Source organism: Pagrus major, chromosome 5 (genome assembly GCF_040436345.1).
Source record: "Pagrus major chromosome 5, Pma_NU_1.0".
NCBI lineage: Eukaryota > Metazoa > Chordata > Actinopteri > Spariformes > Sparidae > Pagrus > Pagrus major.
In genome coordinates, this window is record NC_133219.1 from 3,235,520 (window position 1) to 3,296,467 (window position 60,948).

General features: G+C 40.2%; 2 protein-coding genes across 4 annotated transcripts in view; one reads left to right on the forward strand and one right to left on the reverse strand.

Moving 5' to 3' along the window:
* LOC140995367 (uncharacterized) overlaps positions 1-12,743 on the reverse strand; it is a 13,370-nt gene extending 627 nt beyond the window's left edge. The window contains exons 1-12 of the mRNA XM_073465342.1: positions 12,737-12,743; positions 12,392-12,601; positions 12,113-12,190; positions 11,666-11,815; positions 8,494-8,603; positions 8,243-8,407; positions 7,997-8,066; positions 4,168-4,194; positions 3,823-4,032; positions 3,544-3,621; positions 3,096-3,245; positions 1-33 (exon numbers count right to left, since the gene is read on the reverse strand). The exon at positions 1-33 is cut by the window's left edge and continues 77 nt beyond it. Coding sequence (XP_073321443.1) covers positions 1-33; positions 3,096-3,245; positions 3,544-3,621; positions 3,823-4,032; positions 4,168-4,194; positions 7,997-8,066; positions 8,243-8,407; positions 8,494-8,603; positions 11,666-11,815; positions 12,113-12,190; positions 12,392-12,601; positions 12,737-12,743 — 1,288 coding nt within the window. The remainder of the gene's footprint in view (positions 34-3,095; positions 3,246-3,543; positions 3,622-3,822; positions 4,033-4,167; positions 4,195-7,996; positions 8,067-8,242; positions 8,408-8,493; positions 8,604-11,665; positions 11,816-12,112; positions 12,191-12,391; positions 12,602-12,736) is intronic.
* Positions 12,744-28,340: 15,597 nt separating this feature from the next.
* On the forward strand, positions 28,341-44,847 carry LOC140995748 (folylpolyglutamate synthase, mitochondrial-like). Of its 3 annotated transcripts, none has more exons than XM_073465826.1 (15): positions 28,341-28,538; positions 28,667-28,835; positions 29,433-29,486; positions 29,574-29,638; positions 33,072-33,186; positions 35,866-35,943; positions 36,059-36,120; positions 36,232-36,334; positions 37,874-37,951; positions 38,205-38,364; positions 39,048-39,128; positions 39,520-39,667; positions 41,118-41,193; positions 41,290-41,350; positions 42,510-44,847. In XM_073465826.1, exons 2-15 carry the CDS (start codon positions 28,701-28,703, stop codon positions 42,899-42,901), a joined length of 1,608 nt encoding a protein of 535 aa, XP_073321927.1. In that variant the 5' UTR covers positions 28,341-28,538; positions 28,667-28,700; the 3' UTR covers positions 42,902-44,847. The 3 variants fall into 3 exon arrangements, with proteins under 3 accessions (XP_073321927.1, XP_073321925.1, XP_073321926.1); XM_073465824.1 differs by having other exon boundaries at positions 28,667-28,795; XM_073465825.1 differs by having other exon boundaries at positions 28,667-28,795; positions 38,208-38,364.
* The last annotated feature ends 16,101 nt before the right edge of the window (positions 44,848-60,948 follow it).

Here is a 60,948-nt window from a genome sequence, read left to right on the forward strand (position 1 = left end):
GGCACAGGCACAGGCCCCCGGGGGCCATACACACTACTGAGTCACATTATGAGTTGCCCTGATAAATTCACACAAGTTGGATCAGCCTGTGATTTCAATTTTTCACTTTGATTTTCAGTGTGATTTTGAATCCAGCCCTCAGTGGGTTGATGATTTTGGTTTCCATTGATCGTTGTTATGACATTTTGTTCTCAACAAATTATACAATGTACATCAGTAAAGATTTTCAACTTGAATTATTCGTTCATCAAGATCTGATGTGTGACTGAAGTGTTCCCTTAATTCAGTATTTAGATCACTTCAGTGACTCAAAGTGTAACATGGAATCATATCTTTAATTCTACATTTAGTCTTTATAGAATTGAATGGTTTGGCTCCCCGGTACATTTGGGATAAACTAACTGACAGTCAGAGCTGTCAGGTCATCAGGTGGTGCCTGATTAATCGCGATCTGTCATCTGTGTCTACATTTACATGACTTGTTATGGTACATGCTATTTAAAAAAATTAGGTTTATAGAACACATTCATCCTGCCACAAAGGAACGGATGCATCCAAAATCCAGAACAGGTGCTGATACAAAAGTCAAATTACAACAAAGAGGAACTGTATTGTGTATACTGGATTCATTCTATATTAATCCTCTATTCGGCAACAAATAATTGCAATTTGGTTTCCCTTGTGTCTGCATTCTCGACAGTGTTGTCAGTAGGGTGGAGGTGAAAGAAAGTTATAGTTCTGAGAACCTATAGCCACAAGGGGGCACTTCATGTCAGCCAAAAACAGTGTTGATGGAGTCAGCATGCCTGGACAGAAGACATTATGCAAAACAGGTAGACACAGAATACATTCATTCTCATCTCTACAACATCCTCATGATACACCTGCATCTTTGCATTACTGCAAATTCACTACACTTCCCTGTGTGCGGTAAATAAACTGGAAAAGTGATGACAGTAGTATGTAGGACAGAAAACTGTTAATAAGTCAATGCTTACACACCACATCTCTGTTTCAGAATTGTATGTAGTATGTTGTATTTAATATCTAACATGAAACACAGAATTGATTTCTATTCTTATGTGAAATCAAATATAATACCCTCACATTTATTATGTGGGTGTTTCCCTTTCCCTTTATTTTAAATGCAAAACTGATGCTAATGAAATTAATTCAAGGTCACTTCTTTTTTGTGCACCTCCTGCTTTTTAATATGCAACATGCAGAACAAGGAAGCACGTTCTGTTGTGTTATGCTACCACCTATTGGCTGGAATTACTTTCACATGGACAACATGCTACAGCAGCTCAAACTGGAGATAAAGAAGAAGTCCACTCTTTGCTTTTGTAGGTTTAAAATGGGCAAATGTTGATTAGGAAATTCTTCATCTGCATTTTGGTCCAAATGTGTCAGATGAGTACAGAATAAAACAATATATCATTGTTGATTATAATTAAAACATCACATTATAATTAAAACACCAGTCATTAATGTGAATCTCACACTTTTTCAAATTGCATATAATGCAACTGATGTGCAATTCATCTCATTAGTTATTTGTCATTATGGACTCTTAGTTTACTAGTTATATAGTCCACGTTTTATTTAATGCCAGTATACCGTAAGTAAACGTATGAATATACTGTTACTTTACTAGCTATGTGGTCCACTTTCACAACAGCTAACATCATGAAATAATTTGGGAATGGAGGCTCTTCAAGCACAGCATTAATACTTATATACGAGTAAGAGCAAAGTGACATCATTCTCTGAATTTTTCACAGTGATTTTGTAGAGCCCTGATCAGGCACCTGAATTTTACTATTATTGATTCAGGTATTTCCTTTAACCTGTCTCTGTGTCTATTAAAAATAATGAAATCAGTGATGTCTGGTGGATAATCATGTTAATGTGGCTTTTTTCTCAGAGTAAATAGTATTTTCAGCTGAATTTATGCCATGAGTGAAAATTTACTTACATGTTTTGTACCATACACATAAACTAAATACACCAATTCCACATTGATGTACAAAATCTGTGAACCTCAATACAATCAAAAGCACCCCGAATCAAGACAATTTTATAAGACAATTTAATTTTTATTTTTTTCAGCATGAATTATAAAGCCATCATGTGTTGGTTGTTGCAGGGCAGTTCCAGGTCATCTGCAGTAGTGGGCATGTTTTCTTTCGGCTTGCTCCATCTTTATTGCTAGATGTGTTGTCTGCTCCATTCATCCCTCTGCCGGCTATAAAATGCACAGCCTTTATGCTGGAAAGTCACAGTTATCACAGGTGAACTGACAAAGCTAATGCATGAGAAGCTCTGGTAGCAGGAAAAATGTTATTATTCTAAAAGGCTTCAATATGTAAGAATGAGTACAGTCATGAGAAAGAGACTAAGCATCTGCCTTACATACAGTGTACAGAAGTGATTTAGCTTTCTGTTGTGGAATCAGGTTTCATTTTAAAAACTACATAAGCTTCCCCTCAGCACTCACTGCATGCACTCTATAGGAAGTTGGTACCAACACAAACTGGTGAGGTGTGATGAGAATAATTTTTTCTAAGTGTGAAAAGTACAAAAAGTGACCGTCAACTATAATTTTACAACACATTCTTTGACAACTCAGCATCCCATTGTCTGGTATTATTCGCTAGCTAAAACCAAAACATCCAAAGTCTGTGTGCAAACAAGGCTCTTAACAACATCAAACATATATATTTACAACAGTATATCATATTTTAAATCTATAGAATATATAAGTAGATTATATGTTTTGTAAAACCTTTATCTTGGAAATGACTATAGCTGTCACATTTTTGTAGTGAAGTACAAAGTACAATATTGCTCTGAAATGTAATGGAGTAAAAGAAATCTTTAAGTTAAGTGCTGTAATTGAGTTAATGCACTTGGTTACTTTGTGACATAGGCTTAATTTGGACAAAACCATAACACGACATCACTTGAGGGCACAATTATCCTGCATTTATAAGATGTCTGGGCAATAAAATCCACAAAATCTAAACAAATACTACTCGTTCTTCTATTCAAACAACAGGAAATTCATATTCAAAACTGTGGTAAAATGTTACCTAGTGGGAGGACGTTTTTCTCGAAGCATTCCTCTTCGTCCATGTTGCCAGCTGGCCGGTACTGCCCCACCACATAGACCTGATTGCCATCGGTGGCCAAGCCCACGCCCAGCTGAGTGCTTTCTTTCCACACCACCTGAGTAAAATGACCTGCAGGAAGGACACAGCAGTGTAGTAAGGTGAAAGTGGGGTGCTGTGTTTCTAACTTGCAAAAGAAGACATTATGTAAAAAAAAAAATAAACTCATAGAAACTACAACGCAAGGTTGATATGAACCCTGTTTTTTCCCCCCCTAGCTTTATTATTGCAAAGCAACATGAAAAATTTGCAATTTCAGTCATTCTTTTTTTTAATGTCTCAGTTGCAAGATGCAGGTATACACATGTATGAAAACTATCTTTATTACGCATCTACACATTTCAAATGTATGTCTCTATTTGTGTTTTACCGGTATCGTTGCCGAATCCAGGGCTGCCCCAGTCGTAATCCTTGATCTCACTGTACCATGACTCCACAGCTTCTTTCCCTAAAACATGAGAGGAAAAAAACCCAAAAAACAAACATGATATGAACATTTGAATTGGTAGTTGATTGATGTGATGTGTCTGAAGGGTTAGCAGGTAATCAAATAAATCAGTTGAAGGAGTGTATCTAGTGAGTAGGAAGATATTTAAAACACTAACTAGATAAAAGGATGGAAAAGAAATGGGTTAGATCAATAATTCACCTGTAAGAGTTATGGTTTCTGAACTGTACATAGTGAAGACGTTCTCTCCGTCCTTAGTCTTGCTGTGCTCCAGTGTGTTTATTGCCAGCAGGTGATCGGCCCATTTCTGAGCTGAAGCAGTCAGCTCGTCATCAAGGACCATTGGTTGTGTCTTGTGCTTCTTCCTTAAAGCGTTATGGGTTGCCAGGAACTCCTGCTGAAAGCTTGAGTCTGTAGATACAAAGACATTTTAAATTGATGAGGTTTTAGTGTTTAGAGGAAACATGTCTTGTACAGTAACTAAGGCTGGCATGTTGAACATTGTGGATGTATTGACAGGATGAATAAGCAAAATAATGGGCTCACCTGCCATTGTGTCTGTTATGATGAAGGCTGAAATCAAATAAGAACAGAGTGAAGAATAATGAGCAGTAATACACTCCCAACAAAATAATTAAAAAATCCAATAAATGTTTACAAATTCACAAATATTCAGAAAGGAGTAATTTCACAGAGCTGACAGCTTATCTAAAGATATATACCCTCCTGTGACTGCAGTAGTCTCTGGCACTAACCTGGTTCAGGATGTTTTCCTCTTCTATTTCTTGCTGTCTTGAAGCCCATACTTATACACATGAGCTGGACCTCTCCTTCCTCATCCATACGTAGGAGGAGACAGACACACCCCTTTTTCAAAAGGACTCACACTGCACATTGTTGGATATTCCACATTCCTTTGCAGTGTTTTTTTTGTCATTTTTTTCTCTCCGTAAATACATTAGGGGCAAATACATTAATTCAGTAATTCATTCAACCTTTATTTAAATGAGGCAAGCCCTCATTTTCAATGATGTCGAGAGCACAAATAAAAAGAACAGAATAGGTGCAAAAATGTGATAACAAACAGAAACAACAAACATAATCACGGAGCAATTAAACAGAATGGGTACATAAAAATGATAACAGATAAGAAGCAATATGACAGAATACCAATAAAACAGAAAAAAGTGCTGAAAATGATAAGAAACTGCAAGCAAACAAACATGACAAAACACAAATAAAACTCAGGTGCATAAAAGATAAATGGGAGACAACCATACAGGACAGCACGTAGTTAAAAACAGTTACATTCAAATGCTGAGTAGTTTGAAATCATAGTCTTAAACTGACCTATAGGTATAACTGTAACAAGTTTAAATGTACATTGTAAAATGTTCCAAGTGTATGGAGCACTGAAACTGAAAGCAGTTTTCCCTAATTTACCTGGGGAACTTTGAGCATTATACAATCACTAGAGCGTGTTGAATAGTGACTCTGTGACCAGTTTAATAAAGAGCTGATATATGATGGCATGTTGCTCTTCAAGGCTTTAAAAAGAAACAGAAACCAATGGCTGTCACGTCTTACTGTTAAAGGTGCCCATCCAACTTTTTCATATAGACTATAATGATGAATGAAATAACAGTAACCAGTAATGAATCTGAGGGCGGAGTGATAAACCCAGTCTAGTGGAGTAAGAGTGGAGCCAGAGGCCTGTCTATAGTTAACATCACCATAATCCAGGACAGATAAAATGTCAGCTTCAATGATCTGTTTCCTACAGGACATGGGAAAAGTAGTTCTGTTTCCATATAAATAACCAATGTTTTGTCTTGGCTTGCTAACAAGTGTGTTAATATGAAATTTAAATGTGAGTTTCTGATCCAACCAGATACCAACCAGGATGTACCAGATACCAACCAGGATGTACTATTATACCAGATAAAACGACAGCTTCAATGATCTATTTCCTACAGGACATGGGAAAAGTAGTTCTGTTTCTGTATAAATAACCAATGTTTTGTCTTGGCTTGCTAACAAGTGTGTTAATATAAAATTTAAATGTGAGTTTCTGATCCAACCAGATACCAACCAGGATGTACCAGATACCAACCAGGATGTACTATTGTTGATATAGATTGTGAATAAGACAGGACCCAGTATTGAACCTTGCGGAACCCCTTTAGACAATGGTAAAAACACGGAACAATGTTTTCCTACAGTGACACATTGTTGTCTATGAGACAGGTAATCCTTGAACCAATTACAGGAATTACAATCAAACTAGTAGGACTACTGTTAGATGGAGCACCTGCGATGCGCAGTGAAAAGAGTGGATTAGTGGGCAGAAGATGCAGGAGAAGATGCGGGAGGACAATTGCGCAAGTGAACTGACCCTTTATCACTGCAACATACACCAGGAAGCGTTGTGCGGTAAAGACCTGAAAATGGAACATGTAATGAGCACCAACAGGGACGGTTAACTTTATAAGAGACAGAGATTTAAATCACTGCCAATTTAAGTCTTTTCTGGAGGAGAATTGTTCTGAACATGGTGACGTGCCCTATCACACAGAGGTGCGCTGGCTAAGTTGAGGGAAAGTGCTGAACAGATGTTTTGAGTTACGTGAGGAAATCTGTCTGTTTATGGAAAGCAGAGGGAGAGACACCACAGAGCTCCGGGATGAAAAGTGGCGTTTCTGTGCGACATAACAAAACACCTCAAAGTGCTAGACCTCCAGCTTCAGGGCCGGGACCGTGTGATCACGGACATGTATGCTGCACTGAGCGCATTTAATGTGAAACTGAGCCTGAGGGACAAGCAGATGTTGCAAGGGAACTTGGGTCACTTTTCATGCTGCCAGTCCATGACAGACCAGGTCTCTAAATTTGAACTTCTCAGTAATCCGTTTGCAGTTGACATGGACAGAGCACATATAAACGTCCAAATGGAGCTGATCGAACTCCAATGTAGTGACACACTCGAGGCAAAGTATGACTCTGTGCAGTACCGGTTCCTCATATGGGCAATAATTTCAGCCACCCAGGGCGGCATTTGTGGAGAGGCGCTGAAGGTGAGGTTCGCCCAAGGCGTCAGGCAAGCTAGGACCACTAACGACTCTGTGGGCACTGCACAGTTCCCACGTATCATTCCTGAAACAATGCCCCAACTCCGCCTACAAGCTACCCAAATGCTGTGCATGTTTGGCAACTTAGCAACTTTTCTCTGTGATGAAGATGAATAAATCATCACACAGGAGTCGTCTCACTGATGCACACCTTCACTCTAACCTGAGAATTTCCACAGCTCAGAACCTTACCCCAATGTGCATCAGAGCAGAGTGTGCTTAAATTTGTGTTTTCTTTTTGTATTTTTCTCCTGTAATCACAAGGTAGACTGTATGTTTTAAATATTTGCACATTTTCAACAGATTGATCATCAAAAATATTCTCATTTTGTTTGTTGGTGTTGTTCATGAAACATAGAGTGATTTTAAATGTTCATTGATGAAAATAATTTTTTGGCTGTTTTGGCTGCAAATGTTTTTATTGGAAATGACTCAGCGAAAAACTGCTCATAGAGAGGAAGACATAAAAAATGAATGCCACTGATGTGTCTTTTATTTTAAATTTGATCTCTCATTTGTTTGTTAAATCTATAAGCGTGGTTTTGTTCTGATGTCTTCGGAGAAGTTAAGTTCATATTTTTGAATAAATCATTTGTTATAATACATCTTTCAATAAATATTAACCCCATTTGGCCCTAGGCTTGCATCCAGTGAGTCTTCTGTGGAAGGTAATTAAGCATGCGAAAATGAGTTTGTGGGGTTCATTGGTATTTCTTTGTTTTGAGTTTTCTCACACAACTGAGTTGATCCAGAGATAATTACCAGGTGTACTGCTTGGTTTGGTTACCACCCTTGAATCGCAGACATATTTCCTGCCAAGTAAACATGTACACTGAGAGCACATGAAAAAAAAAAGTTGTTGAGCTGGTGTCAAACAGGTTGTGGTCAAGTCTCAGCCAGTAAAGACTCCCTCCTGTTTACTGCGTCTTCGTTTGCATCGTCTACAGTTGTTGGTGGTTTTAATGAGTTGAGACCTAATTTCAACACAGGCGAACAGAAGACTTCAAAAGCACATGGATCTCTTTAGCTCACTATAAAACACTTCTAGGCCCTTAATGCATGCTTATGTTTACCACCAATCCACCAAATGTCGACCTAATCATAATGACATGATCAGTTGCTCAATCCAATGCTTCAATGTGGACTCTCACTCTATATCAACGCGTCAGTGTTTCCTAAATGACTTCAGTTCACAAGAAGTAAAGCCTTTACATATTTGTGATTTTGTCCACAGGGGCTGTTCTCACGAGAGAACACCAGAATTGGCAGGTCCGTCATTGGCGCTCCGTTCTCTTCACAGATGAGAGCAGGTTTACACTGGGTGCATGTGACAGGTGTGAAAGAGTCTGGAGACACCGTGGTGGACATTGTGCTGTCTGTAACATCATGACCGGTTTGGCGGTGGGTCAGTGATGGTTTGGGGAGGCATATCCTTGGAGGGTCACACAGACCTCCATGTCATAGCCAACGGTACCCTGACTGCTGTTAGGTACCGGGATGAAATCCTCTGCACGACTGTCAGACCTTACACTGGTGCAGTGAGCCCTGGGTTCATCCTGGTGCAGGATAGTGACCGGCCTCATGTGGCCACAGTGTGGAGGCAGTTCCTGGAGGATGAAGGCGTTGATGCCATTGAATGTTCCTCTTGTTCTCCTGACCTAAATCCAATTGAGCACCTTTGGGACGTTCTGTATCGGTGCATCCAATGCTGCCAAGTACAGTCACAGACTGTCCAGGAGCTCACTGATGCCCCGATCCAGGTCTGTGAGGAGATCCCCCAGGACACCACCCGCCGACTCATCAGGAGGATGCCCAGACGTTGGCACAGGCACAGGCCCCCGGGGGCCATACACACTACTGAGTCACATTATGAGTTGCCCTGATAAATTCACACAAGTTGGATCAGCCTGTGATTTCAATTTTTCACTTTGATTTTCAGCGTGATTTTGAATCCAGCCCTCAGTAGGTTGATGATTTTGCTTTCCATTGATCGTTGTTATGACATTTTGTTCTCAACAAATTATACAATGTACATCAGTAAAGATTTTCAACTTGAATTATTCATTCATCAAGATCTGATGTGTGATTGAAGTGTTCCCTTAATTCAGTATTTAGATCACTTCAGTGACTCAAAGTGTAACATGGAATCATATCTTTAATTCTACATTTAGTCTTTATAGAATTGAATGGTTTGGCTCCCCGGTACATTTGGGATAAACTAACTGACAGTCAGAGCTGTCAGGTCATCAGGTGGTGCCTGATTAATCGCGATCTGTCATCTGTGTCTACATTTACATGACTTGTTATGGTACATGCTATTTAAAAAAATTAGGTTTATAGAACACATTCATCCTGCCACAAAGGAACGGATGCATCCAAAATCCAGAACAGGTGCTGATACAAAAGTCAAATTACAACAAAGAGGAACTGTATTGTGTATACTGGATTCATTCTATATTAATCCTCTATTCGGCAACAAATAATTGCAATTTGGTTTTCCTTATGTCTGCATTCTCGACAGTATTGTCAGTAGGGTGGAGGTGAAAGAAAGTTATAGTTCTGAGAACCTATAGCCACAAGGGGGCACTTCATGTCAGCCAAAAACAGTGTTGATGGAGTCAGCATGCCTGGACAGAAGACATTATGCAAAACAGGTAGACACAGAATACATTCATTCTCATCTCTACAACATCCTCATGATACACCTGCATCTTTGCATTACTGCAAATTCACTACACTTCCCTGTGTGCGGTAAATAAACTGGAAAAGTGATGACAGTAGTATGTAGGACAGAAAACTGTTAATAAGTCAATGCTTACACACCACATCTCTGTTTCAGAATTGTATGTAGTATGTTGTATTTAAGATCTAACGTGAAACACAGAATTGATTTCTATTCTTATGTGAAATCAAATATAATACCCTCACATTTATTATGTGGGTGTTTCCCTTTCCCTTTATTTTAAATGCAAAACTGATGCTAATGAAATTAATTCAAGGTCACTTCTTTTTTGTGCACCTCCTGCTTTTTAATATGCAACATGCAGAACAAGGAAGCACGTTCTGTTGTGTTATGCTACCACCTATTGGCTGGAATTACTTTCACATGGACAACATGCTACAGCAGCTCAAACTGGAGATAAAGAAGAAGTCCACTCTTTGCTTTTGTAGGTTTAAAATGAGCAAATGTTGATTAGGAAATTCTTCATCTGCATTTTGGTCCAAATGTGTCAGATGAGTACAGAATAAAACAATATATCATTGTTGATTATAATTAAAACATCACATTATAATTAAAACACCAGTCATTAATGTGAATCTCACACTTTTTCAAATTGCATATAATGCAACTGATGTGCAATTCATCTCATTAGTTATTTGTCATTATGGACTCTTAGTTTACTAGTTATATAGTCCACGTTTTATTTAATGCCAGTATACCGTAAGTAAACGTATGAATATACTGTTACTTTACTAGCTATGTGGTCCACTTTCACAACAGCTAACATCATGAAATAATTTGGGAATGGAGGCTCTTCAAGCACAGCATTAATACTTATATACGAGTAAGAGCAAAGTGACATCATTCTCTGAATTTTTCACAGTGATTTTGTAGAGCCCTGATCAGGCACCTGAATTTTACTATTATTGATTCAGGTATTTCCTTTAGCCTGTCTCTGTGTCTATTAAAAATAATGAAATCAGTGATGTCTGGTGGATAATCATGTTAATGTGGCTTTTTTCTCAGAGTAAATAGTATTTTCAGCTGAATTTATGCCATGAGTGAAAATTTACTTACATGTTTTGTACCATACACATAAACTAAATACACCAATTCCACATTGATGTACAAAATCTGTGAACCTCAATACAATCAAAAGCACCCCGAATCAAGACAATTTTATAAGACAATTTAATTTTTATTTTTTTCAGCATGAATTATAAAGCCATCATGTGTTGGTTGTTGCAGGGCAGGTCCAGGTCATCTACAGTAGTGGGCATGTTTTCTTTCGGCTTGCTCCATCTTTATTGCTAGATGTGTTGTCTGCTCCATTCATCCCTCTGCCGGCTATAAAATGCACAGCCTTTATGCTGGAAAGTCACAGTTATCACAGGTGAACTGACAAAGCTAATGCATGAGAAGCCCTGGCAGCAGGAAAAATGTTATTATTCTAAAAGGCTTCAATATGTAAGAATGAGTACAGTCATGAGAAAGAGACTAAGCATCTGCCTTACATACAGTGTACAGAAGTGATTTAGCTTTCTGTTGTGGAATCAGGTTTCATTTTAAAAACTACATAAGCTTCCCCTCAGCACTCACTGCATGCACTCTATAGGAAGTTGGTACCAACACAAACTGGTGAGGTGTGATGAGAATAATTTTTTCTAAGTGTGAAAAGTATAAAAAGTGACCGTCAACTATAATTTTACAACACATTCTTTGACAACTCAGCATCCCATTGTCTGGTATAATTTGCTAGCTAAAACCAAAACATCCAAAGTCTGTGTGCAAACAAGGCTCTTAACAACATCAAACATATATATTTACAACAGTATATCATATTTTAAATCTATAGAATATATAAGTAGATTATATGTTTTGTAAAACCTTTATCTTGGAAATGACTATAGCTGTCACATTTTTGTAGTGAAGTACAAAGTACAGTATTGCTCTGAAATGTAATGGAGTGAAAGAAATCTTTAAGTTAAGTGCTGTAATTGAGTTAATGCACTTGGTTACTTTGTGACATAGGCTTAATTTGGACAAAACCATAACACGACATCACTTGAGGGCACAATTATCCTGCATTTATAAGATGTCTGGGCAATAAAATCCACAAAATCTAAACAAATACTACTCGTTCTTCTATTCAAACAACAGGAAATTCATATTCAAAACTGTGGTAAAATGTTACCTAGTGGGAGGACGTTTTTCTCGAAGTATTCCTTGGTGTTCATGTTGCCAGCTGGCCGGTACTGCCCCACCACATAGACCTGATTGCCATTGGTGGCCAAGCCCACGCCCAGCTGAGTGCTTTCTTTCCACACCACCTGAGTAAAATGACCTGCAGGAAGGACACAGCAGTGTAGTAAGGTCAAAGTGGGGTGCTGTGTTTCTAACTTGCAAAAGAAGACATTATGTAAAAAAAAAATAAACTCATAGAAACTACAACGCAAGGTTGATATGAACCCTGTTTTTTCCCCCCCTAGCTTTATTATTGCAAAGCAACATGAAAAATTTGCAATTTCAGTCATTCTTTTTTTTAATGTCTCAGTTGCAAGATGCAGGTATACACATGTATGAAAACTATCTTTATTACGCATCTACACATTTCAAATGTATGTCTCTATTTGTGTTTTACCGGTATCGCTGCCGAATCCAGGGCTGCCCCAGTTGTAATCCTTGATCTCACTGTACCATGACTCCACAGCTTCTTTCCCTAAAACATGAGAGAAAAAAAACCCAAAAAACAAACATGATATGAACATTTGAATTGGTAGTTGATTGATGTGATGTGTCTGAAGGGTTAGCAGGTAATCAAATAAATCAGTTGAAGGAGTGTATCTAGTGAGTAGGAAGATATTTAAAACACTAACTAGATAAAAGGATGGAAAAGAAATGGGTTAGATCAATAATTCACCTGTAAGAGTTATGGTTTCTGAACTGTACATAGTGAAGACGTTCTCTCCGTCCTTAGTCTTGCTGTGCTCCAGTGTGTTTATTGCCAGCAGGTGATCGGCCCATTTCTGAGCTGAAGCAGTCAGCTCGTCATCAAGGACCATTGGTTGTGTCTTGTGCTTCTTCCTTAAAGCGTTATGGGTTGCCAGGAACTCCTGCTGAAAGCTTGAGTCTGTAGATACAAAGACATTTTAAATTGATGAGGTTTTAGTGTTTAGAGGAAACATGTCTTGTACAGTAACTAAGGCTGGCATGTTGAACATTGTGGATGTATTGACAGGATGAATAAGCAAAATAATGGGCTCACCTGCCATTGTGTCTGTTATGATGAAGGCTGAAATCAAATAAGAACAGAGTGAAGAATAATGAGCAGTAATACACTCCCAACAAAATAATTAAAAAATCCAATAAATGTTTACAAATTCACAAATATTCAGAAAGGAGTAATTTCACAGAGCTGACAGCTTATCTAAAGATATATACCCTCCTGTGACTGCAGTAGTCTCTGGCACTAACCTGGTTCAGGATGTTTTCCTCTTCTATTTCTTGCTGTCTTGAAGCCCATACTTATACACATGAGCTGGACCTCTCCTTCCTCATCCATACGTAGGAGGAGACAGACACACCCCTTTTTCAAAAGGACTCACATTGCACATTGTTGGACATTCCACATTCCTTTGCAGAGTTTTTTTGTCATTTTTTTCTCTCCGTAAATACATTAGGGGCAAATACATTGATTCAGTAATTCATCCAACCTTTATTTAAATGAGGCAAGCCCTCATTTTCAGTGATGTCGAGAGCACAAATTTAAAGAACAGAATAGGTGCATAGATGGCATGTTGCTCTTCAAGGCTTTAAATAGAAACAGAAACCAATGGCTGTCACGTCTTACTGTTAAAGGTGCCCATCCAACTTTTTCATATAGACTATAATAATGAATGAAATAACAGTAACAAGTAATGAATCTGAGGGCGGAGTGATAAACCCAGTCTAGTGGAGTAAGAGTGGAGCCAGAGGCCTGTCTATAGTTAACATCACCATAATCCAGGACAGATAAAACGACAGCTTCAATGATCTGTTTCCTACAGGACATGGGGAAAGTAGTTGTTTCTGTATAAATAACCATTTTTTTGTCTTGGCTTGCTAACAAGTGTGTTAATATGAAATTTAAATGTGAGTTTCTGATCGAACCAGATACCCAAATATTTGTATTCAGAAACCATTTCAATACTGTGTCGTGTCAGAGTGGTAACATGCGGACCAATGTCTGCGATATCTCTGGCTCTTGAGAATATCATGAATTTGGTTTTGTTTGCATTGAGGACTAATTTCAGGTTAAAAAGAGAATCTTGCAGTTTGTCAAAAGCTTGCTTGATAATTGTAATGGCTTTATGTGCAGTTTTAGCACAGCAGTACAGGACTGTATCATCAGCATAATGATGGGCTTTGCAATTTGTTATAAAGGATGTACTATTGTTGATATAGATTGTGAATAAGACAGAACACAGTATTGAACCTTGCGGAACCCCTTTAGACAATGGTAAAAACACGGAACAATGTTTTCCTACAGTGACACATTGTTGTCTATGAGACAGGTAATCCTTGAACCAATTACAGGAATTACAATCAAACTAGTAGGACTACTGTTAGATGGAGCACCTGCGATGCGCAGTGAAAAGAGTGGATTAGTGGGCAGAAGATGCGGGAGAAGATGCGGGCGGACAATTGCGCAGGTGAACTGACACTTTATCACTGCATCATACACCAGGAAGCGTTGTGCGGTAAAGACCTGAAAATGGAACATGTAATGAGCACCAACAGGGACGGTTAACTTTATAAGAGACAGAGATTTAAATCACTGCCAATTTAAGTCTTTTCTGGAGGAGAATTGTTCTGAACATGGTGACGTGCCCTATCACACAGAGGTGCGCTGGCTGAGTTGAGGGAAAGTGCTGAACAGATGTTTTGAGTTACGTGAGGAAATCTGTCTGTTTATGGAAAGCAGAGGGAGAGACACCACAGAGCTCCGGGATGAAAAGTGGCGTTTCTGTGCGACATAACAAAACACCTCAAAGTGCTAGACCTCCAGCTTCAGGGCCGGGACCGTGTGATCACGGACATGTATGCTGCACTGAGCGCATTTAATGTGAAACTGAGCCTGAGGGACAAGCAGATGTTGCAAGGGAACTCGGGTCACTTTTCATGCTGCCAGTCCATGACAGACCAGGTCTCTAAATTTGAACTTCTCAGTAATCCGTTTGCAGTTGACATGGACAGAGCACATATAAACGTCCAAATGGAGCTGATTGAACTCCAAGGTGAGGTTCGCCCAAGGCGTCACGCAAGCTAGGACCGCTAATGACTCTGTGGGCACTGCACAGTTCTCACGTTTCATTCCTGAAACAATGCCCCAACTCCGCCTACAAGCTACCCAAGTGCTCTGCATGTTTGGCAACTTAGCAACTTTTCTCTGTGATGAAGATGAATAAATCATCACACAGGAGTCGTCTCACTGATGCACACCTTCACTCTAACCTGAGAATTTCCACAGCTCAGAACCTTACCCCAATGTGCATCAGAGCAGAGTGTGCTTAAATTTGTGTTTTCTTTTTGTATTTTTCTCCTGTAATCACAAGGTAGACTGTATGTTTTAAATATTTGCACATTTTCAACAGATTGATCATCAAAAATATTCTCGTTTTGTTTGTTGGTGTTGTTCATGAAACATAGAGTGATTTTAAATTTTCATTGATGAAAATAATTTTTTGGCTGTTTTGGCTGCAAATGTTTTTATTGGAAATGACTCAGCGAAAAACTGCTCATAGAGAGGAAGACATAAAAAATGAATGCCACTGATGTGTCTTTTATTTTAAATTTGATCTCTCATTTGTTTGTTAAATCTATAAGCGTGGTTTTGTTCTGATGTCTTCGGAGAAGTTAAGTTCATATTTTTGAATAAATCATTTGTTATAATACATCTTTCAATAAATATTAACCCCATTTGGCCCTAGGCTTGCATCCAGTGAGTCTTCTGTGGAAGGTAATTAAGCATGCGAAAATGAGTTTGTGGGGTTCATTGGTATTTCTTTGTTTTGAGTTTTCTCACACAACTGAGTTGATCCACAGATAATTACCAGGTGTACTGCTTGGTTTAGTTACCACCCTTGAATCCCAGACATATTTCCTGCCAAAGTAAACATGTACACTGAGAGCACATGAAAAAAAAATGTTGTTGAGCTGGTGTCAAACAGGTTGTGGTCAAGTCTCAGCCAGTAAAGACTCCCTCGTGTTTACTGCGTCTTCGTCTGCATCGTCTACAGTTGTTGGTGGTTTTAATGAGTTGAGACTTAATTTCAACACAGGCGAACAGAAGACTTCAAAAGCACATGGATCTCATTAGCTCACTATAAAACACTTCTAGGCCCTTAATGCATGCTTATGTTTACCACCAATCCACCAAATGTCGACCTAATCATAGTGACATGATCAGTTGCTCAATCCAATGCTTCAATGTGGACTCTCACTCTATATCACCGCGTCCTTTACGTATTTGTGATTTTGTCCACAGGGGCTGCCAGAATCAACAAGTTCTTTGTGGCAGCCGTTAATTGTCCAAAAATGCTCATTATGCAAAGTATTATATTTTTATATTTATTATTGGATTATTATTATGGATGCATTAACAAGTGGGCAGCATTTTAATGGTGAAGGAAGAGTGGACTTTTTACTACTTTATATTGGTCAGTCTCACTGATGACACACACACACACATACATACATACACACATACATACATCATGTTAATGCATAATGTATGTCAAAACTTTGCAAAATAAAAAATAAATAATTGAAGTGGAATAAAAAGTATGTTTATAATGCTGCACCGTATTAGATTTCCATTGAGGGCATTAATCAGAACAGGAATATTTACCATTTGTCCTTTCAGGGGTTTCAGTTGGAACAGAAGGTTTGCAGAGGAGATGATTTTGCGATCAGTGTTTTAAGATGGATTCTGCTCTGATCATGAGTCACTGTAGGGAGGAGAGCTCAGAGATTACTTTTGAACTTTGGGGATTAAAAAATTGATTCATCCTCATTCCTGTTAATCAGCCTGACTGCAGCATTTCGAGGAGGTGACCTGCATTGTTGGCTGTTTATGTACTGTAAGAAAGAGAACTGGAGTCTCTGGTGAGTGCTGAGGTTTAGGTTGATCTGAATTCAAACATGTAGATTCACAAACCCTCAATGTGCTGTTGCTTGCTGGTTTACAGCAAATGTAGAGTAAATTATTCTGACTAAACACAGCGAAAATTCAGTTTGCTGGTGTTGAAAACACCATTGCAGATGAAAATCTATCTTACGTGTCTCAGAAATGTTCATGGATGAGAAAATGTTTTATTCATGTAATGTCCTTAGTTAGTTCGCTGACTTCCTTCCTCACTCACTGACTCTCCCATAAGTTATAGCAACAGGTGACCAAATGAAACGCACTGTTACCCTGAATAAAATAGGGATTTCTCTGGGTTTGAACATTGTTTGAAACATTTGGGATAACCTAAGTACACAACTCAACAAAATATATAGAAATGGTCTAGTTGTCCAGTCCCACACTAACATGGACATACTGAACATTTGATCGGTCTTTTATGTAAATATATTGGCATTTCTTTAAAACACAAGGACTTAAAAAAATAAAATTTGTGTGAGTCCTTTGTGCTTCATCCATTTAAGAAAAAGGAGTGTTGATGATGAATTGAGGAGTCCCACAGCCCGAGGAGTGAAGCTGCTCTGTAGTCTGGTGGTACAGCAGCAGATACTTTTAGTATCCTTTGGGCTCTGTGCAGACATCTCACTTCACTGATGTCACTGATGCACTGTAGATGGTACTAGTGATGTTCTGGGTGGTTTTAATCACCCGCTGTAGAGCCTTCCTGTCCTGGGCCGTGATGAACCATGCCAGTTTGTGATGTTTCCAGTCAGGATGCTTCCTTATGGTCCTCTGTAAAACTTAATAATAATTAATAACGTAATAAACCAAAGCGGACAGAAAAGTTGGACCAAAACCAGCCAAAAGCGCACTTTACAGAAAAATGTTGTGTGCTGTAACAGCCTCAAAATAAAACTATATCATTATACAAAACAATATAAAAGAGGAGCATTAATGTGTTACACTACTGCATTACAAATGTAATGTGATGACACTGCTACATCAGATTTGCTGGTAAGATGGTGGGAAGATCTGATTTGCATATAGGTGACTTACAGGAACCTGTTTGAACGCGTTTCAGGGGGATTACTTTAAATGTCATACAGTGCACAGATTCCTCTGTTCTGCAAAAAGGGAACCTTTCATTATGATGAACAAGTGTTGAGGGGCTGTGAAATTTATGTCTGATGTGATGATAGCTGTGTCAGTGATATTGCACAATACAGCAGCCACTGTCTGTAATTTGACAACATAATTGTATATGTCGCTGAAGCTCAACCTTTGCTGCCACATCGCTCAGTCCTGATTGCGTGCCTCTGAAAAGGACTAAAACTCAACTTCTTACAAAGACAGACATTACAGTTAATATTCTGGCAATTGACCAAACAGAATTCTTATTTTGTATTTTGCATGTCTGGGAGGATCAGATTCTGTGGAATAATGGTGTGTCAACCCACAATGACTCATTTGTGGCTAATGTCAATGTTAAGTAAAGAGCTTAAGGGCTCTGTTTGACTCAACTCGATGCCCTGCAACAGTTAGTCATACAATCAACTTTATAGAGTTGTGAGGTGCAAACATTAAACATAAATAGAGACCAAAGCTTGAGTGCAGGACTAAATAAATGTCCTTTTCCTTTAAGCCCTTGCAAAAAGAGTTCACAAACTACTGAATAAGCCTAATCCCTCTGGACAAATCTCTGTATTTTGCAGTATACCAGAGTTTTTAAATGAGGTGTCTGTAGAGGCAGTCCTGCACTGGCACACCTGTAGCATGCATTTTTTGTCAAAACTGCAAAATTTAGGAGATGATGGCCGTTGTTGTAGGCTACAACAACATTGTGAGAGCTTGTGTCCAAGAAACATACCTGCCACAAGGGGAAGACAAAAGTTATGCATTGCAGGTTGAAAACAGGAAATGACCAGTGATTTAAGCAGTTGGATGTGCCAGAGTTTTCTTCTGTTAAACAAAGATAAGACTGAAATAATTGTTTTTGGAGCAAAGGAAGAATGACTTCTGCTCAGCTTCAATCTGTAATGTTGAAAACTACAAACCAAGCCAGAAATGTCGGTGTAATCATGGACTCAGACCTGAATTTCAGCAGCCACACTAAGACAGTTACAAAGTCAGCCTACTATCACCTTAAGAATATATCCAGGATAGATGGATTTATTTCTCGGCAGGATTTCAAAAAATTTGTCCATGCATTTATCTTCAGGAGACTTACTGTAACCAGTGGCGGGCTGGGGTTGAAATTCAGCCCGGGAGCTTGGTTTGGAGAGGCCTTTTATCCGATCACATGACGGACGCAAGTGGAACCGTAATTTTAACACAAATACTTTATTTGCAGTATAACAACAATCTCATGATATTAAACACAACACACACAGATTAGTCAGTCAGTAGAGTGTATTGAAGTACATATGTTCACACATACTATGCATACTCATACTCACACACTATGTTTTTTCAACAATCAAAACTACTGTGTGTGTGTGTTTAATGATAAGTGTAAAAGAGCTGTATGATTTAAAGGTTGCATGTGGTGGAGGATGAAGGTGACTGGACCATAGAATTCCTAACTGGGGTGCACATTCAAACACGCAGGATCCAAAAAAGCCATTTAACCGTTTGTTGGTATGAGTTGGAATTGTTTGGTCAAATGGGAGGAAGGATGATTATCTGTACAACAATAGGCTACCTTTAATATTCTGTGTAGGCTTTATACGATCAGGATTTCTGGGGCCCATCACCAATTAGTGAGTTTAAATAAACCGACAACCGATCATGATCTTTATTGTCCATCACATAGTGACAGAGCTCAAAACATAAATGCCACAAAGACATAAAAACCACATTTAAACCAATGAGACATGTTTGTTTTGCTTTGTTTGTTTGTTTTTATAGCAAAACAAACAAGTCTCATCGGTTTAATTGTGTTTTTTGTCTTTGTGGCGTTTATGTTTTGAGCCCTGTCACTATGTGACGGACAATAAAGTTTTTTATCGGATCATGATCCAATGAAGTTTTCTGAGTCTTGAATCATTAGCTAGCAACATCATCACTAGCAAACAAACATGTCGGTGTTTTGGAACTTCTTCGGAGTAAATGAGACAGATAAAACACAAGCCATCTGCAATCTATGCAACAGGAGCATCTGCAAAAAGTTTTTTTTAAAAAAAAGTGTTTTTGAAAAAGTTATATTGCGTCTGTCATTCCTTTTATTAGGCTGATTTACTGATTGTGGGCTATAAAGAAGGCAACAAAATGATGAGTCAATACATTCAAAAGTACATGTACAGTTGGCTACACACCATCTGGACAATATAATCGACATGCGCAACGAGTCACAGGGTTTTACTGTAAGTTTTGGTAAACTGTAAAGTACTGTAACGTGTTACTTTTCTCAGTAGATAACACAGTAATAAATTACTTTTTAATGAAAGTAATCTTGTAACATAATGAGTTACTTTTAAAGGTAACGTTACCCAACACTGTTCATCACATTGAAAAGCTCCCATGACTGTCAGAATGTTCAATAACATGTAGTGCAACACCACACTCTTCCTATAACCTTAAACCTGCATTCATTGATTTCTTGCTCACTTGGAGTGACAGAAACAAGCTATAGACATAATAAACACAATGGTTGTAAAACACACTTTGTTTAAACTCGACAGGAACTAAACAAAACTCACCAACACAGTGTTGGTTTGTCTTTCACAATCACACATGGTTTGGTCCAAATAAATCCTAGCTCAGCATCGGGAAAACCAAGGAGCTGGTGGTGGACATCTGGCGCAGGAAGAACCCCCCAACACCTGTTTCCATAAACGGGGAGGGGATGGAGATGGTGGACACCTACAGCTTCCTCGGGGTGCATCTGAACAATAAACTGGACTGGTCAGACAACACTTTCAATGTGTGCACTAGGCTGCTACGAATATTCTACCAGTCTGTGGTAACCAGTGTCATATTCTTTGCAGCAGTGTGCTTGGGAGGTGGCATCGGGAGTGGTGGGGCCATCAAGCTGAACGAACTGGTGAGGAAAGCCAGCTCTGTGGTGGGGATGAAACTGGACAGTGTGGAGGCAGTGTCAGAGAGGAGGATGAGAGGAAAGCTGCAAGCTATAATGGACAATCCCTCTCACCCTTTCTATGCTGAGCTGAGGCAAATCAGGAGCACGTTCAGCCAGACTCATCCATCCACATTCCTCAAAGCGCTTGGGGGGCTCTTTCATTTTGTTTATCTTTATTCTAATAGTTTATTTATTATATATATTTTTTAATATATTTTATTATATTTGTTATTTTATTATTCCAATATCTCTTTATTTATTGTCTCTATTTTTTTAAGACTTACTCTTGTGCTGCTACTTATTTCCCTCTGCACTGCTGTGTTACCTGCGAATTCCTCCCAAGGACGATCAATAAAGGAACATCTTATCTTATCTTATCTTATCTTAAGACTCGGTCATATCTGTGGCCTTATCCAAAACAATCCTCTGCACATACAAATACTAACTAACAAAGAGAGTCTGTTAAAGTTTGCACGATGTTACATAAACAATAAACTCCCAGTGATACTGTGACTGGCTGATCAGGTTCCAGTCATTTTTTTCAGTCGACAACATGTTTACTCAAGATTTCTGACAGTTTACAGCATCATAAAACCATGTAGTCAAATGCTCAGAGCGTTCAGCTTCTGCAGAAATATAATTAAATCCTTTGTGTGCATTCCCCAGAAGTATGAACAAAGCCCCAAGAAATGGGAACAGATAAAAGAAACACCTGCAGCTGAACAATAACCAGCATGAAGAGACAGAAGGAAAGAAAAGCTGAAACTTGTTTGAATTCTAGTGTTGGTTTCCTCGGAAGTAGCTGATGATTCTTCGGCAATCAGAGATAAGGTTTCAAAGCCACAGTGAATATATCTGTTTCTGTCATAAGCTGAACAAGACAGATATCGTTTTTGCAGTGAGATCGTTTTAAGGAAAGAAAAATAAAGGAGATATTCCCACATGTGGGTTACTTGTAGAAGAAAACTGAAATCTATTATCACAGACATTTTACGGAATAAATTATTGAGCAGATGGCAGAAAGTAAGACCTAAACTGGCTTGAAAATTGTTTTGTGAAATAAAAAGAGAAATTCAGAATAGAATTCATTAGAGTAAGTATTGTTGCTTTTTCAGGCATAGACCACATTTTTCAAATGTTTCCTAGTAAGAGCAAACACAGGATTAAGAAAGACTTAATAGAAGCTTAATCACATTAAAACTGAACAGATTTTTTTGGTAGATGCATTTTTTATGAATAATCACACTCAGTTTTTTGCCTTTGAATGCTTTAAATGTAAAGCAGCAACAGTTAGAAATGTAGGATTAACTTTATACAGCTCTGATTTGACTGTGGGCAGCACAGCGGCGCAGTGGTTAGTGCTGTTGCCCCACAGCAAGATGGACCTGGGTTTGGGACTGGCAGGGCCTTTCTGTGCAGAGTTTGCATGATCTCCCCGTGCCTGTGTTGGTTCACTCTGGGCACTCTGGCTTCCTCCTACAAACCAAAGACATGCAAAAGCTACGTGAACCGGTTACTCTAAATAGGCTGTAGGTGTGATTGTGAGCGTGAATGGTTGATGTGATGCCATGGCCCTGTGATGAACTGGTGACTTCTCCAGGATTTACCCTGCCATCGCCCAATGTCAGCTGGGATCGGAAGGAAAAGGATAAGAGGTTTCAGATAATGGATGGATGATTTAACTGTAGAGTAAACCGCACACAATGAGACTGATACTAAATAGTAACACTGGTTTCCTTTCAATCTCTCATGACTGCATTTTATATCTTGAATCCAACAATGTTATCAGAATGCAATGTTAGACCAGTGGTCTGCTTTTCAAAATCTGCTGCCTACATTACCCTGTAAAGCATGGCCATTAGTCTACCTTAGACTGAAGCTGACTCAAGACCTAAGTCCATCCATAAACATATCCATGCTCCAGAACATCCTTACATCGGCAGGGATCTTATATATAAATATATAATCTAAAATTATATAATTATATGAATTGAAAAACACTTGTGCTAATGAAAGACACAAAACAATGTGTTTTTAAGTTATTACAGATTGGTTTCCCCCTCCACATGCCTTACTTCCTCATATTATTAAAGCTTGCATTTTACTTGCATCAGGAACAGTTGAAAACGAGAGGTGAAGCCCACCAACTCTTCATGTTAGGAAAATGCCCTCAGCACAAACTACCAGTTTACAGCTTTTGGCAGTTAAAGTGCCCCAGCTCTCAGTTAAAGCACTTAAATTTTCAAAAGCATTCTCAGACTCCAGTAAAAACCAACCTGCTATTTACAACGCATACTGTATAATTTAGTTGTTGTTTGTCATGTTGTGGTTCTTTAGATTTTCTATAGCATGAGAGACACATATGGTATAGCTGGTACATATTGTACATGAAGTCAGCAAGTAATGCCACAGGTCTCTGTACTCACTTGGACTGTGTTTGTTCACATCTTGCTTTCAGATAGAATGAAACTGATCTGACATGTTAATGCAATGAAAAAATGAAATATATATATATTTATATTTTTAGTATATCTTTTAATTATTTTTAGTTTTGTTTGTTGTTTTTGCACATACAGACCACAGCAAATTCCTCATGTGTGAAAACTTACTGGGCAATAAAAGTGATTCTGATTCTGAGCATTCCAGTTAATTAATGTGACATTGTGTACACATGAGGAAAAGCTAAAGAGATGTTTGATGAGTTATTGGTAAGTATATCCCATCACGAAGTCATTATTTAATCAGTGTAATGTGGAACAGGAATTCTGATGAACCCAGCAGAAGGACCAATGTACAGCTGGTTCTGATGAAAGGAGAGGTGGATGGGCTGGAGACAAACCAATCTGACACTAAAGCTGACAGCAGCAGAGAAAAGAACAATTTTAAAGATTAACAGCAATGACACAATTAGCTCAGAGAGGGTGTTACAAAATCTTATTGGATGAGCAGAGAAATGTGAGCTGGAAGAAAGCAGGAAAAAAAATCTAAATAAAGAGAGTAAGCATGAGATGTACAACAACTTTCACGACAATCTGCCTGCTGGGTGTCTATCGGATATATCACTATGTGTCATTTTCTTTTTAAATTTCCTTTTTGAACCTTCATGTATTAAAGGATGATTCATTATCCCCATTCACACTGCCCTTTCAGTGTGGGAATCATGCGCAGATTCTCCGCATTGCCGTCTGTGTGAAAGTTACAGATGCAGAGAGGGGGGACAGTTTTGCTGCGGATCTGATCCGCCTCCAGAGGTAGTATCAGAGCTGCAGCAGAGGCGAACCAGTGTCTGTGTAAATGGAAAAGCAGAGGCACGGATCAGGGGTGTGTTGGTCTGATGGTGTTCACAGTGTGACAGCTGAACAGATCCTTCACTCACTTTTTATTGTATTTTCTATTCAAATTGTTATTTTATTATTCCAATATCTCTTTATTTATTGTCTCTATTTTTTTTAGACTTACTCTTGTGCTGCTACTTATTTCCAATATCAATCACTAAAGGAACATCTTATCTTAACTTCAGACTCGGTCATATCTGTGGCCTTATCCAAAACAATCCTCTGCAAATACAAATACCACACATTTTCTTTGTAACTGACTAACAAAGAGCATGATGTTACATAAACAACAAGCTCTCAGTGATACTGTGACTGGCTGATCAAGCTCCAGTCATTTTTTTAGACCACATTTTTCAAATCTTTCCTAGTAAGAACAAACAAAGGATTAAGAAAGACTTAATAGAAGCTTAATCACATTAAAACTGAACAGATTTTTTTGGTAGATGCATTTTTTATGAATAATCACACTCAGTTTTTTGCCTTTGAATGCTTTAAATGTGAAGCAGCAACAGTCAGAAATGTAGGATTAACTTTATACAGCTCTGATTTGACTGTGGGCAGCACAGCGGCGCAGTGGTTAGTGCTGTTGCCCCACAGCAAGATGGACCTGGGTTTGGGACTGGCAGGGCCTTTCTGTGCAGAGTTTGCATGATCTCCCCGTGCCTGTGTTGGTTCACTCTGGGCACTCTGGCTTCCTCCTACAAACCAAAGACATGCAAAAGCTAGGTGAACCGGTTACTCTAAATAGGCTGTAGGTGTGATTGTGAGCGTGAAACATCAGGAACAGTTGAAAACGAGAGGTGAAGCCCACCAACTCTTCATGTCGTCCCATCTGTCCTACCGTCATCACATTTCTGCCTGAAAAACAGCATCTGTCCCCGGCAGCAGAACCAGGCGGCTCCTGCAGTTGAATGGCAGTGTTTGTGGTATGCTTTCGACAACATATGCAGTTGTCTTGAGAGCTAATGCATGGAGAGTGCATGAAGAAGGGCAAAAACAATAACAATTATATTCCCTAATAAAGACCATGCCATTGTAAGGTGGTTGATTCCCAGGGATCGAACAGGGAAGAAGTGGTGATTGAGGGCACAGGTAGTGATTTAGTGACAAAGACTGGCATTGTCTTGTCCGTGACCTTTAAATGAATAACTTATTCATCTATTACTATAAATGTATTCCATCTGACCCTTATACATAAACAACTACACATGAATTGTCTGACACTCTTATCCAGGGGGCAAGAGTCACTGCTTGGACACAATTTAGTAAAACTGATAATTTACCAAGTGTTCTCCATGTTCAGTTTAATAAAGTTATACATTTCTGTGTTGCCCAGGCCATGCACGGATTCCTCCATCGCACAGGCATCACTGTGCGTGCAAACATTACAATTATTCCATAATCATCCAACGGTGACTGAACTATTCGATTCTTATCTGAATTGATGCATGTACTGGACTTGTTAGCGTCAGGCACACCCGGTCTGTTTACTCACATTAAAGTTTCTCATGTATGCAAATTGATAGTTGAGGTAAACCACAGTGTGCAACACCTTCTATTGATGTACTGTAATTATTACATGCAGGCATTAACATGTATAATATTTGACTTTTAAATGCTGTACCCTAATTTTAACTACTTTGGCTCCTTGAGTTTACCTGAATTTGTTATAATACCTTCTAAACTCTACAAATCATCATTCACCAGCATTCACCTCTATGTAACGTAGTATTTAAAGGTCCTATTTGTAAAAAAAGTTGATTTTTGAGCTTCATTTCCAACTCCAATTTTTTTGTTTTTTTCTGAATTAACAAATATTATACATAAAAAACACACAATTTGGCATTCAAATGCAAACGGGTTTGAATCTGGTTCTTCAGTTGGTAGTCTGGACTTTGTTTTGCTAGTTTCCTCGCCAACTAATCAATGGTTAACTAATGCTGCTGTTATAAGCAGCTGTCTCAGAGATAGTCAGAGTTTATCTCTAGTTTGCTTTGGGTGGGAACAGTATGGTAAAACAGTAATGTCCACATGCTTTCAACTTCTTCAAAGACTCCACACACACTATACACTGCAGAAAGCTGGCAGTTGTGTAGCACTGTGTCACTGTGTCATGGTCAGTGATGTTACTGTAATTGGATTTGAATCATTAGAAGCAAGTGAATTCATTCCAACACTTTGTTAGTGATGTGAAATGAAAATGATGCTGGCCAATGGCAGCCCTCATTGGGTTGGGACACATTTAGTGGACATTGTTCTTAAGCTGATTCATTAAGTAATTCTTAAATAGTTTGAAAAAGCCCAACATTTGCTCTTTGAGAGACATAACGCCTTTTTCACATCATTTTGACATGTCCCAGCAGGAGAAGCAGGTGTTACTATATATCTAAATTAAAAACTAATTATCACAGGGAATGATCAGGGGAGAAGTGGTGATTGAGACTCAGGCCTGATATGTCTTGTTGCAAACACTAGAATACTAACTCCATGCAGAAATCGACCTGGGAAAGCCAGGGTTCATTTTTGGGTCCTTCTCGCTGTGAGGCAGTGATGCTAACCGCTGAGCGGCCATGCTACCCTTCTAGAGAGGACAGAGGAGAGAGCATGGTTGTTAGAGCCTGAGACAAGGGCACAGGTAGTGATTTAGTGACAAAGACTGGCATGGTCTTGTCCGTGACCTTTAAATGAATAACTTATTCATCTATTACTATAAATGTATTCCATCTGATCCTTATACATAAACAACTACATGGGATTTGTCTGACACTCTTATCCAGGGGGCAAGAGTCACTGCTTGGACACAATTTAGTAAAACTGATAATTTACCAAGTGTTCTCCATGTTCGGTTATAAGGTTATACATTTCTGTGTTGCCCAGGTTGAATGCAAGACAATCTGAATCTGCTGTGTTCTCTACCTGAAACAATGGGTGGCACTAGTGAGCTGAACACAATGGCTGACCTGTAGCTATCCTTACATTGATTCATTTAGTTTTTCTTTGTTTAAAGCAGATATAGTCAGCTTTTCAACGTTCCTCCCTCCGAGTGTTTCCCTGTGGTATTACAGTTGGCGCTGATGTCGGAAAGTCTCTTGGCTTCTACTAGCAGCCTGGCTGGTGTCCAAAGCAAAAAACAACGTAAAAATCCCAATTTGAACTAGAAGTCCAGTTTTCGTGCTATGAAAAGGCAGAGTAAAACACCTGGTTGTATTAACAAGCAGCCAGGTTGTGTTGCTTACCGATCTTTTAGAAAGAAGGCCGGTTATGAACCACCTGAAGTCCCAGTAGCTGTTGCCTCCTCCATCAGCAGGTCTCCTTTTCTTTTGCAGTGTAGAGTTTCCACAGTTATTCTAGTTGTTCCACTGCCACCTGGGGACAGTGCTGGGGGAAAACAGAGCCTCCTTCAGTTGTCATTATTGTCTTCTTCTTTACAGCCATTACTGTGCAACCAGTATTTACCTCAGAATAACAAGTTAAAGCAAAAAGGTGTCTATTACCAGTTTATGGAAGGTGTTGAACATATGACTATTAATTGTAGCATGCAGGATATTCCTAAGAAATAATGTATAGACTTATATTACCCACTAGAAATGTGTGGCAGTGACTTGTAAAGCAGTAGTAGTATCACAATGAGAACGGAAGAAAGTAGCCCCAAAGAAATCAAAGAAACTTAAATCAAACTGTTCTGTCTATTTGACATGTAGCTCAGTTCAGCTGGGTGGCTTTCTCGGAGTCAGCTAAAGTGCACCAATACACAGACAGAGGAACTTGAAAATGTGTCCAGGCAGTTTAACCTAATTTGTTCTACGTAAAACTGATTGGAGACCATGAGGCTCATTTCTAATGGATTATGATGTAGGATGTTAGAATATTTCACTTTATAAAACCAGCTTAAGTGTTTTCATAGCTGGTAGCAAGTGATCAATGTGCTGATCTAGAAACATCTCATCTGTTTAAAGCCTCTCAGCCCTTATCAAGAACTCTTTTGTATTCACTATCACGGCTTTGAAGTGCTTCATTGTACTTGACCGTCCTGAAAAGTGTTAGCTTCTTATTATTATTCTGATATTTTTGGTTACTAAGTAATTAAAATCAGGTTTGAATGTTTAGCATGAAACTAATTAACTTCTGTTTTGACAGTGCTTGCCCACTGAGTCTCTGGCAGCATGATTTATGAGGCTGTAAACAGGCAGAAACCTTGTGCAAACATCCACCTCATGCTGAAAAAAAAGGACAGGAACTTGTTCACACCAGTTTGATATCTCTCCAGCTCAGCCTGTCACGATGTCGCCAAGGTAGTTTACTACTGGCTATTTTACATGTCATGCTCATTTTATAGGCTTCACTTGCATGTAAATTCACATTTCTATAGTATTCATGTAGCAGTGATAGGCTGTTTATTCACGGATAACTACCTGATAACTACCATGAACTGATAACTACCATGGTACTGGGTCAGACTGCTGTTGCGAACAGGACCAAAACTTTCCAAGTGAGTATTTTAATGTATAATCATTCTTACTCTGTATGATCAGAACAAAAAGGTTTCTTTTTTAAACACGCTTTGATTTTTGCTCAAGAAGGGTCACTGTGTGTGTGTGTGTGTGTGCACGTTCTCAGGCGGCTGTGTGTGTCCTGAACAGCCTGCAGAATAATGCTGCAGTGCTGGAGCGGCTGCGTGGACATCAGGAGAATCCAGGCTTCCAGCTTCAGGCCATGCACGGATTCCTCCATCGCACAGGCATCACTGTGCGTGCAAACATTACAATTATTCCATAATCATCCAACGGTGACTGAACTATTCGATTCTTATCTGATTTGATGCATGTACTGGACTTGTTAGCGTCAGGCACACCCGGTCTGTTTACTCACATTAAAGTTTCTCATGTATGCAAATTGATAGTTGAGGTAAACCACAGTGTGCGACACCTTTTATTGATATACTGTAATTATTACAGGCAGGCATTAACATGTATAATATTTAACGTTTAAATGCTGTACCCTAATTTGAACTACTTTGGCTCCTTGAGTTTACCTGAATTTGTTATAATACCTTCTAAACTCTACAAATCATCATTCACCAGCATTCACCTCTATGTAACGTAGTATTTAAAGGTCCTATTTGTAAGAAAAGTTGATTTTTGAGCTTCATTTCCAACTTGTCAAATACCGATGCTTTTGGGATGGTTGGTCCGACAGTCAGTATTTGATGAGTTGGGAATGAAATTAGGACATTTAAGACCAGAACAACAAACCACATGTCAAAATAACAGAGGCCACATAATCAGAAGAGTCAGGACTAACTACTGTATGTACTACTACTACTACTACTACCTCTGTAGTACCTCTGTAGTACCTCTGTTTCTCTAACTGTAACTCCCTCCAGGTGGCTGAATTGGACAAACTCAACATCATCCATGTTACTGGGACCAAAGGGAAGGTAAACCAGTCTTCTGCTGTACTCAAAGGAAAAAAAACAAAAAACTATGACTATGACTGATAAAATGTCATTTTTGTTTTTTTCCAGGGGTCAACATGTGCTTTTACTGAGAGAATACTCAGGACTCACGGCTTTCGGACTGGATTTTACAGGTATCACAAAATCAAGTTTTTCTTTAAATGCATAAACAAATCCTTTAAGAATTAAATTCTATACAAATATTTTTGTGATATCTGAGCAAAAATACATTAACAACTCACAGATAGTTACCATAAGTACCAATAGCAATATGTTTTAGAGAGTCCAGTGAGAATTTTTTTGTTTTTTTCTGTATTAACAAATATCATACATAAAAAACACAAAATTTGGCATTCAAATGCAAACGGGTTTGAATCTGGTTCTTCAGTTGGTAGTCTGGACTTTGTTTTGCTAGTCTCCTCGCCAACTAATCAATGGTTAACTAATGCTGCTGTTATAAGCAGCTGTCTCAGAGATAGTCAGAGTTTATCTCTAGTTTGCTTTGGGTGGGAACAGTATGGTAAAACAGTAATGTCCACACGCTTTCAACTTCTTCAAAGACTCCACACACACTATACACTGCAGAAAGCTGGCAGTTGTGTAGCACTGTGTCACTGTGTCATGGTCAGTGATGTTACTGTAATTGGATTTGAATCATTAGAAGCAAGTGAATTCATTCCAACACTTTGTGAGTGATGTGAAATGAAAATGATGCTGGCCAATGGCAGCCCTGTTCCTGTTACTCATTGGGTTGGGACACATTTAGTGGAAATTGTTCTTAAGTTGATTCATAAAGTAATTCTTAAATATTTTGAAAAAGCCCAACATTTGCTCTTTGAGAGACATAATGGCTTTTTCACATCATTTTGACATGTCCCAGCAGGAGAAGCAGGTGTTACTATATATCTAAATTAAAAACTAATTATCACTGCATTCTATGGGATTTTCAAATGGAATCGAGCAATCATTGATATCATTAACTGATTTTAAAATGATGAATTTAATTGTGTTTGGGTATTATGAAGCACTTCTACGTTTCATAGTGAAGTTAAAGTACTGCAAAGAGTTTTTTACTGTTCATGGAACAGTCCCATACAACTTTTACACCAAAATTAACATGCATACAGGTTTTTTTAAACGCAGGTACAATATGCAATTAACTCTATTCACATTGCCAGGAGGCGAGATTTCCTTTTGATCATTCTTTTTTTTTGTGTGTCCCATTTGTCAGCCTGACTGAGCCAGAAAAACAGGGAAAAGTAGAAAGCAGCAGATTATAAACCTCATCAGACTACATCCAAAAGACGTTAAACTTGTTTTTGAAAAGTCTTTATCAATAACATTCTGAATTAGACACATTGATTTTCTGGCACTAAAATAGAAGTTTCTCAGGACTAAGACATCTCTCTTCTTTGTCATCTCTGTTGAGAGTTGCACATGTGCAGTGCTGATCAGGCAGCTAACTAGGCTCAGACCACACAGAAGCCAGTGACAATGGTTACTTTTTTAGTATCTTTAACTTCAGTCCCTCCTTAATACTCAGTGCTGACTGAATGATGTTCAAGGGCTGTTTGACAGAGACGGATGGAAAGATATTAACAAGCTAATGTCCTTAACGTCACAGCATTGCGCTGGATGGGTGGGGTAAATTATCTTGTTGTGTTCACATCACAACCGAGCTGAGCCAGAGGTGATAAATACCGTGACTGCTGCAGGGTAACTGACTCAGGAGTAAATCCTGATACAAATTCACATTGCACACAAAAGCCAGATGTCAGAGGGTGTTAGTGGGTATTAGGCCAGTCAGTTTAATACTGATGCCTCTACATGACTTACATATGCAAATGAGACAATCAGCATGAATATTGTGGGGTGCCGATTGTAAAGTTGTGTATGCTAAAATAAACAGCAACTTTTCGCCACATTTAGCAGCAAACCACATTTAAAAAACATATGTGAACTTTTTAATGTTACTTTTGACCAGATTTACAGCAATATTTGTGAATTTTGTGATATTTACTTGTCTTGTAAAAATACAATGTCAATGTTAAATCTAAATCTAAATATTAAATGTTAAAAATCTAAATTCGCACTGTCTGGAGGATGGAGTGATTCACCACATCCACCAGCATCCACCACAGAGTCACTGTGGTGACTCTGTGGTGGATGCTGTAGCTGTCGCTGTAACTGTTGCTGTTGTTGCAGACACATTGCTGAAACTCTGTATTGCCGGCAAAACGTCCCTACCAGCGTTTCCAGCTAAGTTGCTGGACATGCTGGCAGGCAACATAAGAGCATGGTGAGGTGACTAACAGTGCAGCGCAATCACTCCGTCTGACTACCAAAAGAAGACCGCGGATAGTGCTCGTTTGCGTCAATGACCTTTAATGTTGGTACTTCCGGTAACAGGCAGTGTGAATTTGCATATTAGCTAAATATTTAGTTTAACCCGTGACATTTAGATTTAACATTTAGCATTTAGATTTAACATTTAATATTTAGATTTAACATTTAATATTTAGATTTAGATTTAAAATATCGATTTAACATATCGATTTTTAACATTTCAATTTAGATTTTTTATTTAGATTTAACATTGACATATTTTTACAAGAGAAATAAATATCACAAAGTTCACAAATTTTGCTGTAAATCTGGTCAAAAGTAACATTTAAAAATTAACATATGTTTTTTAAACGTGGTTTGTTGCTAAATGTGGCAATAAGTTGCTGTTTATTTTTAGCATGCGCAGCTTTACAATCGTTGCCCCATAGAATATTGGCTATTTATAGTTATTATAGTTATTCTTCATGGCTGTCACCAGGTCAGATTCAGACCCAGGGTAGGATAAGTCATAAAATGAAATGTTTTTTTCATGGTGAAGTGCTGATGATGAATTGAATCTCACACATGAGGAAAGAGCCTGTTCTGTAGTCTAGTGGTATGGCATTAAACAAGGTTTACTTTGTTTCATCCTTGTCATATTACGGTTATTAATCCTACATAGCCACAAATATAATGGTCCTGCAAACAGTCACTTCCAAAACAAGTGCAGGCACTAGCCAGATCAAGATCTTTATGACAGGACAAGGTGTCTGCAGGGGTCCCCAGAAAAATGAGCTCCTTGAAGCTGCTATAAACTCAACAGGATGGCTAAACAAGTTTTAAATATAAAATACCTTTGTTTACCTTACTTCTCTACTAAATTTTTTATTTCATGTTTTATTTTCAAGTATTTTTTGGCCTTTTCATGGCTTTATTGACAGGACGGCTTGAGAAATGACAGGAGATGGGGTGAAATAGAGGGGGGATGATATGCAGCAAATGGCCACAGGTCAGACTCCAACCCTGGGCCGCTGCAGTGAGGACAACGCCTCTGTACATGGGTCACGTGCTCTACCAACTGAGCTACTGGGGTGCCCCATTTCATGTTTTCATGTCAGTTTAATGAAAAATGATTTGACTTGCTTTCAAAAACATCTCAAAAATCAGGTGGATAAACTCAGGGTTTTTTGTTCCGAGAAGTTTCTTTTAGCTTTAAAATAACCACATTTTCCTGCCCCTCAGCTCTCCACACCTTGTTCATGTCAGAGAGAGAATCCGCATCAGTGGATCACCAATCAGCAAACAGCTTTTCACTAAGTACTTTTGGGAGGCCTATGGGCGGCTAGAGGACACAAAGGTAGGCTCTGAAGTGCTGTTCTATACATAGAGGCAGGAGGGATTTGTTTGGTCTTCTTCTCTGGTTTAAAGCCAAATAAAAACACATGGAGCACATTCACACACTTCATTTTGACATACATAGTCACCATCTTATAGACAGCTTTAGTTAAAGGAATAGTTCACCCAAAACTGAAACTTCAGTCATTATCTACTCATTATCATGTCAGTGAAAAGCAGTATGGGGCAAGTTACTTTCAAAATGCAATATATTACATATTACTAGTTATTTTAGTTCATCAAGTAATATATTATGTTACAATATTACTGTCTGCGTAGAGTAATGCATTACTTATTACACTACTTTTTAGTTACTTTTGACAAAATTCCCAACTAACTTATATAGAACAATTAAATAGCCTAGATCTTTTTAAATAAAGGAATGTCCTTGGACACAGGGATGAGCAGGCAGACAAAGGATCAAAGTCTGATATATTATGAGATGGGAATAAATATTTTTAATTGTAGGCTTAGTCGTATGGAACACAATAGACCTATACCTTCTATAATGTAGCCTATAATGACATGACAAGACAAAAATCTTTTTTTCTTGCCTTTTTATTTTTATCCATAGAACAAGGAATGCATGAGCATATTTGATTCAACAATGTAAATTAAAGTGCACTCGGAGGATTAGGCTTCATCATTAGGCTCATTTCAGTCACACAGAGACTGAACAAAGAACTTATAGGCTCGGCTGTATTAAACACACACAGCCTATATTAATATGGTCATGTTGGAGTGGATGGTTTCTTAAAAAAACAACGATAAGCGTTTCACTTCGGTCAGTAAAGTGGATTGCAATGCGTTACATGACATAACCGTAGTAATATATTACTAAAATAAGTAACACGTTATATTATGCCCTTACCGCTAAAAGAAATAGCCTATATTACTGTAATGCGTTGCTTTTGTAACGCGTTACCCCCAACACTGATGAAAAGCCAGGTTAAGTTTCATTATCCAGAAACCATTTCTGGAGCTTCACATCAAAACAGCATTACATTATTCTCTTAAACAGCTGAAGTGGTTGGGACTTGTTTCAAAACATAATAAAAACAAAAGAAAAACATTAAATGGCTCCTAAATTTATTTGAACAGACATTATTTACACCCGTTTTAAAGCCAAAATCATCACTGTACTGTAGCTGCTAAGCTAAAAGTGTGACCGCGCACCCCGTCCCTGAGGTGGGTCCATGAGCTTGACGATGGTAAATGTGTTTGTATTTCAACAGGTGACTGAAGTAAAGAAAATGTTTATTACAGCAGATGATATGATAATTGAGTCTTGTCAGAAAGTCATTTGGCCTTTAGACTATATGCAGAGACTTTGTGATGGAGGGGCGTCTGCTTTGAGCAGCAAGCAGGAAGAATCCCCCCATGGAGTCCAGACACTGGTGGTGGTGATTGATGACTCTTCTGAGACAGATAGGCTGATGAGACGATGAAGGTGATGAAGGTGATGAATCTGCAAAGGCTGGGTGGTGATGGTGAGGTAGAGGGGGCGTGCAAAACAGCAGTATGAATGAAATAATGGCAGAGGGCATCATATTTAAAAAGACAGCAGCAAGATGATAGGCTAACAGTGAAGGTGTGTTGCTGTGTTATTGGATAGATGTGACCAGCTGATGAGAGCAGCTGACATCAATCGACGGCCAGGATAATGAGGCAGCAAATTAGGACTTTATGAGCATGCGTGAGAGGAGCAAATGACATGATGGTATGAGTTATAAACTAAAGGCTGAAGCATGCAATAGAGTAGTCTTCCTGTCTGAACTTTCACTAGTCCGTCATATGTCATGTCAGAAGTTATGTTCTACAAATCTGTTGCAGTGAATCCTAAATGCACAACACAGTTTTGGACATTTTATTCTATTTTAGAGATAAGCAAAGTCATCACAATTCGTCCTGAGGGGGGCATGAGTGCCTATACCAGATTTCATGGCAACTCATCCAATAGTTGTTGTAACAATTCTGTCTGAACTGATGAGGTGGACTGAGAGTCTGACATACTAACATTGTCATCCACCGAGCACTAGCATGGCTAGAGGTGACAGCATCAGTCATTTGATCAAATATTTGAAATGGTCTATCTTTATAGTTTCCAAACAGACAACTGTGGCCATGAGAATCACTGTCCTCTCTCAAGCAAAGGTGTAAGTTCAGTGAGCTTCTTAAGATGGATGTTGAGCTGAAAGGATTTAAGTATTTCGACACTTTGGAAGGAAATTTGTCATCATTTAAGGCAGCAAATATTCCTACCAGAGCAGAAACATTATTATTAGTGACAGCCTTAAAGAAAATCAGTCAAGTCTTAATGTAACACACAACAAAGCTCATAAATCATGCATTATTAGTTTCTTGATTGAGAACACATTATCTGTACCAATGTAAACCATAATCATAACACTTACCAGCCATATTTAGGATTTTTTTTTTAAATCAAGCTTCAACTGTACCTTTTAAATTAGCTATTTTAAGACCAGTCTTTTAAAAGATCACATCGTATCATTCATCAATCATAAAAAAGGGACATTTTTCTGAAACCTAATAGCACTGCTTATTAAGTGTGCTTAAAGTTTGGATTCATATCAAACTATCATAAGTGTTAGATAAACTAAACCCAGTGAGCTCTCCACAGGATGCCCACGGAGGCACTATGCCCTTCTTTTTCCAGTTCCTGACTTTGTTGGCCTTCCATGTCTTCCTACAGGAGCGGGTGAGTGAAACACACACACACACACACACACACACACACACACACACACACACACACACACACACACACACACACACACACACACTAAGTCTGAATCAGTCCTCTGTAAACACAGGTGGATTTAGCCGTGATTGAAGTTGGGATTGGAGGGCAGTATGACTGCACAAACATCATCAGGTAATGTTATACCTTGCTAATGGGTTGAATCATATTGGTTAATTATCTGTCTTGCTTATAGTAATAAAAGTGTTCTTGCTGCAGTCAGTAAACATTGTGTCTGGTCCACAGGAAGCCATGGGTATGTGGGATCTCATCTCTTGGATTTGATCACTGCAGTTTGCTTGGAGACACTATGGAGGAGATCGCTTGGCAGAAGGCTGGGATTTTCAAGGTTAAACAAAGTTCCTCCACTAAGTGTGACAAACAAATCAGACAAAATAACTATTTATATAAGCTCAGTTTATTGTCATCATGAAATCTCATTGAGATCAAGATCTCTTTTGCCAGAGAAATTTTAGTACAGCAGAGAGCGACATATCAAGAGCACATAAACCAGGATGAGACGTTTACCTTTTTATTTGTAATTGATTCAATGTATTAATGTGCAACGTGGTGGGAAGTGCTCTTTCCTAGTTCAGAATTTACCTGAGAGGTAATTAAAGTTCAACAGACTTGAGATGTGCTCTGGTGAGCAGTGGTGGATCACAGCACTATGAAAATAAAGCTGCTGTCTATGCATTAGGCTACTTCAGTTTCAGTACCACTAACTGTCTGGATGGCTCGTAGATTCAATAGGTTGTTGAGAATAAACCATATTTTGTCTAGTCAGCATTCAGTACAAGCCTAAACATATGTGATGATTCCTGAAAGATGCAGCCCAGGTAATGTTTCTGCAAACTACTGATACCTTAATACATGTATACTGTATGTGTCATAGGCTATGTACCATGTTGGCATTTCTACAAAACGTGTCATAACATGTTCACAGTACATGTATTTACTGACTTCATGTCAGTGGGTGGAGAGGATGGTGGTGGGAGGCGGGAAGACCGTCAGGCCAGTGAACGCAGTTTTCAGCCTGGTTTCACTCCCAATGCGTCAAATATAGCAGTCTTGTTAGTGACCCTACATGCTAAAGTTTGACGCTGTAGGTACACCTCTAGCATCACTTCTTGATCATCATCACTTTCTACAAGAAGCTGGGACTTCTCCAGCTTTTTGTAGTGAGCAAAACAGGTATTTTAAGCTAAAACATGATGTTGTCCAAACTTAACCAAGTGTTTTTTGTGCCTAAACATAACCAGAGCATAAGCACAGCGTTTGGCAAGAGAGAAGGTTTTTTTTTTCCTCAACATGGCAAGTTTTTCCTCACTCGAATCCTGGGCTATATAAATAAAATTGATTTGATTTAGAATGTGAAAATTAAACCTTGACAAACATGAAGTTGCAATATAAAGAAATGTAAAGTTTAAGAGGGAGTGTAAGCTTCTTACCTCTGCCAAGGAAGTTCTGTTTTCAACCGTGTCTGTTTTTTTTGATGGTCAGTTAGTTTGTCAGCAGGGTTACACAAAAAACTATGGACGGATTTCCACTAAACTTAGATGCAGGATGGGTCTCGGCCAAGAATAGACCCCATTAACCTTTGGTGTGGATCCAGACAAAGAGACGGATCCAGGAATTTTTTTCTCACTTTCTTGACATAGTGAGATAAGGTGTTATTTCTGCAGGGGATAAAGCCTGGATCTTGAAGAAAAAAATCTGGTGCATTTAGGGGGCTGGTATCTATGAGTGAGAAATTAACTTCACACTTTAAGACTCACAGAGCAAAGCAATAAGTAATAACTGAAACTTTCAACAGTAACCATGAAGCCAGAGTGACAGACAGATGTTATTTGTAGTTCAGTGTTTTGATGGCTGCCTCTGTCCTCAGCCAGGTGTCCCAGCATTAACCATCAGACAACAAGCCAGTCCTCTGAGAGTCCTGCAGCACAGAGCTGAAGCCATCAGGGTGAGGAGACTGTCTCGTCTTTGGCCTTTCCTTCAAATCCAAAAATATGACTTTAACAATACAATAAGAGGCACGCATTTTTGTTATCCACATTCAAACAAATTTATGTAATGACACTTAGTAGTTGTGGAGCATGGGAGTTTATTTTCCTGTTATTTCCCAAGCTGAGATACTACAGTTCTAACATTCAAAGCAAACACATTACCTTATTAGCATTGAAACGTTCCTGTGACTCATTAATCTCTTTTCTCAGCAGTGTCCTCTGTGGGTGTGTCCTGAGCTGGATCAATATGAAGCTATGGTTGGTCCTGTGATTCTGGGACTGGCAGGAAAACACCAGCGCTCAAATGCGTCACTTGCCCTACAGCTCAGCCATAGTTGGCTGCAACGCTACAAGGTCGAGGAGAGAGGAGGTACAGCTTTGGGTGTATCTGAGCAAGAGCTGTTTTGAGGCAAGCTGGCACCCAAATATGACTGTGAAATGTTTTATCTTTCAAAACGAGATCAAGGAGGCACTACGGTCATTAAAAATTCAAATATATATAAATATGTGGACCTTAAACAAAGGATTCTTTCTTTATAGCTGTCAACTTTCTTAGGTTTGACACTATTCTTTGTGAGGTACAATACTGAAAGTGTAAATATCTAGGTAACATATAATGTTACCTACAACAGCCATGCCATATCTGTTTGTTTGTTGGGCAGTTGGTTTGTCAGCAGGATTATACAAAAACTACGGAATGGAACTTGGACAGAGGTTGGGTCACGGCCTAGAATAGACCACATTAACTTTTGGTGTGGATCCAGGAATTCCTTACTTTCTTTGATATTGCGAGATAGGCCGTTTTCTACATTTTGGTCAGAGAATAGTGCATGGATCTTGATGAAAGAAATCAGATGTATTTAGGTGGCTGGTATCTAGAGCTGGTGAGCTAAAATTATGGTTCAGCAGTTATGGGTGGTTTGACATTTAGAGGTATACAGTGATACACATTTGCATCTTTTGTCCCTAACCTGTGAACATGTGAATAGTTCTTCATTCTTATTAAAGACAATATGGACTGTGATGAAATCTTACAGATGTGACTCATTGCAGATGGCCTCAGTTTAGCTCAAGCTGCCTACACACCAGGCTGCCCTGCAGTCACTTTCCAGCCCAGTGCAGCCATGCTGAAAGGCAAGTTTTGTCATCTTCTGATTAATAATGTGGATTTTTCTGTTCTTAACCAGAAAATATTGAGTGGATATCTGCATCTTATATTATATATTGGTTAGAAATAAAAAATAGACTACTAAAAAAAATGTCCACAGTTGCTTTCTGAATTCTCTTGTGAAGTTACAAATTTTCTCTCGTATTACTTCCTTTTTATCTTATCATAATATGATTTAATTCCCTCCTCCATGTCATCATAACCAATCGGATGCTCACTCATTTCCTGACCGAAGACCTAATTGGACTATGGTGTCTCTATGGATCAAAGAAAAAAAAAGAGAATGCATCGCAAACAGTGCAATAAGTGCAATTTAAAGTATTACTGGGTGACTCCCCCCCCTCCTTATTCCTCCAGGTCTCCAGGAAACAGAGTGGTTAGGACGAAACCAGATTCTGAGGTGTGGTTCTGTCGCATATTACCTGGACGGAGCCCACACCACAGCCAGCATGCAGGCCTGTGTATGCTGGTTTAGACAGGAGACACTGCAGAGGGACCAGACTCAGTAAGAGAACACTAGCAACACCACATTTTAACTCAAAAGCCTCGAGATGGACACACAATAGAGTTCAAACATGTAAACCCGATACAAAAGTGCGTGATGCTGGAAATAAGGTCACTTAAAGCCTTTACAGTTTAGGCACTAACCCTGAAATCCAAATTTAGGGCTGAACAATTATTCAACACGATAGTCTCCTTATATATGACCAGGGCCATCAGTAGCATTTTTAAAAATGTGAGTTTCTAAGTCCAAATTTCCCCAAACTCACCTTCAACCTCAACCCAACAGCAGAAAAAGAATCTGCATTCATGATTGTCAGACTGCTGTTTCAAAACCTCCTCCAAACTGCATTATAGTTTAATTCAACTTAATTATATTCAAATGTGAGGATTAGCCAAAAAAATACTTGAATTACTATTGAGCCAGAAGGTGTCATTTATGTATAATCAGTGGTGGAAATGTTATCAGCAACATATATTTAAAGAATGAAAAGTAAAAGTATTTTCTGTGCAGCAGAGTGGCTCCTGACATATTCATTTATATTCAGACTCCTTCATGTTTTCCTTCCTCAATCTTCATCAATTAAAATATAGATAGAGTAAAAGTATGTTATTTTCTTTTGAGGTGTAGCGAAGTGCAAGTATAACGTAACATAAATGGAAAACTGTACAACTTATATGTAAGTAGAGTACTTGAGTAAATGGACTTTATTAAATTACATTTCTGTGTGTAGTTTAAAACATACCTTTGTAGGTCATTTTAACCCACAAATATCCCAAAATGACGGTGTTCTCAGTGCTGTTCTCCTGGTTATTACACATTCTGTTTGTATTCACTCACATGTTCACTTTAAGTAAAGGACACAGTTTGAGAATTCATTAATACAACAATATCAACTGGATACATTTATATTAAAAAAAATCCAAAAATGCTTTCATTGCTGGATCTTTTAACCCAACTTATCATCTTTTTAGGAAATGCATGTCTGGACACACTTAAACAGTTTTTTCACCCAAATGCAAAATTGACATTTTCTTACTTAACCTTTCAAGTGTCGAGCCACATACAGTAGATAGTTCTGGGTTGTACAGGTTTTGAGCTGTCTGTCTGTCTGTGAGATTTTCTGCCTCCACCACACTGGACATGAATGGAGTAACTGGTGCTGGAGATGGATACTGTACCTGGACCAAACTATCTGCATGGCTAGATATTAGGGTTGGGCATCTCTGGTGTGAGGCCTATACAATACACATCTCGATACACTGTCAACGATCCGATGCATTAAAGATGCATGCAGCAACTACCGACGCGATGTGATTCATACCTCAATGATGATGCACTGCAATTCAACACAATGTGATTCAACACAGAGCGATTTGATGTGATACAATGGGATTGGACAATGCAAAGGAATGATGCTACGCAATTCAATGAGTCTCTGTCTGCATTACAGAGGCCCTGGAGTCAAAATTTTGCTCTTTAACACAACAGGAGAGAGGGACTCTGCTGCTTTACTCACACTGCTGGTGGTGAGTTTGAGAGAAACTACAATGGCACCACATAGAATGAATTAACACAACACTGCATGTGTATGTGCCATTAAACTGACTCTGTGTGACTTGCAGCCATGCCAGTTTGACTATGCACTGTTCTGCCCCAACATCACAGAAACAACAAGCAGTACAGGTGAGACGGGAAGACGTACTGATGTATTGTCAGTTAACTTTATTGTAACCAGTGGCCAGACTGGAACGTTTTTCTGTCTGATTTCATGTTACCTGCATTTTGTTAGAATACTGGAAAGTGTAACAATTAGCTTGTCATGTGCTTCTTGAAGAAAGTGAGTCAGCATGTTAATACATACTTCTTAGTGTCTCTGTAATTTCCACTGTCTGTGGGCCTTTTTTCAGCAGTCCCATCACATTTTTTCATTCATTTCATTCTTTCTCTCACTAGCTACCTATTTGAAAGTGACCACCCGCTGTGTATGTGCACTTTTGACCCTGATGTAATGTAACCAGTTATATGGTTTCATCATCATATTCAAAGTTTTACGTGAATCAGTTTCTTGAACATTTTATTGTTAGATGGAAATAATTTACCTCATTAATATGTAATACAAATGCCTGTATTTCCATGAAAATAAATAACAAAACACAATGCAGTACATACAGTATATGGCAAATACAGCAGCCCCCTTACTTCCTACTGGGTTTTCACGGCCCAGTGCTGAACTTCCCAAGACCCAGTAGTGGTCCACAAACCAGTGGTTAGGAAGCCCTGCTGTACACTAAGGATAGACCGCTTATTGGCCAGGCTGATTATTGCATATGATATTCATAATTTTTCAGATGATCAGAAGCAGTGTTTTTTTTCTTTTAATCTAATTGCCGATAAAACACATTTTTGAAAGTGCTTTGACGCAGCATGTCATCGAAAGTAACCAGTAACTAAAGTTATCAAACAAATATAGTGACTAAGCAGTACAATATTTGCCTCCAAGATGTAGTGGAGTGGAAGTATAATGTAGCAGAGAGAAAGAACAAGAACCTCAAAATTGTACTGAATTACTGTACTAGTAAATACACATGTATTTATCAAAATGCTTGACTAACATTTTGATTTGGGTTACTTTGTGTCCCTGCTGCAGGTTTTAGCACACTCTATGTATTTTTACAGAGATATTCCTTTCTGATTTAGGATTGATTTTCACTGAATTATTCTGCATCACCTCTGTACTGCATAAGAAGTGATGTATTGATCACCAACTCAAATGCAGTTTTGTTGTATTTATTTTCACTACCATTGGTCATTACATGACTGTGCTTTTCTTGTGCTGCTGCAGTTAACCACAGCGTCAGTGTGTGTGTGCAGCACATGCTGGCTCGCTGCAGAGACAACCAGAGCAGCTGGCAGGGCCTGAATGCAACAGGAACAACAAATCAGCACCATCGCCCTCTGGTGACCAGCTCTTCGAGTCACAGCCAAGTGTTCCCCTGCATCCTCAGCGCCCTCCAGTGGATCAGTGGGAGAGAGGCGCTTGAGCCGGCCCCTGCTGGACTGTTCAGCTCCTCAGTCCCTCCTCAGTCCACTGGGCTCCCTGTCAGGCTGAGAGAGGCAGGCCACGTCTCTGTGCTGGTGACTGGCAGCCTGTACCTGGTGGGAGGAGTGCTGAAACATCTGGAATCAGAGATCAGCACCACCGGTGATCACTGTGATCAGTCTCTAGGATCATGAGCTATGAGCTCATTGTGAGTTTCTCCCAGTAGGGCTTTCCTTAGAACTTTATATTTTATATTTTGTTCGTATATATAACTCGGCAGCAACACTACAGCCCTTTAGTTCAGCTAAACTTATATGCTCAATAATTATTTATAATATCCTTTTTTTTCTTCTTTTTTTTAAACTTTATTTTAAGACATTATTTCAATGATGTTCCTATCTGGAGACATAATATGTTAACAGTCAGTACATAGTAAAGTATTGTATGTATCCTCTGTGGTATAACTATATGGTAATGTCTTCTGTTGTGTCCACGTCATTATCCCAGTACTGTTTCTACTGTCATAGCGAAATTACTTCCTACTTGAGATTGTTTATGGTGTCACTATGACATCATATAATTATTATCACACCATATAGCCAGATGTATATGGACCCACTCTTCTGGTTTGAGTGTCTCTAGCAGATGTTGGACCCTGGCTGTAGGGATTATCTCTTATTCAGACCTTATTCCTCCAGCATCAGTGAGGTCCAACGCTGATACTGGAGGATAAGGTCCAGTTCTCAGACAATGTTCCAGTTCATTCCAAAGGTGTTGGATGGGGTTGAGGTCAGAGCTCTGTACAGGCCAGTCATTTTCTTTCACATCAGTCTGGAAAACTAATTTCTTTATAGAGCTGGCTTTGTGACTTGTCATGTTGAAACAGGAAAGGAAGAAACACGTTCCTATTGAAACTATAGACTCAGTCTCAGACCAAACGGTGTGAAAAGTATACTTTTGGCCGTGTAGTGTATCATTATACCAAGTAATGTAAGATACATACAAAACATAGTGTAAAATGTTACATGTTTTACATTATTGGGGAAAAAGGCGGCTACTGTGATATGAAGTTTTGCATTGTATGTTTGCATGTTAAATCAGGTTGTTAGCCGATCACTGCAGGAACTTAGTAATCACACATGACAGGCTTTGCCCTTACTGAAGCTTTCAATAATTAAATCTGCATGTGCTTTCATCCAATTACATCATTTACTAAAAACAATATATCAGCCCATAAAATGATTCCTACAATCTGTCTAACATTCTATAATAATAATTTTTGTGTGTTTCATGGGTCTCAAGTAAACGTATCATGAATTCATTATGCATATTGTATGCTACATGTCATTCAATAAGTTCCTATCACATCACTATTGTAACAGAATCATTTTTTTCCCCCAGAAGGTTTACATGTCTCATTCAGCTGTATTTATGAGCATTTATAAACAGATTTCTTTCACTCATAGCCTCACTGCAGGCTGTTGTATTGTCAGTACAACATTATGTGTATTATTTTCATCACTACTTGAATGTTGTATCTCCGTCTCAGTTTACAGCAGTGTTAAATCTGAGTTATGAGTTATGAGTGACATAAACAAAACTTGACGTTTGATAATCTAATTTTCATTTCACTATACTGATGTATTTTCAGTTCTCTGTTTGGAATTAAAATGCTTGATGACAAACACTCATTCAAAATTGAATTGAATTGCAAAATAAAAGTTGTCTGTTTTGCTCAAAGTTTAACATTGAATAAAGTAATTCGACAAGTTTATATTCAATAATCTGAACTACTGTAGTTTGGCAATGTCACAAGATTGCATTATGTATGTGAGACTCTATCCTCCTTGTTTCTCCTGATTGGGTTTGTGTGTGGGTGTTGGGGTGGGGCGGGTGGGGGGTGGTGCCTCCTTTTCTTTTCTTTTTTCTTTTTTTTTTTTTTACTTATTTTTATGTACTTTTGGTTTGATTTTGCTTGCACCTATGAAGTGCAAGGTTAACACCAATATCTTTATTATTTTTCAATTTAGTTTTTACAGTCAATTTTGTACTGTTTTCTATTAATGTCAATTAATGAGTCATGTTCTTTGGCTGTAGCTTGTATTCTTGTTAAATAAACATTTGATCACAAAAAAAAAAAGATTGCATTATGTAAACAAACACTTTCGAAACTGTCTTCAAAATGTTAACAAGCCAACTCCTGTCCAGCGGTGGAAATGGCCATGTTTTGCTTTTTCATTTTAATTTTTTTTTTAAATTTACTCACTGTACATTTTCAAATTATGTTACTTTTTTATAGATAGATGGATAGATAGATAACTTTATTAATCCCTGAGGGGAAATTCGGTCATCATAGCAGCAGGTACATTCAGTACAAATACAATAAAAATATAAGGGCAAATATAGAGGCAATAAGAAACAATAAAGTACTGTATACAATATGCAACAAAAACAATAGAATAGAACGTTCCTAACAAAAGAATACTATTATTTCCCTTCTTTGGTTAAATTACAACCTCATTATGCCTCATAGGGAAATAACGTAATTGTATGTCTTATTATTTTCAATTCTATATGGACTGATTTTAATTATGACCTAATATATCTTCCATACAGAGGAGTCTCTGAAACTGACACTGCAACTGTTAATTTCTGAACAGCCGTTTCTGATTTAATTTGGGAACACACTCATATTTATAGTTAAGCAATCAGTAGACTAAAGGTTACATTTTTATCACTAACTCTAATAATGTTTGTGTAGTTAACTCTGTAACACACATGAGGTGGATGTGGAAACGAGTGATGAACTACGAGCTTGTCAGTCTGTGTATTCCTCTGCCTCACTAGTTGTTTGGAGACTGCTCGTGTTTCAGTCCACACATGCAAAAGACTGGTGCAATCATATCAACGAGCATTGTCTGCACTGAATCTAGTGAAGCTGAGACAGACTTTTTGGTGCATTGTCATCAGAGCAGGTCTATGTGTGTGTTTGTGTGCAGGCTGAGAGAGCTGCCCCTCCCCCTCACAGCGCTCAGATGACAGGCATGAGAGGGGGAGACATCTCTCTTCTGGGTTGGGAGTAGCAACAATACAGCATATACAGCAGCACCCCATACAAATATTAAATATCTTCAAAATCTGAAGGCCCTTGACTTTTGCTTGTGTGGCTCTGCTCGACAAAGAGAATCGTCACTAGCATCATTTGTTTGTATCTGCCTAAACGGATGGGTTACTATCTGCAGTAGAAAATAAAAGGTAAAGGTACCAGAAGTGAGTTGAGTTGAGTTGAGTGAAGCTGTACCATGGAGTGGAAAAGAAGCTCTAGAGTTGGAAGAACCTGGGGGGTCAGGGCCTCTCTGGCAGGATAAAATGAGCCTGTCTGATATTCAGACTGAACTCGCGAAAATGCAGAGATCAGAACTGCTTTTCAAGAGATTTACACCAGACGAGGTCTAAGACTTAAGGCATTTTGACTACACCTTGTAGTAGACCTGTTATTGTATAACCTGTTAAATGGTATAAGTTATTCTGTCCTCTCTCCATCTCTCCTCTTCTATCATCCACAGTCACTCTCTAAACCCAGTCTTATCATGCATCTATTTGTATGACGTGGTCTCAATAATAACCTATAGTTTCTATCAGAATACATACAAGCTTTGCCGTAATTGTATCCGTGTAATCCTTGCTGAACCACAATAGGAGCAGGCATGTTTCATGTTTTCTGTACAAAAATAATCCTTGCTTTCTGCATCCTATCCTCTCACTCATACTCTTTTCTATTCCTTTGTTGTTTTCTTGCTGCAAATCAGCGCACAGACAACTTGGACTGCTTGGACTGAGTCATTCCTATGTCATGTCTCGCGTGTGTAGTGTGTGACCCCTGTCGCTGATCAGTCATGTAGTGTGCAAAGCACAATGACTGCAAGACTCCTGATTACAGGGCCGCAAGTTGTGTAGTGTGAACAGGACAGTGATCTGACGACTTTGAAAGTCATTGTCTGACCAAGGCATTAGGGTATGTGCAATAGACAGAAACTGTGTCAATCATAGCTACCATGGCTATACCCTTTAAGTTCCTATGGGCTGAGCTTATTATGATCATCATACTTGTTCTGTCCTCAGGTTAAAAGGAAAGGAATGTTTGCATTGTTTCTTGCTATAAGTTTAATTCATGTATTATTCTGTTTATTGCAATGAAAAGAGACACAGGTAGTAAAAAGAAGAGCTTTTATTTTGACATGTGCTTTTATTTTGACATGCACTTTTTGTTTACTTCAGAACGATCCCATGAGCCTCCAGTCCGAAATTGCCAGAACGTCGCTAGCACGTTAGCTTCACGTTAATGTCTCAAGATATTTCTGATACTTCGCTACGGATCTTGTTCTCCCCACCTAAGGCGGCAATGTCTGTAAGTGTAATGATTCATTGTGTGTTTTATGTAAGACGGTGTTTGTGAGGCAAGCTCTTACGTATCTTTTGTATTCTGTTTATTACAGTTTTACTAGCTTTTCACCTGCTACATTGAGAAATAAAGGAGCAAGGCGCTCGCGTCCTGGCTCGTGAAAACGAGTTTGGCTTGCTGTTGAGTCTGTGTTCACGCACCTAGCTCACACACAGACAGGGACAGTACAGTAAAAAGACAACCAGCGTGGGTGCAACGGATAACGCAAGAACTCCAGCATGGCGTCAGAATCGAAAACCAGAGATGAAACGAAGTCTGAAGCAAGCCTGCCACGTCCATCGTCTCCAAAGCCTTCGGTCCACTCAAGAGCCAGCTCAAAACGCTCGTCCTCTTCAAGATCTTCTGTCATGGAGGCTGCCGCCAAAGCTAGAGCTACAGCTGAAGCAGCGCTCACCAAGGTATCGTATGCTAAGCGACAGGTAGAAATGAAAAAGGAGCGAGCTAAGCTAGATCTACAAAAGGCTACATTAGAAGCAGATTTGGAGGCATTGGCGTATGAAAGGGACGCAGAGGCAGCGCGGGTCGAAGCTGAAGTCTTAGAAGCAGCTGTAGCTATGGGGAATGAAGATGTACAAAGTCTAAGAAGTGTGGTTCCGCCGCATGTGATTCAAAAACGCACTGAAGAGTATGTGCAATGCCAGTCACAGATTAGCGTACAGTCGTCTGCCTTACCGTATCACCATGAAATGCAGCACACAGTGAACAGTCATCCATGTCAGTCAGCACCTGGAACTGTAGAGGTAAAGCCCCCACTCAGAGATTTCAGACCCTCAGCATATGAGCCCGCACATGCAGCTGAACAATCCCCCACCTCAAAACCGTCACACAGTCCGCACAGACAACATGATCAGCCTCCTCCTCTTCGCCCCGACTCTCCACCCATGATAGACTTCGCCAAGTTCCTAGCGCGCAGAGAATTAGTGACCACTGGCCTGACCAAGTTCGACGACTCACCAGAGAACTTCAGAGCATGGCAGTCGTCGTTCTTCAATGCAACACAGGGCTTGGGGCTCACCTACAGTGAAGAGTTAGACCTCCTCGTGAAGTGGCTGGGTAAAGAGTCATCGGAGCATGTGAAAAGGATTCGCGCTGTTCATGTCGCTAACCCCAGAGCTGCCCTCCATCTGTCCTGGCAGAGACTGCAGGAATGCTACGGCACGCCAGAGATGGTGGAGAATGCGCTGTTCAAAAGACTGGATAGCTTTCCACGTCTGTCTGCTAAAGACAATGCAAAACTGAGAGAACTCAGTGATCTTCTTATGGAGCTGCTGGCAGCTAAGGACGACGGTTATCTCCCCGGGCTGGCCTACCTCGATACTCCTCGTGGGATAAAGCCCATAGTCGAGAAGTTGCCCCCTGGCCTGCAGGAAAAGTGGCTCACCACAGGCTCCCGCTTCAAAGAGCAACACAGAGTGACTTTTCCTCCCTTTTCGTTCTTCGTTGACTTCATCGACAGCCAGGCCAAGGCCCGTAATGACCCAAGTTTCGCCCTGTCAAACAACAGCCAGCCGTACAGCAAAGGTGAGAGAACTCCATTCAAGCAAAGTGGATTCAAGACTGCTGTATCTGTGCACAAGACAGATGTGTCTGCTACCGTTGACGCAGACACCACAAGCGCCACAGACACTGAAAAGAAAGACATTGATCCAGCTCGATATTGCCCTGTGCATAAGAAAACACATCCGTTAGAGAAATGTAGGTCATTCAGAATGAAAACACTGCAAGAACGAAAAGACATTCTTAAAGAACACAAACGCTGTTATAAATGCTGTACCCCAAACCACCTCGCCAAGGACTGCCAGACGATACTGAAATGCGGTGAGTGTGAGAGCGAAAGACACTGCTCTGCAATGCATCCTGACACCTCTCAGCCACCACCTCCGTCGTCTGCCCAGCAAGGTGCAGAAGCACAGCCAGCCAATGTTCCCGTGGAAGTGAGAGCGCAGTGCACCAAGGTCTGCGGCCTAAGCAGTCTTCCACGCTCCTGCTCAAAGGTATGCCTGACGCGCGTCTTCCCTCAAGGTCAACCAGAACGCGCCATCAAGATATACGTCATACTCGACGATCAAAGTAACCGCTCCTTGGCACGCTCTGAATTCTTCCAGCTGTTTGGGGTCAACAGCAGCCTGTCACCGTATCTGATGAGAACATGCGCCGGCACGACTGAAATGACCGGAAGAAAAGCAGTTGGCTTTCAAATAGAATCAGTGAATGGAGGTGTGTGCCTTGATCTCCCACCACTCATCGAGTGCAATGAGATATTGACCAACAAGTCTGAAGTCCCGACACCAGAGGTCGCCCTCGCACACCCTCACCTCAGACACATCGCTCCGCACATTCCCAAGCTGGATCCTGACGCCCAGATGATGATCCTGCTAGGGAGAGACATGATACGTGTGCACAAGGTGAGAGAGCAGGTCAACGGGCCCCACGACGCACCCTTTGCCCAGCGCCTAGATTTAGGCTGGGTGATAATAGGTGAAGTGTGTCTTGACAACGCTCACAAGCCAACCGTGAACACCTTCAGAACCCACATTCTCCAGAATGGACGTCCGTCACTCCTCACTCCTTGCCACAATAGCATCTGCGTGAAAGAGAGACTGAGCTACGGCGGGGAGCAGAGGTATGGCCACTCTGCACACATGACAAAGCCTAAGCCAGCCGAAGAACAGCTCGGGCTCACAGTCTTCCAGAGAACAGACGATGACAATAAGAGTGCCATGTCCTTTGAGGATGAACTGTTTCTGAGCATTATGGAAAAAGAAGTCCGTCAGGATGAAGAGAGTAACTGGGTAGCTCCGCTGCCATTCAAGTCTCCTCGTCCTCCGCTCCCCAACAACAGAGAGCAAGCTCTGTCCCGCCTCAATTCTTTAAGACGCACGCTGAACAAGAATGCTGAGATGAAGCAGCAGTTCTCCTCCTTCATGGACAAGTTGTTCGAGAACAAGCATGCAGAGAGGGCACCGCCCGTCCAAGAGAAACAGGAATGCTGGTACCTGCCCATTTTCGGGGTTTACCATCCTCAAAAGCCAGGGCAGATACGAGTCGTGTTTGACTCAAGCGCCCAACAGCATGGTGTCTCCCTCAACTCAGTGCTGCTCACAGGCCCTGACCTAAACAATTCTCTCCTGGGCGTGCTGATACGGTTTAGGAAGGACCTCATCGCAGTCACTGCCGATATCCAACAGATGTTTTATGGATTCCTGGTGCGGCACGACCACAGAGACTACCTGAGATTCCTGTGGCATGAAGACAATGACTTCTCGAAAGAGATTCAAGAACATCGCATGCGCGTGCATGTCTTTGGCAATAGCCCGTCCCCGGCGGTTGCCATCTACGGCCTGCGACGAGCTGCTCAGAGAGGTGAGCCAAAGTACGGCGCAGACACTAAGCAGTTTGTTGATAGGCACTTTTACGTGGACGACGGGCTCGTATCCCTGCCCACAGAGTCAGCAGCCATCGACCTGATGAAGCGAACATGTGCATCACTCGCAGAGTCCAACTTGAAACTGCACAAAATCGCCTCAAACAGCGTCGCTGTGATGAAAGCCTTCGAGCCTGAAGAACTGGCCACAGGCATCAAAGACTTAGGCCTGGATGACGAGACCCTGCCTGCGCAGAGGAGCTTAGGCCTATGCTGGGACATCAGCACAGACATGTTCACCTTCAAGGTCGCCGTCGCCGACAAGCCTTATACCCGACGCGGGGTGCTGTCAGTCATTAACAGCATCTTTGACCCCCTGGGTCTGGCAGCGCCGGTGACCATCAGAGGCAGACTGTTGCTACGAGAGCTGTCCAGTGGAGTTCAGGACTGGGACACTCCTCTACCTGATGACAAGGTGAGCAGATGGGAAGAGTGGAAAGCCTCACTTGAGAAGCTGAGTAACCTCCATGTCCCTCGCTGTTATGTAAAGATGTCACTCTCAAAAGCCAAATACACAGAACTGTGCCTTTTCTCTGATGCCTCGAACTGGGCTATAGGGGCAGTAGCCTACTTGAGGGCTGTCACTGAAGAGGGCCATTGTGAGGTCGGATTTGTGCTGGGAAAGGCTAAGCTGTCACCACAGCCAGAACCCACGATCCCACGCCTCGAGCTCTGTGGAGCTGTTCTGGCAACTGAGATGGCAGAGCTGATCTTAGACGAACTGGACTTCAAGCCAGACGCTGTTAAATTCTACTGCGACAGCAAGGTGGTCCTCGGATACATCTGTAATGACTCTAAGCGCTTCTATGTGTACGTGCACAATCGTGTGCATCGTATACGCCAGACAACGTCTCCAGATCAGTGGCATTACGTCCCTTCAGAACAGAACCCAGCGGACTTAGCCACCAGATCTGTAGCAGCATCACAGCTCATGGACACGATGTGGTTTAAAGGGCCCGACTTCCTCTACAAGCCTCCAGAGATGGAGAAACGTGAGGACTTCGAGCTGATGGATCCTGAAACAGATGTGGAAGTTAGACCACAGGTGACCGCTCTAGCTACCCACCTCGAAACTAAGAGACTTACCTCTGAGAGATTCCAGCGCTTTTCCACATGGAAGTCCCTGCTGAGAGCCGTTTCCTACTTGAAACATCAGGTGCATTCGCACAAGTCAGACACAACAGACACACCACAGCACACATGCAAAGGCTGGCATCAGTGCAGTGGGCCTCGCACTCCTGAGGAGCGCGCAGCAGCCAAGAGGCTCATACTAGAGACTGTTCAAAGAGATGCATATCCAGACGAATACGCTGCTCTTCAAGCAAACAGAGAAGTCTCTAATTCGAGTCAGCTCTTGACCCTTGACCCCTACATGAGCGACGGCCTTCTGCGGGTCGGAGGGCGTCTCAGACATGCTTCTCTTGACTCTGAGGTAAAACACCCAATCATCCTCCCTAAGCATAGCCATGTAGCCAAGCTGCTTGTAGAACACTATCATGCTGAAGTGAAACACCAGGGGCGGCAGTTCACAGAAGGGGCTATCAGAGCAGCTGGACTGTGGATTGTTGGTGGCAAGAGACTGGTGAGTTCTACCCTTCATCATTGTGTGACATGCCGTAAGCTCAGAGGGAAGCTGGAAGTGCAGAAAATGGCTGACCTCCCTCCAGAGCGGCTCGACACCTCCCCACCCTTCTCGTACGTAGGGCTGGATGTATTTGGACCGTGGACAGTGATGACCCGACGCACTCGAGGAGGTGCAGCGCAGAGCAAAAGGTGGGCCATTCTGTTTACGTGCATGAACACCAGGGGGGTACACATTGAAGTCATAGAGTCAATGGATGCCACAAGCTGTATTAATGCATTGCGAAGATTCTTTGCCATCAGAGGCCCGGCAAAGCAGCTCAGATCAGACAGGGGGACGAACTTCATAGCCGCCAGTGCCGAGCTGGGCATGGAGCGTCCTGAGGAAAAGCAGACTGAAATCCTGAGTTATCTCCATAGCAAAGACTGCACATGGGAGTTCAATCCACCACACGCCTCCCACATGGGGGGAGTTTGGGAACGTATGATTGGGGTCACACGCAGAATACTAGACTCTATGCTTCTGCAAAACAAGCATACTCACCTGACGCACGAGGTCCTGTGTACCTTGATGGCGGAGATATCAGCAATCATCAACGCACGGCCGCTGATTCCCATCTCTTCAGACCCCTCCTCTCCCATTCTGCTGTCCCTTGCTATGCTCCTGACCCAAAAGCCAGGCCTACACGCTCCACCTGGAGACTTCACCAGTAAAGATCTCCTGAAAGGTCAGTGGAAACAAGTGCAAGCACTGGCAAACGAGTTTTGGAGCCGTTGGAGAACTGAGTACTTAAGCACTCTCCACTCAAGACGCAAGTGGCACAGAAATCAGCGCAACCTACAACCTGGAGATGTTGTGCTGCTGAAACAGACTCAAGCACCAAGGAACGAGTGGCCAATGGCTTTGGTCACATCGGCCTCTCCGAGCAGTGATGGACGAGTCCGCAAAGTTGAGGTGCGGACGGCATCTCAGGGCACTTCAAAGACTTATCTGCGGCCCATCTCGGACGTCATCCTCCTCCTTGAGAAAGACTGAAAAGACATGCACTGAAAAAAAAAAAAAAAAAAAGAGTATAAAGAAAATGTGTGTTGAATAAAGAAAAGTTAAGTAGTGGCATTATGCCAGACGGGGAGTGTTCTGTCCTCAGGTTAAAAGGAAAGGAATGTTTGCATTGTTTCTTGCTATAAGTTTAATTCATGTATTATTCTGTTTATTGCAATGAAAAGAGACACAGGTAGTAAAAAGAAGAGCTTTTATTTTGACATGCGCTTTTATTTTGACATGCACTTTTTGTTTACTTCAGAACGATCCCATGAGCCTCCAGTCCGAAATTGCCAGAACGTCGCTAGCACGTTAGCTTCACGTTAATGTCTCAAGATATTTCTGATACTTCGCTACGGATCTTGTTCTCCCCACCTAAGGCGGCAATGTCTGTAAGTGTAATGATTCATTGTGTGTTTTATGTAAGACGGTGTTTGTGAGGCAAGCTCTTACGTATCTTTTGTATTCTGTTTATTACAGTTTTACTAGCTTTTCACCTGCTACATTGAGAAATAAAGGAGCAAGGCGCTCGCGTCCTGGCTCGTGAAAACGAGTTTGGCTTGCTGTTGAGTCTGTGTTCACGCACCTAGCTCACACACAGACAGGGACAGTACAATACTGTATCATCAGGATTGTTTTCTCAGACTTCAAGAATTCCCTCCAGAGATATACACTAGCCACATTTCCTTCCAAATGTGTTGCAAATTTTAAATCGTTTCGACTATCTGCTAAAGAAAATGTGAGTAAATGCTTGTTTTCTTCCAATACCATTATGTGATGTGTTAGTTCATTAAGATAAGCAGTAGATGGTGCTGATACTCCTGTAGCAACTAACTAAATAACTAACTAATACACAACTTTTCTGCTTTAACTTATAACTCTGAAGTAAACACTGATTACACTGTGTAATGGCGGCAAAAAAAAAAAGATCCCATCGGCATACAGTTTGGTTCCCCATAAACCTTGCTTTCACGACACTGTTCAGCCTTCGCTGGACTTTTCCCACAGAAATGAAGGTTGCATTATGGCACAAAGGGGGCTTGTCTGCCATAGCTCAACCAAAACAGGAAGAAGCATTGTTTTCCCTGGTCACTGTCCCCAGGTAATAGTGGAGCAACTGGAATAACTGTGGAAAATCTACACTGCAAAAGAAAATGAACCCTGCTGATGGAGGAGGCAAAGAAGGTGAAGAAGGAGAGTGATAGAAATCGGGGTAAAACAATAGTGAACAGACGGGCATTCACTCGATGGAGAACGCTCCGGTGTTGTGTCAAAGCCTGTTCGCCCGTTAATATGTATTTCCTTTTACCAGCGGGACTTAAGATGGTTCAAAACCGTCATTCTCTCTGCTAGATCAGCAATTAACAAAATCTTCCTACTTATTAATACAACTGAGTGTGTTACGTTGCCTTTTCACAGCACCGAAATCAGGGTTTCTAGGTCAAACTGGGATTCTTATGGTTGTTTTTGCTTTGGACAGTAGCCAGGCTGCTAGCGGTAGCCATGTTGCTAACGCTGTTTTTGTGACAGCAGCACCAACAGAGGAAATACTAGGAGGGGCGGAGTTGAAAAGTTGTCTGTTTTCACCTTCCAACGGTGAAAAATATGACATTTCTGTTTCTATCATGTGTTAAAGTGAAGAAGTTCTGTGTGGAGTGATGAGGAGACTAGTTTTAACCTGCCTCTATTTTTCATCGTTTTAGCAGAGCAGAAGTTTGAGTCTGAGCAAAAACAGCTAATCAGTCATGTGAGTTAAATGTTCACTCCGTCAGAAATTATTCAGAAAAGGTTTTTCCATCATACATTAAGCCATTAAGCGTTTAACTGTTTTTTGAAAAAAGCAAAACCAACCAATTTTATTTTTCTGTTTTCTGTTTTTCCTTTTTACATCAACCTTTTTTAATGTGATACTTAAAAATGTCCACAATATGTCGATGGAAACATGGCTACTAAAGACATTGTGCTGTTCTTATAACCGTTTTCACAGGCTTTTGTGCTCCACACCGGAGCCCCCCAGGGCTGTGTGCTCAGCCCCCTCCTGACTGCACTCCTAGACATCAAGAGAATTTTATTGTCAAGTGTGTGGACGATAACACCATCATCTGTCTCATTATCAACAACAATCACAGTTCATATCGGGATGAAATCAACAATTGATCTTGCAGAGTGGTGCACAGAGAACAGTGTCAACTACTGCTCAACATCAACAAAACCAAGCTGATTGTTGATTTTAGAAAAAAGGAGGCAAGACACACACCCCTGTCTACATCATTGGAGCTGAGATGGAGCAGGTGAACAGTTTTAGGTTCCTGGGAATCAACATCGCAGAGATCATACATCACAACCCTGGTAAACAAAAAACACAGAAAAGGCTCTACTTCTTAACGAAAATTAAGAGGGTCGAATTCTGCTGCTAAGTTCATGTCAACTTTTACAGAGGAGCAATAGAAAGCATCCTGACTGGACACATGTCAAACTGGCATGGTTCATCACAGCCCAGGACAGGAAGGCTCTACAGCGGGTGATTAAAACCGCCCAAAACATCACTGGTACCATCGATAGAGCATCAGTGACATCAGTGAAGTGAGACATCTGCACAGAGCCCAAAGATACTAAAAGACAACACCCACCCCAGCTACAGTCTGGTCACCCTGCTGCCATCTGACAAAATATACAGAAGTATCTGCTGCCATACCACCAGACTACTACTCCTGAACTCATCCTCAACACTCCACCATAAAAATAAGTTTATTTGTATAGCATAAAGGGACTACAACTTGCAGTTTGTTGTGCAACCCTGTGTTGTAGAAGGACAGTTAAATGAACCTTGAACCTACTGAGTGCTCCCTTCATTTTTAAAGGTATGTGATTTCTTACTTTTGTTATCTTGCATTTCAAACATATAGCATTATATTATGACAGGTAACAAACAACTGCCACAAACTGCAGAGACTCATAACACAATAAAACTTCTGCAGCAGAACAACGAAAACATATGTGTCTAGTCTGTCCTCCCTCCCCTGCTGTGAATTCCTGGTAATAATTTCAGACCTAAGCTGACAGACAGACACAATATCAAAGGATAAATGGAATGCAATGTTTTACTATTATATGTATCTTCCAAATATTACTGGAGGACGTTTGCTTTGATCCCTCCAAACTTTCTTCAAATCCCTTTCATTACTTGAGCATTTGAGCATGCATACTTCAGACAGGGTTTGGGTGATAAAGGGTTAACTCAGGATGTTTTGGAAGGTCGTAGGGCCCACTGGGGGGCCACTGCTGGGAGACGCTGTCTCTCTGGCTTATTAGTCCTTCATCAAGATTACTGCAGACAGGAGGGCAGGACAGGACAACAGATTGAGGCCTGACAATCTCTTTATACCATACAGAGAAAATATCATTAGAGGAGAGGTCAGCTGGTTGTCTGAACTACAGACATTCTCATGTTGACCTTAGGGATTTAGCTTAACAGCCACCTATTTTATTGGAAGCAAAGTATGGTACAGAGTGTTGCAGACTCCAGTTATGCATGGATGACATCTCAGTAAAAGCTGGAGCAAAACAAAGACACTCACACACATAGGTAGTGAGGAAGGCTCCAGTTGGCGTGTAAATCACTTTATTGTGATAATCAGGTATTAGAGACTGCCGGAGCAATTAGTGAAGCCACAACAGAGATTTGTTTTGGCGAGCCGCTGTCAGGCAACAGCATTTCTCTCTCAATGAGAAACCTCAGGGATTTGGGCCTGTATCTAGTGCTGCTTCTCTTTAAGATACTTGAACAAGCCAGAATCCTCTTACCGGGACTCCCACTATCCACACTAATTCCACATGGGGGACATGAACCATGCTGCTGTAGTTATCAGAACCTCTTGTCATGGCTTTAACTGTCAGACTGTCAGATAGTGAAACTTATTTTTTCATTTAACCTGTATTTGCAAAGGAAGGCTTTGGTAAGTAACATGCCCCCGTTAAGCGACATTCATTCAGTCAAGTGGCAGTCCCGGCTGTGGACTACCCAGTGTGTATAGATGTAAAACAAGTGCCTGGTGTAAAGATCAAATAAAATGTCAAATAAATTCAGTTTACTGATAGTCGTGGTCCCCAGAGGAGGGTGCCTGTAATGGCTTTGGTGAACCTCTCTGACCTTTCCTGTAGACCAACTCTTATGTCAAGCACAAGGTTCCCCAAAAAAACCTATAGGCCACATTTCTCTTCAATTTTCATCTGACTTTTTCGTGTTCCAGCTTAAAGTCAAAGACTCCACTTGAACACAAGATATTTCAAACCTAATAGTATTGAAATATTTTATACAGTAGTACATGGTACAAGGGGATTTATTCATCATTATACAACACAGGGTTGCATAATGAAATGAAAGTTTGTAAACTCCTTCATGTTACACAAATTACAGAACATATATACGGTTATTTATACACAAATATTCACAAACACGTAGTGCATCTTTTGATTTTTTGAGTCCACCTCTCCTCGTCCAGCTGTAGTCCTCCGCTCTGTCGGCTCAGAACACGTTCTACCCATCAAGTGTACCAGCTTGATCTGAGTGTTGTGATGGAGACAGGCCTCTGATTTCACTTTATTTTGTCCCATTTTGTCCATTTCCCTTTCCCAAGACCAGACATTAGCCAGGAGCAGCCTTAAACCAAGCTGAATTAACATGGCTCTTATTCTGAGTCTAGCATGGCTCTTATTCCAACTCTCTTCCTCCCTGGTCCAAACAGTCAGGTTGGATGGTCAAAAGACGCCGCGGGCTGTGATGGTCTCACAGTCCCCTGCTCTTAATTCAAAATACCCGCTTTCTTGATGACAGAATTTCATCATCAGCATCAGCCTCAGATCTTTACATCTTTCATTTGTTAGTATGTATTTGTCAAAAGTTTTTATAACGTTCGTTCTTTCAGGTGTAATAATGCAACACTGAACTGTTTTGGACATGTGAACATGATGTGAGTAATGGTGGATTGGTGGTTGTTAAATGGAGTTTGAATGCCTTCCCATCTGAGCCTAAGCAGCATTCTTTGTTGGCAGAGTTAAAGGGGGTGATGGGGTGAAGTTAAGGTTCACAAGGCAATTGGAGTTCTTTTGAGATGGCATTGTTGTGGAGTGCCATACAGGAATGGATCTTAAGTTGTGCAGGGGGCGTGGGGGAGGGAGAGAGAGAGAGAGAGAGAGAGAGAGAGAGAGAGAGAGAGAGAGAAAGAAAGTGAGGGAGAGAGAATGAAATGGAGCATGGACCCACAGCAAATCTTTATAAGGAAACCCATAGATTATAAACAACATTTTGTGTGTGTGTGTGTGTGTGTGTGTGTGTGTGTGTGTGTGTGGAAAACACAGAACTAGAGGCATCTCGCTGTCATACATTGCATATGTCTGACATTTCTTAAAATCTTTACAAATCAACCTTGTCAGAGTGTTATTCTGCCTGTATGCTGTTGTGGTCAGAGTGTTAATAGCTGCACCTCAGTGAGCAATGATTGACTGCTGTAAACATCTTTTACTATTCAATAGCAGAATTAGCATTAGCAGACAGCTGCAGCTCTTCCCACTGCTTGTAAAATACCACCAACAGTGTTTCCTCTTTAACTGCCTTGCGCCAGTGGAAACTTGAACAAACAATGGTACAGACATGTGCATTGTTCTTCTTAGCAATTACACACAATATACACAGATTGTTAACATTTTTATCATAATTCAAAACACACATGGTTCACCCTTTATTTGGTGATGAATGATGAATTATGATTGTATGTCTGCTCTTGTTTGAGGTTATTTCTGTCAAGTTTAGATTGACGTTTTGATCAGGTTGTTCCTTAATGTAAATGGTCCGTTCACAAATGATAAAAACAAACAAAAAATGTTTTAAGATGAAAGGCTAGTGTCATTCTGAACATATTTAACAAAATTCCATGAAAAGACCAAAACCAGATGCAAATCTTGTAAAAAAATTTTTTTTTAAAAGTAAATCTTTCAAAACAGGCATTGTTTCATTCTTTAGAAGAAAAAAAAGAGTGAGACTATTTTCAGTTCATTTGGTGCTCCAGTGAGTATGGGTGTCACCAGGATGGTGTATTCTTATTCTTCCTGCTGCACTGTATTAGCATACAGTGCAGGTATAAAGTGGGCGGGACAGTTAACACCCTGTTGGTGGCTGTAATTTTCCATGTGTGAAGTTTATAATTGCTTGTGACTGTATTGTGTATTGTAAGCATGTTTGTTAACCCTCACAACAGATCCCCAGACCACTAAGCTGCAAATACTGATTTAGAGGGACAGATTGGCTTCTTGTCTGTTAATCCAGACAGTATTTGTTTATACAGATGATGACCCCCTGTCATGGTTTGTCTGCACCCTGGATGAAACTGGATTTATCAGTCTAACTGCTCTCAAACGAATACTCCGAGGATGGAACAGTCATCCAAGTGGTCAAGTGATGAGGACATGCACACCTAATTTATCCCTCTATCACCTGCAGAGCATTAGATTATCTTGGTTATTTCAATAATAATTTATTCTGCCAGTGGGAGTGAGATGGTAGCTCTTGTTTTTAATACAGTATCACTTGTGATACTTATCTTAAAGGTTAAATGTGTACGATTTTTAGTTGAGAACATGAAGAAGATTGAGAAGTAACTAAAATTATCAAGAAGATGAAGTGAAGAAACAGCAGTTTTGACATCTATGTATTGTTTTGGAGAGACATCTACTGACATTAGCTTGCTAATCAGCTAGCCCCACCCATCCTGGTCAAAAAGCTCCTGTGCTAGCGGTGTAAGCACCACCACTCCTCCAGTGCTCCAAGCTCCCAGTCTGGGATGCTAGCTGCACAGCTAACTGAGCTAAGTAGCTAACGCTACCTACAGATAACATCAGTTAGTGGTTATTGTGGTTATATGCTGCTGAATTCAGACTCCAATTCTTACATATTGCACCTTTAAATAATATTCTGGTTATTAAAGACGTCTGTCAAGCAATTTAAAAAAACAACAACATTGGAAACCATTTGAATCAATGATTCAATGGAAAGACTTATTTTTGTGGAACAATTAGGGCATTTAGGATGGTTTTCTGGAGTGAAGTAGGCCTTAACTGTTTATTTAGCATCAGCTGTGTTTCATGTCATAAGAAAAATACACAGAGTTGGTGATATTGAAGTCCTCCACGTGATTTCAAATGCTGCACTGTAAGTGGAGGTGAGGATTTATTGAGGGCTAAAAAAGGTTTCTCTTTGTCTCTTTTACAGTTGAATTCCAGTGTTTCTGTATAGTGCTGTGTGTCTGTGTGTGGTTCCCCACAATAAATCACTTCTGCCCACACAGAGAGCATGGCTAGTTTTCACCACCATAAACTGCACAATAATTTTGGTCTGTAGGTCTAAGACCAGGAGGATATAATGGGAGTGCAGAGTGAGCAAAACAACAGGAAACCCAGTCCACGTATAGTCTTAAAGGTCATAGGGGTCCCTCGATAGACCCTCCAATAAATAGGAGATGTGGCTGGTCATTAAGAGGTCTGGAAGCAGGCTAATAGAGTACTGCAGGGATGACGTATTTTACAGGCTAACCCAGTGGTCAGCATCACCCTCGTTCTCTTGACAAAAAGCCTATGGGATTTTTCAATTTGATTTTGAATCACTGCAGACACTAAGCTCTGTATCATCACAAGATTATGATACTTACACGGTTTGTTCAAGCTTCACAGATTAACACCA

Excerpts from the sequence above, each read along its gene's own strand:
- LOC140995748 (XM_073465824.1), top strand. The coding sequence starts at position 28,491 with ATGGTACTGGGTCAGACTGCTGTTGCGAACAGGACCAAAACTTTCCAA. Across the intron at positions 36,121-36,231 it reads GACTGCACAAACATCATCAG|GAAGCCATGGGTATGTGGGA; the intron begins GTAATGTTATAC and ends TCTGGTCCACAG. Across the intron at positions 41,351-42,509 it reads AGAAACAACAAGCAGTACAG|TTAACCACAGCGTCAGTGTG; the intron begins GTGAGACGGGAA and ends GTGCTGCTGCAG.